Source organism: Mastigoproctus giganteus, chromosome 2 (assembly GCF_048544385.1).
Source record: "Mastigoproctus giganteus isolate SK-2022 chromosome 2, ASM4854438v1, whole genome shotgun sequence".
NCBI classification, from domain to species: Eukaryota; Metazoa; Arthropoda; class Arachnida; order Uropygi; family Thelyphonidae; genus Mastigoproctus; species Mastigoproctus giganteus.
In genome coordinates this window covers 177,511,668-177,583,756 of record NC_143576.1, presented here as the reverse complement: position 1 = coordinate 177,583,756, position 72,089 = coordinate 177,511,668, and the positions used below count along the sequence as shown (strand labels likewise).

Genomic DNA, 72,089 nt, shown 5'->3' with positions numbered 1-72,089 from the left:
GGTCACTGTTGATGCCACTAAGCACCACATCCCAATGACAAACTCTCCTGCTATGCTGCTGATTTGCAATGATAACATCAATATTGGAACTCCCGTGTAAGTTATGAAATGTGGTGTGTTCCCCCTCCACATTGAGAACATTAAATTATGGTTTAGAATAAATTCTTCCAGCATCCTACTTCTGCGGTCAACTATGGAACTGTGCCACAGTTTTGACTTGGCATTTGCATCAACAGCAACCAACAGGGTTCCACTACCCACAATTTCCATAATTGATTCCAGACACTGCAATGTATTCTCAATATCATCAGAGGGGGACAGTAAATTTAAGCTAATTAGAATGATATCACTGGAGTTCGTATGTGCACATAGATAACATTCTGTGTGTACATACCAGAAATAAGCGACATTAATGCTTTTATTAAAAATACCAATTACTAATTTAGGTTTATAATTTTCTATATGCACTGCCATTGCTGTAATAGGAAGACTAGTCACCTTGTGTACCCCTCCAAAGCGACCAATATATGGCTCTTGGAAACACACAATATCTAGATTCATCTTATAGTCCATAATCCTTTCCTCATCTATTACTGATCTACTCCTTTGTGCATTTAATTGCATAATATGTATATAATCAACGTCACTATGATAGTTTGAGACTGCATATTGCTCAAATAAAAATTCCCTATCCATTATTAACCTTCACACTTGCTATTTCCAAAGCTCTAATATACTCTGGACAATTACTGTCCCTAACTGAATGACCAAAACTCTTACGTTTCCTTTTACAATTGACACACGTGGGACCCTTATCTTTACTAATATAGTCAGCAAACACATGCCTTCCTTGGGCACAATATCCACATGAAACAGTTTTATGGAAATAATAGATTGCAGGGTGTCTAAAACCTAAACATTTGAAACATTTAGCTATTACTGTGAATTTTCTAAATTTATATGACCAATAAATATCCTATCCTCCTGAAAAATATTCTTATACATCTGATGACCAACCCCAATTACCCAATTTATCAACTTGCTTTTATTACCAGTTTTAAACCTAAATGTTATTCCCTCCTTCACTTCCTCCTCAGTAGGTCCATAATCTCACAGGTTCTTACAATACAAGTCATTTACAATTTCTTCTTGTGTCATCTCCTTAGGTACATCTCAAATTAATACACTTGGATTAGTCAATTTAATTTTATCTTGTTTAATCGCCTTTTCACTCAGTGCTTCTGTCTCAATAATCGTACTTAAATCCGCCTTATTGTCTGTTTCAATCAATAAACCTTTATTCCTAATTGTTCTTAAATTCCTTGTCTTTACTTCCTTTAAATCCTGTTTTACAGTTGTAATAACAACGTCCTTTATATCCTGACGTTGCAAATTTAGTATCATCCTGAGCTCTCAATATAACAATGTTATTTTAATGTGGTTTCTTACTTTTCATACTCCGCTAGGGGGATGATTGTGTCCGGCTGTCTGTATGATATGCTCCGTAAACTTTTCTTGTTTTGTGTGTTTTTTATTTAAAGTATTAAGTTCCTATTAGTGCCACCACATAAGGATAGGCCCTTGGATTGCCAGGTGCAAGTACTGTATTATTTGAACGGACAACAGATAAGTATTAAATGAATTTCTGCATGTTCATTCCGCTACTCCATATAAGCGCTTTCAGCCATTATCTTGTAGTTCAACTTATACATGTGTCCAACAGACACTTGACCTTGACCAGGCATTAGAGTTTTGCCTAGCCGCTCTGTTCTTCCCTCCCTACTTAGTCCCCTGCTCCCTGTGGATTTCACTGCAGGGCAACTAAGGCGACCGGCTGGTCACAGTGCCTATTGCTTGCTAAACCACAACTGTGGTGATATTAAATTATCTAGTAAAACTACAGTAACTGAATTCAATATGACAAATACTACTTCCTGTCAAAATTCTAACGTCTGCACCATCTGTGGGACCAGCTCTGACCCCATTGTCCAATGTATTGAGTGCAAACAACTAATATGCAATGACTGTACACATTCTGACCTGAAAAAATTAAATAAAAGTCGGCGGAAATCATTCTGTTGTGATAGATGTCGACTCAGAAATTCTCAGAAAAGCCCTATAACTGTTGCAACGCCAAACAGCACGGAACCTGAGTCACTTTCCTCCTCTTCGGCTAACAAAGTTGAAATGCCGTACTCTAGTACATTTGAGACAAATATCATGCCAATAACTAGAAATACCGACTCTGAATCGTACATGGATGAAGCCTCTAATCCTTCTTTGTTGTCGCATCAAATCTCAGATGCATCAACTCAAACGTCTGTGCTGTCAGAAGATCTCAGCGCTAACTCCTTCCCTACGGAAACTCTGAATCCAACCTTTGGTATTCTGCAATCAACTGAATTCCAGGAACTACTCTTTAACACTATGCAGAAAATCCTCATTCAAACTCATCTAATCAGCGCACCTCATACTGCAAACTCTGAAATTCTCCTGGATTCTAATACACTCAATGAAGGAAACAGCGAGCTATACACGGAGATTTGTGGTATAAAAACAATATTAGCTAATCAACAGGCTGAAATTTCTGACATTAACGCCCAAATTAAAAATCTCACATCAGTTATGTCTTGCCACTTAAGGGAAGCTAGGAAGAATTCTGAACCTACTCTCGACACCAATGGGCTCAAAGTGAATACGAATTCTTCATTAACTGACGATGCCCTCAGTACTGAGACCAGATCTTCACCTTCCACCGGCCTCAATAGTTCTACTGCTGCAAATATTAACTTGCCCAAGCCTGCTAACATTCATGATTCAAGTCATTCAACTGAGCAATTTATTGCCAAACAGACTCTGTTAGATGACTCTTCTGATGTAAATAGAACCACTCCTCCCACCTACTCTCCTCTGCGGAACAGTTCTGTCTGTACTTCTATTTCACAAGCTCAGAGTCACCAAGCGGAATCCTCTTCAAAATCAGTTAAGGCAACATATGCAAAAATAACTGCTGCCACATCTAATGAGGTCTGCAAACCTGTCTGTAGATCTGCCGCCACAGTGAGTAAACCTGTTTCTAATTGCCAGTCTCAAATATCGCACCAAAGATCAAAACAGAACAAACCGTCAGAAAATATTAAAGCATCTATATCTCAAGGTACTTTCTCCAAGCTTCCAGCCATAACTCATCAAACACAGAATGTAACTACTGCAGAAAAATCTCAGTTACTCAAACACAAGTATAATATCACAATTATTCCCACAAAAGACCGAATTTTTCTTTCTAGACTTGGACCCTCCACTAAATCTGAAGATCTTATCAACCTAATTAAAGAAGAATATGGTTTCGGAGTAGATGTCCGTTCTCTGAAGACACGATGTCCCGCCTACTCATCTTTTATAATAACATGCCTTCCATCACAAACAGAAAAAGTGTTGAATCTAAGATCCCTTTTATCAGGGGCTCTAGTAAAACGCTTCACGGACAGACCATCAAGGGAGTCCAAAATCTCCTCTCCACCGGCATAGCAATCAGATACCCTGCTATCTACACATACTACGTTCTCCTCTCGTCATAGAATCCCCAGATCCCAACTGTTCAGTGTTTACCTTCAGAATTGCAGGAGTATAATTAGCAACCTAAACCACTTCAGAGCAATCCAAGGCTCACATATTTACGATATTTACCTGCTCACTGAAACCTGGCTCTCCATAAATATTGATGATCAGGAGATTATAGATGGACAATATACAATCCATAGAAAGGACAGAGGATCTCGTGGAGGCGGAGTAGCTATTATACATTCTAACCATATACTCTGTGAAACTGCATCAAATTTCACAAATATTGAATCAGTATACTGCCTTCTTCATCTTGGCAAGTTAAAGGTTTTAATAGTATTGCTTTATTTTCCACCTCCTTTAACTAATATAGACCTCCAGTACTTAGAAAGCTCGCTGGAATCAATCTTCCCACTAATTCAATCTGCCGACATAGCAATGGTTTTGGGTGACTTTAACTGTCAAATGGCCAATTTAGAATCTTCTTCTCCATCACTGCAGACTAGGGCTCTCTTTAATATGCTTCACAGCTATGGTCTGGAACAAATTTGCAACTTTCCAACCAGAGAAAATGCCTACCTCGACCTAATATTTTCCTCTACTCATATAGATGTTCACACCGACAACCCCATATTTCACTTGGATCATTCACCTATTACTTTTGACATCACAGTGACTTCTCATAACTTCAAATGCAGCTCCCGTACTGCTCGATTCAATTTCAGAAAGGCTGACTGGCCTCTGCTCAACCTAGCTCTAAGAAACGTAGACAAGCAGCTCGCTGACGCTATGGATGACATCGATGTGCTCACCAACAACCTGATTAACTGTGTCCATTCAGTTATATCTGACATTGTTCCTCAATCCCATCTTACCGCACGCTCTACCTACCCGCACTGGTATAATAGTGAACTAATACGTAAAATTAAATCCAAAGAATTCTACAGAAACAAATATAAGCAAACAGGTGACAGTCAATACTATGAAATATTCAGCCAACTCCGCAAAGAAGTGAAAACTCTCATATTAAACTCCTACAACTTGTATACAGAGTCAGTTCAGGATAGTCTGCTTACTCACAGAGATATCAAACCATTCTGGAATTTCATGAAGCATAAGAACATAACCAGTAGAAAGTTACAACTCCGAAACGCAGATGGAATTCTCTTATCTGACGAATTCAGTATTGCTCAAGAGTTTGCCAAACACTTTTCTAGAATTCAAACAAATGATACATTGAGACCTGCCTCATTTCCTGACTTCACACCTGTTAAAGATGATATCCTCATTAATCTCTTTATCACTGATGAAGATTTAAACTCGGCATTAAAAAGCATGAAAAATGACTATACTAGAGGCCCAGATGACATTCCAGGCCTATTTTGGAAAAGGACTGTCACTACATTGAAACCCCTCATACTGCGGATCTTCAACCTGTCTCTCAGGCTGGGGAAGTATCCTAATCACTTTAAGCAGGTCAATATAGTTCCTATTTTCAAAAAAGGTGATAAAAATGACGTATGCGATTACAGACCCATAACCTTGCAAAACAGCCTGGCTAAACTCTTCGACACAGCAGTGCACAAACATCTCTTCGAATTCTTCAAGCCTTTTATCGATCAGAATCAACATGGTTTCTGCAGTGGCAAGTCAGTAGTCACAAATTTACTTCCTTTCTGGCAATACACCTCTGAAGCTCTTGATAACCACCTACAAGTTGATGCAGTCTACACAGACATATCTAAGGCATTTGATAAAGTCCCGCACGAACAACTTCTGGAAAAACTTAAGCTGTATGGCATCCGTGACCCTTTGCTCTCATGGCTACGCAGCTATATTACGCATCGTTCCTTGAGCGTTATCATCGATCAAGTGAACTCAGACTGTTTTATACCACTAAGCGGAGTACCACAAGGCTCTCCCTTAGGTCCTCTTCTCTTCATTGTTTTCGTAAATGATCTTCCTTCTTTCATCTACACCTCCAATGTTCAAGTTGCTCTCTATGCAGATGATCTTAAGATCTACTCAGCAGTGAAGGAGACTACCGATTCTCAACAACTTCAATGTGCTCTCAATAAATTCTCTCTGTGGCTATCTCTGAATGGCTTGTCTGCTAACCCCTCGAAGTGCAAAGTTATCTCTTTCTCATCTTGCAGATCTCCACAACTAATGAATACGGAGTATAGTATTAACTCTGTGATCATCGAAAGGTGTGACCAAGTTAACGACTTAGGGACTCTCTTTTCCAGCAGTGCTAAATTCGATGCCCATGTCCTTAAAATCACCAGCAAAGCATTCAAAACACTGGGATTCATCAAACGGAACACATACAAGTTCAAAAACTACAGATATGCGGTTATCCTTTATAAAACTATTGTTCTGCCAATCCTTGAATTCAGTTCACCCATCTGGAATCCTCACACAAAGACTTTAACTAACAAAATTGAAGCAGTCCAAAAAAACTTTATCCGTTACCTTACGTACCGCAATCCTCTATTCTATCACTCAGTGTATTATGAATCGCTGTGTGATTACTTTCATCTGAGGCCTCTGTGCACTAGAAGAGTTACTGCTGACATCGCCCTCCTAGCCAAAGTAATCACTGGAATTTATGAAGCATCTGATATCCTGAGTAAAATAAACTTCAATGCTCCCTGTAGACAAGTCAGGAACCTTACACCGTTTCGCCTTGACTCTGACAACACGGACTTAATGAAGTTCAGTCCACTGAACAGAATCAGCAAATCAGCAAATGACTCTCGCATTGACTTCTTTGACAACTCCCAATCACTGATGAACTCCATCCACAAGTTTGCCTCTTCACTTAAACTGCAAAGTGACTAGCTCACATCTAATTATTGTAGCTTATTATTTGTTATATTATTTTTCTATTCTCTAACGGATTAATTATTACTTGTTTTACCGGTAACTTAACTTAATACAATCCTCTTTTGTACATATGCTTTTATTGTTTGAATCTATATCAATGTTTATCGTCCTGTAGGATTTCACATTATTGTTATTATGTTTATTGATCTGATCTCAGATACACTGTTAATGGTTACCTGTTGTGTATCTTTTTCTTAATAAAATAAAATAAAAAATAAAATAAAATAAAAATACCGATTTCTTCAATTTCAGTCTTTTAATACCTTAGATTTACCCTCATGTTGGGTCAAAACCTGTGAACAATGATGTTTCATCATATCTACATAAGTTTGATTCTGTTGCTGTTGATTCCCCAGGATCCCAGGCAGAAATGATTGATCTCTAACTAAATTATCAAATAAATCATCTCTTGTCTGCAATTCCTCTACCCTTAATTTTAGTCGTTCATTATCTATTAGGAATGCTCTGGTAATTACTTCTTAGTCTATCCACTTATCGAACCCAAAATTTGAAACTGCCTTTGTTACCATATTACTCTCACTTGTTGTATAATCAACTAATAATTTTTGAGCTTAGTAACTTTTATGCTTAGTAATTAAGTCATATATTGAATTTACATCCCCCTGCCTATATATTTGCTCATGAATGTTACTAACAATGATAGCACTCTCTCTTACATTGTTTCCTGTGCTTCTACTAATATCACTGTAAAAGCTATCTATATCAACCTCCAAATCCCCTTGTGGAAAATCTGCCTCATCCAATGATTTAGGTTCTGAGAATAATAGATCTTCAATCCCCTCCCTAATTTCCTCTATTTACAGACCCTGATCACAATACTCTGTCTGTTTTTCCACAGGCAGCTGTATTTAGAGGTATCTCCGAGCTTCCAACCTACACGTAGACGACGTCCGAAATACGTGCAACATGTAAATGTGTAAATGTTGTAAAACCTATCGGACCTCTTGGAGTGCCAGAACATAATGGCCAAACAGCAGAAAGGATGCAAGTGTCTGAGCAAATGATGCAAGCAGCAATTAACCATAGATGCCGCGGTTATGGAGCAAGCCTACAAGAAGCGCCGCAACATGTACACAGCCTACATCGATTACGCCAAGGCCTTCGCCACCGTCCCTCATAGCTGGCTAATAGAGATGCTGAACATCGCCAAAGCCAATCAGATTGTGACAAACTTTCTAGGAGAAATGATGGCAAATTTGAATCGATTACGCCAAGGCCTTCGACACCGTGCCTCATAGCTGGCTAATAGAGATGCTGAACATCGCCAAAGCCAATCAGATTGTGACAAACTTTCTAGGAGAAATGATGGCAAATTTGAATACCACCATTAAGGTCGGAAACATCACAACCAGGCCAAACCCCATCAGGAGAGGAATCTTTCAGCGGAATGCTCTAAACACATTGTGGTTCAGTTTAGCACTTAACCTGCTATCCACCATTCTCAACAGTAGCAAATATGGATTTAACCTCAAAGAAGGAAGGAAGAATCCGTTCAACCTCACACACACCTGATTTACATGGATGACATCAAGCCCTACGCGGGCACCGAGAAGAACCTCCAGCAGCTACTGCAGATCACCGAAGAATTCAGCAATGATATTAGGATGGAATTTGGTCTAGACAAATGCAAGGCCCACGGATTGCACCAAGGAAAATTAGTCAATTGAAAGTGCCAGCTGCAGACTGGTAAAGAGATGGAAGCCGAGAAAGAGGGGGAGGCCTACAAATACATGTATTTTGTATTTTTTTTTTTTTCTCTTTATCTTGTTTTGTGTGATCTTCACACTATGAAAATCGGGTCTGTGTACTTTTATTAATAAGTATTATTTCTGAATTTCGAATTCAGATTATCAATCCGTTTGGCAGTATTTAAATATTTAGATAGAATACCTAATTTCGACAATTTATTATCTGTGACATCGTCCTAAAATGTATGTGTACCATATTCAAATGTTTACATTTGTTTCTGTAGCAGAAAGACCAACATTACCTGTAACTTATTTTAGCTCTATTTCGGATGTTATTATCTTATTATTTATTTATTTTTTTTTTTTTTGCAAATTGAGATTATTACTAGATCCATTTAAATTGGCTTTAGATATTGAGTTGGTCAGAATTGAAATTAATATAGAATTGTGTATTATTAATGGTACAAGTTTTTCATTTATGTTTTAAATTAATTGAATTATTAATTGCGAAGTATCATTTAATTTGAATCGATAGTTAATCATACCATCAAATTTTCTGGTTAATCAAGACAGTTTCTTTTGTAACTCAACATCTTCATCATCTACATCGAGTTGATCTGTAATCCTACAATTCAAAGAAAATAGTTTCTGAGGAAGAGAAGAGTGTGGAATTCAGATCATAGTCTGTGCGTTGAGTACTAGCTATCAAATTATGCCGTATATGATCCTCATAAAATCCAATATCAGTAGAGGTAATGGAGTCTCTTGAAGTATTCATTATGCTTGAAGGCCCAGGAAATACTTTAGATGTTGATTGTTTATTCATTGTATCAGATTTATATAAACTACATTTTTAGAAGCTCGACTGTCATGTGACGTTTCGCGATATGACTTGATTCCACTGCATCTAAGACAAATTGATTGATTACAGATCTGCAAATTAAATGGTCAATATTTTATTTTATACTAATCTTACAAAGTCTACAGCTGATTAGTTTTTCCATGATGAAATTTCACTAAGGTGATTATTTCTTTTTCCAAAGAAAACGAATTATAACTCAGTTGTTTAATTCCTTATAAAACTTATTATCCCATAAACGAAAATATACTAATGCGATCATTAGTAACTTTTTTTCTAATGAATTTAGATATTAAGTAAATTAAAAAGTAAATCATAACTCACCTCTGGTGGACGACTCTGATTGAGCTGATTTATTATAATTAAAACCAATCAAAACTTTGTTTAAAAAAAAAAACAATCGAAAGCTAAAGCGAACAAATATCCAAAATGGCGGCTATAGACAAATCCACCTCCTTACTTCCAAGCCGCAGAATGATCATGAGAATCAGAGCGCCACCTCAGTTTTTTCTTTGACGTCCATAGAACGATTCACTGTCTGTAGAATTATACAAGGGTATAATCACCTATTTCCTAGCAAAATTCCTGTATGTCATTGACAAGACACCATGAGCTAGACACTCCTGCAGGCTATCTGTACTGTAGATAGATGTGAACACTACACACATCTTCTCTCGTCTTCTGTGACAATAATTAAACAACTGCCCCCAGAAGAATATGTTATTAGATATCCACTGGGCTCTACAGATATTCATTAAATAATCACGCAATTTCTTTGAATGATACCTGAGTGAGATATTACACACCATCTTGCGATTTAATTAATAACTGTACATTATTCATTCAATAATCAGTAGCAGAAGGGAAATATTCTACGATATTTCCGTTATTCTACGATATTTCCCTACTACTGATTATCTGAGTACATAATCCATTTTACAAATGGGCATGTACATGATTTTTTTACAATAAAAACACTTAATTTTTAAACATTTTTTTTTCAATCGGTCGGGATATTATTTTATTACTTATAACATTATAGGTTACAACGAACTTTGAAAAATAATCAGTAATGAGTCATTACTTTTTTTGTAAAAAAAATAGGTGCTGGTACTCATTCTTCGCTATCAGAAAAAATTGAAAATTAAAAGGATATGAAAAGTACAGTACTCAAATAAAGCATTTTCTGATATTGTTGCTTTAGTAGTCGTTTTCGAAATAATAACAGCAAATTAAGTATATTGACACAGTTTATTAAGTGTATTATTCAAGTATATAAAAAAATAAGAAAATGTGAGTAAAATAAGTAAAAAATAATAACAAGTAAAAATAATTTCATAATAAAATTTTTGTAGAATGTTCCAAATTTTTTTTAGTTCTCATCAGACACCCTATGCCAGGATTTGGCAAACTTTTTTGAGTGGCCATTTTTTATCTAATTAATAGTCCATTTGTGTAGAATTGCATGGGGAGCCTTTTGCCTCTCCAAATCCTCAATTTCAGTTTTAAGGCATTTTAGCCTTGTACTCCACATATCCTTGATATTTAAGTCTTCTAACTCCCTGTCAAATTGTGCTACATGTGAGCTGTAAAGTTAAAGAGCCGCAGGTTGCCGATCCCTATCCTATGCCCACTTCTGTTTTTCCTCTTTTTGTTCGGTTGCTGAATCACATTTCCAAATCAGCCACGAATCTCCATATTTTGCTGGATTGAAGCGGTTCAGCGGCGGGCCTACAATTTTAAGAAATTGTTTTTTTCCATCAACGAAGTGCTGGTTGCGCTGTCGATGAGATTCATTTGGGAAAATCCTCGTTAACATTCACTCGATGAAATTAGTATCGTACTCACAGCATTTGATGAACTTAATAAAAGTTCGTCAAATGCTTTAATTCTTCTGAAACCTTCTTATCAATTGGGTATCTACGAGTTGCATCTCATTCATTTCACTGTAACCTAATTGACAATTTTCTAACTTCACTTTCACCAAATGCCAATAATTCATGTTTAGAAGGTTTAATACCTTCGTTGTCCTCGTTTTCCTTCTCTCGTCATCGGTATTGTCATTAGTTCTTAAATTTGAATTTTTTCTTTTCTTTTCTTTTCTTTTTTTTTTTTTGAAACTGTCCAAAATGTTAGTGTCGTTCGGATATTCAGGTACTGTGACCCAGTAAACAGAAATAGGGAAATTTTACGGAAAAATGTGGAAAACGTACTTCTGCGAAACAACAGATGAGTATTTGGTTCATTCACACGGTTCATTCACAGAGGTGTCCAACCTAAGGCCCGCGAGGAAAGTGAAATAAAACATCATTTTAAATTTTGCTAATTATCAAAAAAATTTTATCATTAAATGTTTTTTTTAGTAAATGTAATTGCGTATTGTACTTAATAAAAGTTTCGAATATTTTCAATTTTACTGTTACATGCAATAAGATATGGAAAATATAACACACTAACGAAAAATAACTGATTTTTTTTTAATATAGCCACTGTACGGAAAAAGGTTGGACACCACTGCAGTAGATGGTGGACCTGAGCCCATTGGGAATACCCCTTGATCTGCTCACTCTTGACTAGCGCGACTCCTCCTTTTGTGGTCGAAGCAGCAGGACTAATTGTCTACATTGCCTGAAGGCCAGAAATGGGAACAGTGCGTCCCGAGTTAATTCTCGCCTAATCCGTTCGCTATATGATATGAAACTTTTCTTCACCCAAAGTGTTTATGTAATTTCCAAGGGAAGTTCAAAATAATTCGCTATAAAAGGACTTCGTTAAACAGAGGCTCGACTGAGTAATTTAGAATTATAAAAATGTTATACAGTTTTATATAGAAAATATCTTAAAAAGAGACAGTAAAAATGCAAATTTAATTAAATTATTTTAAGCTTATTTGAACAGTAGGTAAACATGTGAAAAACATTTACGAAATATTTCGCAGTGCACTGCATCCAAATGTTACACGGCACTGTTCGGATACCGTCCCAAAAAAAAGCACTGGTAATGACATATTTCAAAGGGTATAAAACTGTGCAGCTCTTTTACATAAAATAAACAAATAAAACTATTAAACTGTTTATCACTTTTTACTTTCACTAATTTTCTATAAAAAAATCAAAATATCTGCATTAGATTGACTACTGCGCTGTTAGTAAATTAAAAAATTAAAAAAATTAAAATAAAAATTAAAAAAGTAACATTAAAAATATTTTAATGTTAAATTTACTTGCTTAAAATATATTAGAAATGTGAAAAAAAGTAATATAATCCAAAACAATTTCATCATCCATAGTACCATCTTAAAACAAAAGCTCCAGCTAAGTCTATTCTTCTCTATTCAGATATTTCTTCCTTTTTTCACATCTGATAAAAAAAAAAAAAAAATTACAATACGTAATAATTAAAATTAAATCATGGCCAACTTATTTTTGTATTTATCAGTGTTAATCTTTTATTATTTACCTTCTTCAGTAATTTTTTTCTATTTAAAAGGCCCAAATTACTAAATCGTTACATAGTGAATTATACAAGAACTGAAATATATATATATATATATATATATATATATATTTTTTTTTTTTTTTATTCAGTTTTTTTAATCGTATTCTTACCTTTGAGAGAAAAAATCATAATCGAGTATTATGACTTCTGGAAATAACACACATTTGGCTCCGTGTTGATTCCACATGCCTAGAATAATAAAAATTAATTGCTTAAAATATTGCAAGAAATAAAATCAGTGTTAAAGTAACAAACTATTAATAATAAAAAAAAAAAGAATAGGGTCACCCTAACGTTTTTTTCATATACGGAGTTTCTGCAAATTGCGTGTGTTTTCTGGACGAAAATCCCCACCTTCTGGGGATGAAAAACCTTGCTATCTACGCCTCAGACTGACTAACTGAGGCAAGGAGAGGAAAAAAAAAAAAAAACATTAAAGTTCCACGCGGTTCGAACCTGGGTGTTTTTCACCTGATATGGGGGAAAAGGTGACAATAGCACTGTGTTACCTGTGCAGACGTCAAGTGACATTCAAATAACTTTAATTTAAATTTTAAATTTTTATACAAAAGGTGGACTTTGCTTTTCGCAGTCTTCGCGCACAGTGGGTATAATCTGCCAAGTGGAAGAGAAACCGTTTCCAATACCATCAATGATGGGAGGTCCGTTCGAATGTATTTTTGCACACTGTAGTTGAGTTAGTTGGTCTCAGGATAGGTCGCTTCCCCCACACGGAAACTAGGATTTTTCTTCAGACAATAAGGAAAAACTATCATATTAACCCCACCCGGGGTTAATATGATAGTTTTTTTTTTTTTTTTTCTTCACTTTTTATTTCTGTTTATATCACAGTTTATTTCTGCCATTTTTAAATTCACATCCGTAATCGTTTGAAAGACAATTTTGGCCAAAGAGAGAAATTTAAAACTTAGTCTCCTGAAATTTACAAAATATGCAGTATTTTTTAATGAAATACTATTTTTTATAAAACTATTTCTTTATCAGATTAAAACTAACAATCTCTTCCGTTTTCTGCTACAAAACACGCCAAAAAATAAATAAATAATAAATCAATGTAGCCATCTTGATAAATTAAAAGTAGGCATAACGTTAATTGTTCTGGAAGTCATAAATTGTAGATGTTGTAGGATTTTTAGAGCATCAGCAATTAAGTCCATAAGGCTCCGTATATAATGTTTGTAAATTGCGTGTGTTCTGAGGGTGACATTCTGTTTGCTTCATGAAAAACCCGAATATCTCGGGAAAAAACCATGCAACCCTCGACTGAGAACAACTAACTCAGTCATTGTGAAAAAAAGACACATAAAATTCCTCCAGTTATTGACGAGACACGAACTCAGATATTTTCCACCAGGTGTGCGGACACAGGTGCACTGACTGAGAGGTTTCAACTGTTGATTCTCTTTATAATCCAAAGGTTCTTAACATTGATTCTGAACAACTCCCGAAAGGATGGAGCTAATTTTGATACCAATACGAATTTCCTTCTTTAGGGATGAAAATTTGAGACTTATCAGAATTTTCTATGACTAATGATGCTATCTCTCAAATATTGGTTGGATGGAAAGTTTTGAAAGTTTGGCTTTGGAATTGTGAATAGATAATGAACCCTTGAAAGAGCGAAATAGGTGTTTAGATGGGTCTCTAAATAAATCATTGCAATAATTACATGTTTCCAGTGTACTGGAAACATGTAATTATTGCATGTTTCCAGTGTTCAAGCTATACAGTGAGGTTATTAAAAATGGTGTTAAGGAAAATTGGAAGGAGATAAATAATGTTAGTTTTAAGGGTGTACGTTGGATTACACCCGAACATGATAATAAACTTAAATCTAGAATATACGCAGAAAAGGCGGTCTCTAATTAATGGAAAATTCTTTTAAAAGGGTAAGAATTAGGAGAATGCGAAGACTACGTGACAAGGGAATTGCGATTCAGACTTGAGTGTAACAAGGAACATGAAGATCGAACAAATGACCTCATACAGAAATTGAGATTGAATATCACTAAGCCTAAGAAACCTGTGTTGAAAATAATATTGTATGATGTAATCAAGGATATAAATAAAGAAGATCTACTTAATGAGTTATATGAAAGGAACCTAATACATACGGGTCTATGCAGAGATATCGAGAGTGATGAGGTGAAAATACGTTTTTATAAAGAAAACAAAAACGGAATTAACTGCATCTTGGAAATATCCTATAGAGTTAAAAAGTTCCTTGATGAGCAAACACATTAGCAATAGCATTAGAAGAGGCATATGATGCAAGAAAGCAAGCTTATGCAGCATCAGCCAAAAGAAAAAAAAAAAAAAAAAACTTCCACTTCACCCCTCCGTTCGTTCGAAATACCTGTCCAGCTGAGCCTTAAACTTATTTAGGCTATCAACTTTCACAACAAGGGATGGAAATCTGTTCCAACAACTAAATACTCGCTGGCTAAAGGCAAATTTCCGGACATCTATCCTATATCTGTCTTTCCTCAATTTTAATTTATGCCCTCACAGGTGATTATTCTGAGCAAGAGGCAGTATCCCATCAGCATTGAGCGTGCTCAAACCATTCAAGGCTTTGTACACCTCTATCAGATCACCTCGCCGGTGCTTAGTCTCCAGACACTATAATTTGCAAAACTGAATCCTTTCTTCATATGAGCAACCCTTCATTCCGTTCACTAACCTTGTTGCCCTTCTCTGTACTCGTTCGAGCAGCTCTATATCCTTCTTGAAATGAGGCCTCCAGACCTGTATACAGTACTCAAGGTGCGGTCTGACCATTGCCTTATACAAGGGAATAATCACCTCCCTATCCCTGCTAGAAAATTTCCTGTATATCATTAATAAGACACAATGAGCTACTCTTGCAGCCCGTCTGCACTACTCAGAGAACCTCATATCCGCCTGCACAATTACCCCCAGGTCCTTTTCATTCTCTATCACTGTCAGCGTAGTACCATAGAGTTGATACGTTGATCTGGGGTTACTGTTTCACATTTGTCAATGTTAAACTTCATTTGCTGCCTCTCAGCACATCTGCTCAACCTTTCCAGATCCTGTTGCAGCAGCATAGCATCAGTAGTGTCCTTACCCACCCTGCCAACCTTTGTATCGTCTGCAAACTTGGACATTAAGCTTGATATACCATCATCAATATTATTTATAAATACAGAAAACAACAATGCACCCAACACTGAACCCTAAGGGACTCCACTAATAACATTAGTCCACGATGAGCAGTGTCCATTAATTACCACTCTCTGTCTTCTGCCACTCAACCATCACTTTATCCACGGCAACAATTCGCCACCAATGCCACACTGCTCCAATTTATGCAGCAGTCTTCCATGTGCAACAGTATCAAAAGCCTTTCTAAGTTCCAAATATATAATATCAAAGTTATTCCCTGCATCCAATTCTTTTGTGACTACATCATAGTATCCAATCAAATTGGTCAGGCAAGACCTTCCCTTAACAAAACCATGCTGTGTCCGAGCTATAACTGAAGTCTTGTCTAAATAATTCTGCAGTGCTTCTTTAACCAGTGCATACATTAATTTTCCTGGAACAGAAGTTAAACTCACAGGTCTATAATTACTTGTGTCAGCCTTTGAACCTGCTTTGTGAAGTGGGGTCACATTTCTACATCTCCAGTCTGCGGGTAGCTCCCCTGAGTCCAAGGAAGCTCTCATAATTATGGCTAACGGATTGCTTACTTCCTTTGCTGTCTCCTTAATATAACTGGATAGGTCTCATTCACCCCAGGTGCCTTTCATGTATTTATCGTCAACAATTTGATTTGTCCTCCACTTTACTCTCAATTATTACAAGATTATCTAGCTCACTGTCAGTGTTTACTTCATCTATGGAATTCCCCTTTCTGAATAACTCCTCATGTGTGAATGTAGATGCAAAATATTGATTTAGTTTGTTAGCTACCTGAGCAGGATCATCAACAGTTGAACCATCGATATCAAGTGGACCAATCTGATTCATCCCCTTCCTTCTAGAGTTTACATAAGTAAAGAACTCCTTGTTGTTTTTCTTTGCCTTCGCCTGACTAACCTCTTTTGTAACTTGGTTACAGATCAACTTATATCTATCATAGGCTTCTGTGTCATGTGTTAATTTATATGTATCCCATGCACTTTTTTTCTCTACCATATGTCTCATTAGTTCATCTGACATCCATTTAGGCCTGAACCTTGAACAATATTTCTTAGTTGGTATATAAAGCCTAGTAGCTTCCAAGATAAGTTCTTTGAATGCTTCCCATTTTGAGTTTACTGTTGGTAACATCATCAGTTGGTCGCACTGTATAGAATTTAAATACTGTCTCAGACCATCGTAGTCGCCTTTAGGAAATCAATAACCCTTCCCTTTACCCCTGATGGTAGTTACCTCCTTGAGTAAATCCCACTTCAGCACACTGTAATCACTGCCACCTAGTGGATCATTTAGCTGCAGATTCTTAATGCATGAAGAATCATTGCTGATAATCAAATAATTAGTATTGCGCCATCTAGTTGCCTCCCACACATGCTGATTTTGAAAACAATCATCCAATAAATCCACAAAAAAGCCTTGTTAGTGTGTGGGTGACCAACCCCAAATTCCAGTCAATATCTGGGAAATTAAAATCCTCCATTATAAGACTCTCTGATTTACTGGCCCACTCTATTTCCTTGTACAGTTTCTTATTATACTCATTAGAGTGATTAGGCCTATAGCACACTCCTACTCTCAATTTTGAACCTCCAATGCTTATGTCACACCAAACTGACTCGACACTGCACTGTCCGGCGATGTCGACTGGCTTCACTTACTTGGATTTTATGTGTTTCTTAACTAATAGCATAACCCCTCCTCCCTTCCTATCCTGTCTATCCTTTCTGTAGACGTTGTACTTCCCAAATTCCAGTTCTGCACTGCTTATATCTGTGTGTCCCCACGTCTCTGATATACCAACAATATTCGCCTTTGATGCTTTGAGCAATACCTAAAATTCATCAAATTTATTTACCAAACTACTAGCATTGGTGTACACGCAAGTATACATGCACCTGTTCTTTTTCGTAGCTACCCTAACACAACCCATGTGTTTACTTTATCCCAATGACTCCCGGCAGTCTCTGAAATATCCTGCATCTTATTTTCCAGGCTGCTGCTCATTCCAATAGAAGCAGTGCAAGAATCACTTTCACTTCTGCCAGTGGCTACTGTTAATCTATTAGTCCTTGTATCCTCCCCCAATCTAGCAGTTTTCCGACCCACCTAGCACTGCCTGGATAGCATCAGCAAAAATTATTACACCATTTCTATTTAAGTGTATCCCATCCATGTAGAAGCAGTCTCTCCTGCTAACACGGATCTTCATCGGATTGATGTCGTACAGGTTTAAGGAATTCCATTTCATTTAGTTACTATTTGTTTTCATTGTACAGACACACTTCAAAGACGTGTAGATGTGATATGCCGGTTTGCAGTCATTGTAAACAAGCCGCCGCAGCCTAGTGGTCAAGCGCGCAGTGCATAAGCACACGTCCCTCGAGTGACCGGGGTTCAAGCCCGTGACTGCTCAATACGGAGCTGTTTCTTGAATTCTGTCTGTATTGTGAACTCGTTTGGTCGTTCCGGAGTATAAACCGAAAATTTAATTTTAAATTCCCTAAAAATAAAAAACAAAAATGAAACCCTCAGTGTTGTTCCAATTATAGTGCGAAAAATAGGTGTGCTGCTCATTCGATTAGAGAAAAGAAGTGTCCTGAATACATACGTATTTGCGCTGAAAGTTACTAAGGAAAGAACTGTTTACGGTAATGAGCAATATCACTCTTACCCATAGAAATAATACGTACGACGAACTCAAAGTTTTTGAAATTAATGCGCAGAATTCAAGGTCTGTAGCAGATGAACTAAAATTAGAATGTGAACGTGAATAGAGTGATATTGTTTATGTTCAGAAACCTTATGTTTATAGAGGTCAGCTAACTGGATATCCCAACTCTCTTAGAATTGAGTTAAAGAACTGTGAAAAACTAAGGGTTGCTATACTATTTTTCAGCTCTGATCTGGTTGAGACCAGTATTGTTTCCTTATGTACATCGCATGCAGACTGTGTTGGTATTGAAGCTAGTTGGGGGACAATTTTTCGTTATATCTATATGTACTGTCAGCCCGATGCGAACCTCCATTGCTCTCTTAGCTATTTGGACGAGGCATTATTCAGATTGAAATGCAGAAAAGTGATTATCTGTCTGGATTCAAATGCTAAAAATCTTTTATGGCATTCTAGATTTACAGATGCCAGAAGCAGCTTATTGGAAGAGTTTTATCTTAATCTAAACTTGAGATCATTAATAAGTCTGCTACAGAACTGACATTTTGGACTCGTAATTGTGAGTCTAACATAAATGTACCGTTAGCCAATAGTACAGCCTTCAATTTCATATCTAATTGGCAAGTTAAGCAAGATTTAATTAGCAGCGATTACTTTCAACTTAGGCTGTGCTAGAAATAGATTTATTGAGTCTCATTCTTTACAACTTCGAAGATTTGAGATTAAGCACGCTGACTGGGGTAAGTTCACCGTCCTCCCCACACTGGATGGAAAAGGTCCGGGTTCGAATCCCATCAATGACGCGAGGAACTTTGGTGGGCTTTTTTCACTTCGTGCCTGAGTTAGTCTGTCTCAGGCGTAGATAGGAAGGTTCCCCCCCCCCAGAAACTGCGGTTTTTTCGTCCCGCAACACTGGCAAATCGACCAGAGAACACGCAATTTACAGACATGAATACTGGTTAATGCAATAATTTATGGGTAACCTTAACATAATAATTTGATTTGATTTGACTGGGGTAAGTTTGAAAGATTTGTTAGAGCAATTTTTGGTGAAAAAAAACATTATCTGAATTGGATAGAATTAATGCATTTGATTTTGTTCAACTGTTACAACAGAAGTTATTTGATGCCTCGAGGGCGTCAAAGAAATTAAAGCAAATTAAACGTGCTCCAGTGCAACGGTGGTCCTCTGAACTTCCTGAACTCCGGAGGGAGGTCAACAGGTCGCGTAAGAAGTTCCATTGTCAGAAGGTGCGGGATAATAAAGAATCTACTGCTGGTATAAAACTAAGTATCAATTGACCGAAAGAAAATATAACAGTTTAATAACTAAAATGAAATTTAATGCACATAAAAGCTTAGTGGAAACAGCTGATAAGGAGGATCCATGGGCTATTATTTATAACTTATGTTTGCACAAGTTAAGGCCATCTGGGGATGTGATAAATTATATGCATTGTGTAGATTCTGAAACGGTAGATTGTTTCAGCAGTATTAATGCTATTCTTAATCACTTAGTCAATGGATCATGTGGATGAGGTGGACCTGTAAGATATAAAATCTTACAAGTAAAATATTTTATACATAAGAAAGATTAAGTAAAATTAAAGCTTCTGATATAGTAATATGGTGCAGCGAAATCTTACAAGTCACGAATATTATTAAGATAATGGGTCACTCGCTAGAGATTAAATTTAGACAAGGTCACAAGAGAGAGGGGTAAACAAATAAAAGACTAGTAGCAGAAGGGGTGTGCTTCAACACAGAGCACACGGGAATAAACAATAACAACGAAACAGGTAGCAGCGGCTATTAGTGAGTACGTGTGAATAATTATGGCTCTGAAAGAACAATACAGGTGACCCCCGCTTAACGCTGATCATTCGTTCCGGAAAAACAGAGCGCTAAGTGAATCCGCGCTAAGCGAGCGCCGCTTTCCCATAAGGTAACATATGTATTTGTGAGCTGCGATCGGTGCCATAGGATATTTCCTAATCAACAATAAACGGTAATGAAAAGATGCACAAATGTCGGTCAAAATATTTAATATTCAAATATTTGCACATATAAAATATTTTGCATTACATACGTATAATTGTGTGGTAACTACTTGCGTATCAAAAGTAAACTTAAAATTCCAATTAAAATAATGAAATTAATTGATTTAATTTAATGGATGAATTTAATCATGAAAAATGTGTGGATTTTGAGTTGAACTTTGGTCCTCTTCCAAATAAACTAAAAGGGGTATTAATTTTAAATGGCCCGCAGCGTTACCACCCAACAATAAAGTCAGCTGATCCTTCGCCGCTTTGAAATTTGGCATATTTTTTGTTCTTTCAATATGAAACTTCTTTTAGGCATTCGTTTCCACAAAAGTCCCGCTTCATCTATGTTAAAAAACTTGTTGAGAAGTATAAACACATAATACCCCTCTTCAATAATTTTAACAAGTTCTTTTTTGAAAGTTTCGGCTCCTTGATCTGCACTAGCGACTTCTCCGTGGATTTTAAATATATTCTACCAGCCCGTACCAGTTTTAAATGGTTCCACATTTTTTTTTAGCCGAGTTTTTTTCAGATCATCATATTGGCTAATCTCTTTCTCTCTCTCTCTCTCTTTTTTTTTTTTTTTTTTTTTTTTTTTTTTAATATTTAACTTAACTGACTTCTGCATTGGAATATTATCTTCAATAAAATTAGTTAGTCTTTCCATTTCAATCCTAATAGCCGTCCTAGTTGCTTGCAGTGGAACAGCTATCTTTCCCGCTGATAAAATTAATTTTTTATAATTGTTCTTACAGTTAAACTTGCAAGTCCTAAATTATGGCACACATCCGCTTGTCGTTGACCGGAATCGATTCGCTTCAAAACGTCTAATTTACTTTTCAAATTCAGTCTTTTTCTTACATTTATAGTCTTCGTACTGCGCCCAGACGTTGTTGCTTTTTCATTCCTGTCGGTCATTATTAGCTCTTCGAAAATATAACCGCGTTGGTTGAATTAATTATGATACAATGTTCAAGTAAACTTTCCGTTACGCACGATGTCTAATACTGTACTGAGTGATGACTAGACTTCGGATAAATGCATATAACCCAAATATTACAAGCAATATATTTGATCATTTTTTAAAATGTTGATCTCGGAACTACGTAACAAGTCACTGTACTGCAATTAAATTAGCGTGCGAGAAAATTTCACTGAGCGTGGGAAAATTCCTCAAGTCGGCGTGGAAACGTTTTAATGCTGTTTTGCTATTCATTTTCAAGCTATCGACTCCATCAAATGAAACGATTTCGTTAAATATGTCAAAAATGTAATCTGTAAAAGAGCGTTATAGTGATCTGTGACAGCGTTATAGTCAGATACGGGTTATAATATAAGAACAGCGTTTATAGCGAATCAGCGTAAAGCAAACCACGTTATAACGGGGGCCTGCTGTACAGCAAAGGACTGAGTTTGTCCGGACATTCCTTTGATCGGTAACAGCTGGAGACCAGACGGGTAGTAAATACGGGCAAATGCTCGAATTAGATTTAAGACTGGCGTCTGGCTGTTGGTGATACCAAGTTCTGGGATCTTTGGAAGAAAAGGTGTTAAGTGAAACAGAAAGATGGCGGCGAATTTCAAAGCAGCAGACGGCCTGGGAAAGGAACAATGATATGGGTAAAATGGGAGGTTGAATCTAGCAGGGATGGACATAGCATGGGAAACCCACACTAGTGAATAGTCGGGATGTAAATTTAAATATTGAATTATGAGTGGTTAAATTTCTGAGGAAAGGTGGGCCAACACAAAAGGGCGGTACACAAATTCGGAAAACAAAAAGAGAGCGCGCGCAACCAAGACCTTCATTGAGTTGAGTTTTTTGTTAGTGTTTTGTGAAAATCAGTTAAAAGACACAAAGTTAAGGTTTTTGTCGGTGTTTATGGAAATGAGTTAATAAGTTGTGTAGGGTTAGATAAGTACGCAGCAGTTGAGAAAGTTCTGACAAAGTTAGGATGAAGTAATAAGTTGTGTAGGGTTAGATAAGTCCTGTCCTGTCAGCCAGCTGAGAAAGATCTGACCAAGTTAAGCTGGAGTAGTGAAGGGTTAGATAAGTTTAAGTACAGTCAGTAAGTTAAGAAAAGTTAGAGGAGTTTCATGATAGAAGAGAACAGTCGAGTAGTTCATCGTCGGAAGACAAGGGTAGTGACCCGTATGCAGATGAATGAAGTGTATGGAGGAATAAGCCTAGTCCATATAGGAAGGAAAGGGTAGTGGCCCGTATGCAAATGAGTGAAGTGTAAGGAGAATAAGCCTGTCCGTCGTCGGAAGGCAAGGGTAGTGGCCCGTGTGCAAAACGAGTGAAGTGTATGGAGAAATAAACCTAGTCCGTAATAGGAAGATAGTGAAAGTGGCCAGCGTGAAAATAAGTAGTGTAAGGGGAAAAATAACCGTAGTCCATCAACTGAAGGCAGTGATAAAGGCCAAGGAAAGAAATAACCCTAGTCCATCATCTGAAGGCAGTGATAAAGGCAATACGCAATAAGTGAGCTGAGAAGGTAAGGTTGTAATCCCGAGTCCGCCAGAATAGCTGAACCATAGGCTAAGTAGCAGGATCGAAGACGAGACCATAAATTCCTAAGAGACACAGTGATGCCGTATCCAGATGTAGACTACAGCCTATTGAGAAACTAGAAGTCCTGAGATGAATGCCCTTAGCAAACAATGATGCCATTCCCAGAGAAGGAGCTAAAAGACCCAAAACGGAGAAATCTGATGCGTAAAATTAATTAAGTGACTATTTATAAGGTATTCTCACTTACCTATAAAGGACTGTAGGAACTATAATATCAGATTAGTAGAAATTTAGAAAGATATTAAGGGAAGGTTGTACAAAGGTATAAATAAATATACATAAATATAGAGATAAGTTAGATGATAGTTTTGAGTTTTGAATAATGTATGATTAGACATAGGTAGAAAGTCAAAAGAAAGAAATTGGATATTTGTTATTAGTTATTGTCTAACATATATGTATAATATATTTTGGAAGGGAAGGGTAGAGAAATACAGAGAAAGAAAAAGAACTTCTGAATGTAGCTAACCCTTTGGGACAAGCATTAGTCCAGAAATTGATGTTAATTGTACGATTCATCATGATTAGAGAAAATTAGTGATATCATATTCCTCAAGACAAAAAGGGGCATTAATTAAATCAGAAATTAAGGGTGAGATTCCTAAATCAATTTATAAGGTAGGAATTTGATTTACATAAGAGAAAGGGTGTTAACTAATCCTCTTAAGTATTTATTGTTCATATGTGAAGAAAGAAGTAGCTATAGCAGGTTTTGTAAAGATATTAAGTTTGTTGTGTAAAACGAAATAACCCTTCTAGTGTAAACTTAATATATTAATTTACATATATATCTGATGCTATATAGGCAAATTTGAATGATATTAGTATGTACTTGAGTTTTGATCATTTTATCATGTTGTGTATATATATATATATATATATATATAAATAAACAATGTTATGTTATAAATCAACGTGTGCTTTTGTCATTCTTGAACATTCAGCCTTTCCGAAGGGAATCATACGTAATTGAGAAGTTTCCTTGAATCTGGAATTCTCATGTGAAGCAAAGTCAGATGTCTAAGTGGGGGTATAAGCAAAAAGGGGTCTATATAAATAATAGGGAACAAAACAAAGAATATTAAATAAAGATATTTAATAATAATAATCAAGAAACAAAAATAAAAAGTAAAGTTATCATTCCTTCCCCCCCCCCCACAGACCATTCTGATAGTACTGATCGGTTAGATTGTTGTTGTGTTAGTAATATTAAAGAGGAACAATTTTCAATGGAAGATCCTAATGCACCTGTTAAAAAATTCGTAATAACAGGTATCCTGGCATTGACCTAATTGAAGGGGAAGTTATTAAGCATTTCATCAAGTTGTTTTCCTGAACAACTTCTTCTTCTTCTTGTTTTCGACAAATGCTTTCTCGAAGGAGTTTTTCCCTTGCCTTGAAGGATGCTCTTCTTAAGGTCATTTTGACGTCACATGAAAAACCTAAAAACTGAGCCTAAATGTAGCTTTACTTCTGGTCGTGGTACAGAGAATGCTTTAAAATCTTCGGTTAAATTCATGAGAGATTCAAATGCAAAATATGTTTTTGGTATTTTCGTTGATTTTGAAGGGACTTTTAATTACATCTCTTCGGACAGTGTGTTATCGATCCTTGGCCTCGCAAAATTTTACCCATCAGCTTTATAGCGTCTTAGTGTATTATTTCAAGGAAAGATCACTTAAGTTACACAAGGAATATAGTCATGTTCATATAATTGCATATACGGATGATCAGCCAATATAAGTTGAAGGCACTCCATGGCTACAAATTGAATAACGATCAAATGAAATAATAAAAGATCTGAATGTTTGGTGTGAATTCCATAAATTAATAATATTCAGGTAAAACACAAAAATATTATTGCTAAAGGGGAACGTATCTGTTCATAGTGTGCTGATTGGTCTTGAAAGTTTAAAGTCCGTTAAGAATATTAAATATTTTGGAATCTTCATGGACAGACGTCATAGATTTGACACCCATATCAGTTTTCTATTTGAAAAGGTAGGGAACTATCTCTTCTTTATGACTGTGTTTCTTTTCACTCCCTCTCTCTCTCTCTATATATATATATATACACTCTAGAAAATAAAAACACTGACTGGAAAATTAATTAGAATTACAAGATGTGCTTGGGGCGTTAAGCCTTCTACATTAAAATACATTATGGAAGCATATTTTTGCCTACAGTGTGCTATGCAACAGGTGCATGGGGCGCTAGTATTAGTATATGCCTGGTAAAAAGTATTTTATGCAAGCTCAACTATTGTTTTTATTAGCGACATTGAGAGCATGTCGTACAATTTCGACATCAGCTCTCCGGGTACTAACAGGTAAATTGCCCATTCAGTTTGAAATAATATGTAATTACTTACAGTATTTTAGGCGGAAGGATCTACATTCTGTTATTGATCACTGCATACTTAATCTAGATTCACTTGTTAAGGAAGATTCGCAGAGAATTCGAAATCAATTCCTTGAAGATTGGCAGGATGAATGGTCTAATGACACTAAAGGTAGAATAACTACCTAATTAATCCCTGCCTTGGGTGATAGAATTAAGTAAACCAAATCTGCTTTGGTTTAATCGAGGCTTAAATTTTAATTTCTTGATTTCAGGCCATGGCATTTTAAATTAGATACTTTTGGCTTTGCTGCTTCTCCACTCTGTAATTGCGGAAGCCTGAAACAGTGCAGCATTTAATCTTTGAATGTAACTGTTACTTAGATTATAGACCTGACTTACAAATGTCGACTAATATTTATGAGGAGAAGGACCTACCTAGATTTCTTGACAGTAAAGAAAATTACTTTGCTTTGGCAGAATTTGCAGATAATATCTTTAGGTGTAGGAAAAGACTGATCGGAACTGATCCTAAGCAAAACCACTTCTGTCCATGAGAACAATAAAATGTTCTCTATTATGTTGTACTGAGCACAGAACCTGTGCTTGGTATTTTGATTCCTCAAAAGGCTTGGGAAAAATTAGGAATAATGTAAACATTTGGAGACTGTTTTAATTAGAAATTAATGGGAAAAATTTTCATTGCTGACGTTTATAGCAATTTGTAGCATGACGTAACTACAGGAAAGATTGGATCAAGTCAACTAAAGATCGGTGACAGTAAAATGTGTTAAAAATAGTATATATGTTTTTAAAAAAAATGAACTTTTGAAGATTATAAAATGAGTAACTTGTGGGTTCAGGCAGTTGGCCTTTTGTAAATGGTTGTTTTTGTGTTCTGTGTGGCTCTGGGCATAATTGTCGAACTAACTCCCCACATGGGATGAGAGGTTTTGGAAATTAAATTTACCCTTGCTGCATCATAATGCTGAAACCTCAGATTGGTTGTAATATTTTGAGTATAGTATATTATCTGATTTACTGTTCTTTTTTTTTTTGGGAGCAAAGGATTTCTCACTTTTTAAATTTAAATCACAGTGAAAATTTGTTAGATAGATATTGAGCTGTTGGTTGAAGAATTTTTAATCTTAGATTGAGATCGAAGTTTAATAGAGTTGACCTGTACTAATGGGGATAAAGAGATTATTCAATTATCATGAGACAGTGATACAGTGATGATTCATTGTATCACTGTCTCGTGATAACTGAATAACCTTTGCATGGTCTTGTGTTAATTTGACGTCTGGGGTGTCTTTTTGTTTCAAACAAGTCGATTGCAAATCATGTCTTGGTGTCTGATTGTCACAGTTGTGACATGTTAATTTCTTGGTACTGCTGCCAGGTAGGCAGTTATTGCTCTAAAATTAAGATTAATTATATTATTTAATAATTGATTGTCTTTACCACTAATAACTTTTCTACCTACTTTGCTTCTTTTCCTGGAATGCCTCTTTCTTTCATTCCCTTGCTTTCTGTCCACTTTCCTTCCCCTCCATTACATGTACTACTCCCTCTATATCCCATTTCCTTTTTTTAAACGCCTTGGTTCTCTCAGGCTTGCCTGATAGCTCCAGTAAGAGTCTAAGCTTCCCTGGCGCGCCTCAACGTGGCTAAAATTGGGAGTCACGGGATCAGGTGTCCCCTGCCTCCTGGCCGTAAATTAGCCAGGTGCCGGCACTCAACACTCAACGTAACAAAACACATACTTACACACCACACACATACTTGCCGGCCGTGGTCTTTTACTTTTCAGATGCTGCAGCGATATGTAGGAGAAACCCTGGAGACTGCAATTAAAACAAACACATTTTGACCTGGACTTTGTTATAAAGAATTCCAGAACTAGGGGTAATAAATTCATATTATAAGGGAAGGTGTTTAGACTCAATTGAAGAAAGTTTTCTTTCAGCCAGCGAGTTGTTGAATTCCGGAAGAAATTGCTTCTGGAGATTGTTGAAGTTGACAATTTGAAGAAATTCAAAGGTCAACTGGATAGTTATATTGAGAAACGAATCTCTATATTAACTTGTATAATTTTTATATTTTTTTAATATTTTTATTTATTTTTTTGGCCGAGGCAGCAAACGCCTGTGCTTTCCTAGCACTATACCCCTAAAACCAATGCTAACAATATATTATAATTAAATATTATGTAGTGTACAGCATTTTCATCCTGTAACAGAAAGACATATCTTGAAAGAGTGCGAGTATTGAAATATATTTCATATAGTTTATGAAATATTTCCATAAACTATAATTTAATGGGATGTTATTTCCATTACAGATGTTTAACTATTTGTGAGGATAATTTGCAGACATTTCTTCCCCCACTGAAGTCGACATTAAGATTCATTCCTATTAACAAAGGGTTTCTACAGAGGAGACAGAAATGTTGATATTCATACACAAATATTTAATAATTTGTTGCAAGAGCTTTGTATAAGAAACAAATTAAACTTTCATCATTAAACACGATATCGTGGGTCGTCTGTAGATTAATATAATTTTTGAAACGCCAGATGTTCGAATAAACAAAGAACCTAACTTACTAATATTTCCCTAATAACATTTTGCTATTTGCATTCACTCCAGTGTTTTCCCGGAATAGAGGTACTTCATTGCATTCCTTTCATAAATAACGATTTTTTTGTTCTTTAAATTCAGTCTGCAGTAGTTAATCAAAAATATTATCTTTAACAATACCTTCTATTTCAATCGATAGCATTAATATTTACAAAAAAACTTACCTTGCCATGTTTGCTAATAATTCGAGCAAGCTCTTCATCACTATGTGGATGATCTCTTGATAGATCCTTAAAAAAACACTCCATAACCTCTCTCTGCTCCTACAGTCGTAAAAAATCGTTACAATTCATTTATTATTTTGCCGATTTTTATCACTATTTTAGGCTTCATAATGTAATCCTGAGAACTACTGGAGTTTGCTTAATATAAATATAGCACAATTATCCATATTAAATAATTAACATTACGTTACTATTTGCATACACTGGTAAGTGTAAAGTAAAAAAAAAAAAAAAAAAAACCAGTTTACAGTAAGTTTTCTGTTTCTTTTCCCTGAAAGAACTACAAGGAACGCTTGCCACAATTTTAAGGACAAAAATAGCGAAAAACTATTTCTCCGAACCTCCAACAACTCAGTTTAAGTTGAATCCCATTCAGCCGCCTCACATTTCAATGATGTGAACAGAAAAGTGCTAATTCGAACAAAAAAAAAAATAAAACAACAATGCGAATTTCCATTCGGTTAGAAAAGACTAAAATGGACCACTTGCCTGAATGTTTAGATATTTGTTAGCCACTGAACTATCTGCAGTTGGTCAATCTCCAGCATATAGCTGATGTTTAGTGTGTAATGTTTCGCAGTCTTTTGATAAGTATAGAAGAATCAATAACTGGCACCAGAAAACCTGGGGAGGTAGACATGAAAATGGACCTTTGACAGTCGGGAAAAAAATGGATTGAGATCTCCATTCGGAGTGGAAGGATCTCGAGTCGGCTATTGGAAGTTCTCTGTTATTTCTGTTTCAAACAAAGGTTCTTGCCTTATGGTGTTCTCTATGCTATACGAAAATGGTATACGTTTCTTTCTACTCACTTCGTAGAAGTGACGAGATGACGTGATATAAACCGTGTGTTATTAATCAAATACAAATGGCAATGTGTATCGTTTATTGATGAGTTCGGATTTCCTGTTTAAATTAATTGAAGAAATGCACTAATTTGGAGAGTTGTGGCGCATGGCATTTACTGTATACCAAGAGTGCAAGATATTGTGGGGGGTATTCTGGTTTATAAAACATCTTTTGGATTGATGTTTCAACAAGAATGGGTTTTCAAGGGGGAAATGATGCCTACAGACCAAAGCCGGGCTTTAAGTGGGAGAAACTTGGGTTACTTTCCTCTCAGAATATGATAATGATCAACGTTTACCTCTATCATTCTCCCAACTCCACTAATCACTTAATTCTTTGACTTCCTCTCTCTCTGTGTGAAACTTGAATTTCTCCGCTCCAGCTTTCTTAACAGTGATGTAATTTTTCTTCATAATTATAATATTCACAACTCCAGCTGGCTTCCATTTTCTAGTCAGACAGAACCAGCTTGTTGCACAGAATGTTTTCATTTACCTAAAACTATACCAAACATTCTAGCCACACAACCAACACGCTTGATCTATTTTTTCACAAATCCTTCAAAGTACATGGTCGAGGAAAGTGTTCCTCTTCGCACCTCATATAACAACTTGGTAATTGTATCGTCTTCAGTGGAGCGTTTCTTTATTATTTGTTCTCAACTTCGAGTTTTTCGCATTATAAGAATGCAAAATGGTTGAACTGCGAAATTTTTTTTCCTTGGTCGGATTACTGTTTCTCAAATCTTCTAATATCTTTCTTAAATTCTAATCTTCTAATGTTTTCTCTGATTGTGTCAGTGAAATTATTCTTATAGGAATGATATTCTCTATTCCAAACCCCACCTTAAAATCTCGTCCTTTATCTAAACCATGGTTTTCCAATAAATGTGCTAAGGCTATTCAAGGTAAGAATATTACATATTTGAACTGGCTTATATCTAAATCTCTAGGTTTATTTTATGCCTACACCGAAGCTCATAACAAATATAAAGCAGTTATTACCCAGTGTAGACTACATTTCGAACATGATAGCAGGATAGAACTTGTCCAAACGGCAGTCGATTATTCTGGGCTCTTACCAACGCAATTGGCCGAAACATTTTTCCTATCTCTATTCTCACCTCTGTCGACATCACATGGTTTTCTTTCTAATTCAGCCAAATATGAAGATGACCAGTTAGCACCCCACTTTTCTTAAAACTCGTGTATTGTAATCTTATTAAACTATCTCCTGTCATTCGCAGCACACTCCGTTGAATTCCATTCCTCCAGTTGTTACGTCTTAAGGATGCAAGAATGATTTTGAACAGATCATTGAACAGAACAGAAAGCGCCAGGTCCTGATGGTATTTCTCCACTTCTTCTGAAAACCTGTGCTTAGCTGAATCCTGTTCTGTTTTGTCGTTTTTCACTTTCTTATTCTACTGGGGGTTTTCTCTTCTGCTTGGAAATTTTCTCATATCCAGCAAGTACATAAAACGTGTGACAAATCACTCCCCCATCCTATTATCGTCACATTGCACATGCTTCTATTCTTTCTAAATTACTGGATAAATCAAGTACCTTCCATGTATTAAACTATCTAGAAACCTTCCGTATAATCAAAGGCCGCCACTATGGATTCCGTCAATGTCGATACTCTGGTTTATGATAACCATCTGGGGATAAATTAAACCGAAACATTTGGTGAAATTCAAGCAATTGCTCTTGACATTTCAAAGACTTTAGATCGTGCTTGGCACAAAGGTCTTCTAAATAATCTCCCATGTTATGGTTTTCCAGATGTTTTACTTTTGTAAGTGGGTATTCAGTTTCCTCTCTGAGCGGCCACTGCGGGTGATGGTAGATTCCTATGTATCTTTTAACTTCTCCATTAATGCAAATGTTCCGCAAGTTTCAGTTCTTTTTTGCACACAGTTCAATGTTTATTAGAAAAACGGACAAGCCTAAAATAGTGCAAATAGTGTTCTTGGAGTCGATAGCATGTAGTCTGGTTAAAGGAGATAAACTGAAAGTGAATTATACACTAAGGTTAATTATGAGAGCGTCATTGCAATCGGGAGGAAATTATCTGAATTAAGGAAATGTCTATGTACTGCCAATACATAGGTGATTCTAAAAGGGAAATCAATACCTACAGACCGGTAAATCTGACTTCACAGGCAGGAAAAATCATGGAGTTAATAATGACGAATGCAACACAATATGGTTTTATTAAGGGTTCTTCTTCGCATTGAGCAAGAGACTATACCGATACAAACAGAGCTCTCAGAGGAAAATAAACAACCGAATCTTCGATGAGGAAAAGAGAGCCTTGTACAGAAGTCTTGGAGGAGACGGTAAAAACCAAATGATCTACCCGTATATTTATTATGTCTGTAAATTGCGTGTGTTCTTTGGCCGTTACGGCGGACGAAAATAACCCATTTTCTTTGGGAAAACCTTGCTGTCTACACCTGAGAACGACCAACTCAGCCACGGAGTGAAAAACGCCCACTAAGATTCCTAGCGTCAGCGACAGGAATCGAAACCTGGTCTTTTCCACCCGGTGTGGGGGGCGGTAACGATTCCACTGTGCTACATGCGCAGATGGAGGAGACGGTAAAGACGGAAACGGACGACCGTACCAGAAAACAATCGAGGTGTTCTTGGGCCTACCCCGATTACCCCGAGCCCTTCGGCTCCGTGTCTCATAGCTATCAGAGACGCTGAAGAACAACAAAGTCAATATTCCTTAGTGATAAACTTAGTAGAAGCAACCATATCGAAATGGAGAACAACCATCATAGTCGAGAACATCACAACCAGACCGATCCCCATTAGGTGAGGAATCGTTCAAGGAAATGACTTGAGCCCACTGTGATTCTGTCTAGAACTCAACCCGCTATCCGCCTTGTTCAACAGCAGAAAGTATGCATAAGTATGGATTTCACCTCAAAGAAGGAAGGAAAAAGCTGTACACCCTCTGCCACCTAATATACCTGAATGAAATCAACATCTACGCAGCAACCGAGAAACAACGACTCCGGATCACCGAAGAATTCAGCAATGATATCAGGATGTAATTTTGTCTAGACCAATGCAAAGCCAACAGCCAGCTGCCAGCTGCACACTGATATCGGGATCGATGCCACAACAGAGGGAAAAACCTACAAATAGCAAGTATGATGCGGGCTCTACAGTTAAAGCATAGGGAATCAAGGCCAGACTAACTGAAAAATACCATCAGACACTCAGAGGCCTGCTGAAAACAAAGCTGAACTGAGGGAACACAGTCAAAGCCATAAACACCTAAGCATTCCCAGTGCGAACATGCTCCTTCGGCTTTAAAGTTTTGGACTAACAGCAATCTGAAAGATATCATAAAAAGACAAGGACAATGTTTAACAAGAGCTGCCAACATCATCCGAAGTCAGCCGCGGAGACTCACAAAAGCAGGGAAAGTGGGGAGAAAGGGCTTGTCTCACTGAGAAACAGAAAACAGCGGTACCTGACCTGAAGGATTGCTTCCAGAAAAGCACAGCAGCATTTTACCAGGCCGTAAGGAAGCCAGACAAGCGACATACCCTACACAACCTAGGCGAGGAATTCCCTCCCGCCCAGACGGCACAAAGGAAGCTAGAAAATGGGCAAACAAGACATTCAATGGCAGACACTACAATGGCCTCCATCAAAATCACATAGATAAAATGGCTTCGATGCGTGGCTCACGAGCGAGACGCTCTTCCTCACGGAGACTGATCGATTCATGCTCCCCGACTAAGACCAGGTAAACAATATCAGAAACTATTGAAAATACATCGCCAAGGAGCCCAGAGTATGAGATGGCATGTAGATGACGCCATCTGTCCTCAGATACGATCCATCACGTCACCGCAAGATGCAAGGTGATCATCCAGAATGAGTTCACTCGTAGACACGACCCAGTGTAAGATGTAAAATCTTACATATATATTATTTTATAAAAAGTGAGATTAATTTAAATTAAAGCTTAGGAAATAGCAAAATGGGACAGCAAACATTACCAGTCACTTATATTATTCTAAGATCACTTGCAAGGAAATAAAATTAGACAAGGTTAAATTAGAGAAGGGAGCGGTAAACAATGCTAATGCAATGAAGGGGTGAGTTTCGGTTCCCAGCGCTCAGAACAACCAAAGCAACGGGAACGGTGGCAGCGACTACCGGCGAGCATGTGTGAATAATTATGGCTCTGAAAGAACAAAGGGCTGTAGACTGAACACTGTGGGGACATTTCTTTAATCTGTGACACCTGGAGAAGAGAAGGTAGTAAATACGGAACGAAATGCTGGGAATTAGATTTAAGGCTGGCGGCTGGCTGTCGTGATGGCAAGGTTTATAGATCGTGGGAAATTAGTCTGCCACAGTATAACTATAAGCGGCTGACTTCAAAGGTACAGACAGCCTGAGAAATTTTACAAATTTCTTAAAATAAGAAGTTGGATAGAGCCCTATATGGACAGCGTGAGAAAGAAAAATGAGCAAATAAGAGCAGAGAGAAAGTTGATAAAATGAGAAAGATTGGTTAACTGAAAACTAGGGCGGATTTTTTGACATATGTAGGCGGTACAGAAAAATTCAGAGTAACAAAGAGTGAGTGAACAGGGATAGAGACACACACAGATCCCTCAGTTGAGCTTTATGTGGGTGGTTATGGAAACTGTTAGAGTCTGATCCTGGAGTTGAGCTTTATGTAGGTGTTTGTAAAAATGAGTTAGGAGGGACAGTTGAACTTTTTCGTCGGTGTAAGTAAGAAAATGAGTGAGTAACATGGACAGTTGAGTGTTTTGTCGTGTTAGAAATTATGGAGTGTAAGGAAAGCCTGTCCGTCATTGGAAGACAAGAGCAGTGGCCGTTTTTGCGAGTCTAACCGTCATGGAGGAAGGCAAAGGTAGTGACCCGCATGCTAACAAGCGCTGCGAAATATTTCTAATTTTAATAAGAAGTTCTTATTAGGTGGAGTGGAAGAGCGAGGGTGATACCCTGTGAGCTCTCTCCTTGTGGATGACCAGTAAAAAGTGGAGTGGGGAAGGAGGTAGTGAGAGATGCCCTGTGAGTTTTCTTTTTGTGAACAAGTCTGAATAAGGCGGAGAAAGGACGCCAGATCCATGCAGCAAAGGGTTCCTGATAATTACCTATAGCAGATTCAGGTGAAAACAGATGAAGGAGATCCTCAGTGAGCCACAAATGGAAGTTTGAAACCTTCCCGGAAAGGAAAAAGAAAGAAAAAAGATAATAGTAAGTACTGTAAGTTAACAAGGACTGTTAGTGAAACAGTATAGTGATTAATTAAAATGAAAAAAGGATAGCACTAGAAGTACATTGATAGATAAATCATCTCTGAAGTAAATTATATATATACTAACAGAGTTTAATTAATTAAAAAAGGCTATTGTAAAATGCAAGATAAACGAAAGATAAGTAATAGATTAGATTGTTGTTCAAATGATTATAATGTGTTAGAAGGATAGATAATTGATTATGTTTGTATTGATGAAGAATTCTTGGTTCATCTAAAGGACTAAATACAAATAGAGACTTTAGGAAAGTTAAGATTGGTCTTCAGTGTATTGTAACAGAATGGTGAGAACACAGAGTATAATGATGAAAGAAGCATATTGATTGTTAATATAAGGAACATAGTTAAGGCAAGAAGGATGTATCAGTGTTTTCATATAATGATCAACTTAGATTAGCTAGTGAAAGGAAACAGGAATAAGAATATAATGATCAACTTAGATTAGCTAGTGAAAGGAAACAGGAATAAGAACAATTTAGGCAAGATATCCTTGATTTAACTTTGTATGTATATTACAATTTTTTTATTCAATTGTACATTATGTTGTAAATATATATATATATGTAAATAAACGTTGTTGCTTATTAATTTGTGAGTTTGTTATTCCTGAACACTCAGCCTTCCCGAAGGGAATTATAAATAAGTGAGAAGTTCCCTTGAATCTGGAATTCTCCTGTGAAGTAAAGTCAGATGCGTAAGTGGGGGAATTAGGATAAAGTGGACAAACAGTTATAAGGGAACAAAAAAAATAGGAATAAATAAAATAAATATAAACTAATATATAAAATTATCTTCTTTATTCACCCCCCACACCAGTATCCAGAAGAATACATCAGAAGCTGGTGAGAAAATACCAGTTGATCAAAGAAAGTGCACCGTCCTACAACTACGAATACCAGGCAGTACTAGAGACCCCTCGCGCCTCCGTAGCCAGGTGGGAAGGAGCAGCAGTGCGTAGCACATGCTTCTTGATTAGACCGGGGTTCGAGCCCCGTCACCACCAAATACGGAGTATGCGGAAAGGTCAAGGAATGACCACCGCATATCCCGGAGCAATATGGCCTTAGTTGCTAATGCTCCTAAAAACCAAATAACAAACAAAAAAACAACTAGAGACCCCAACCCACAAGCTGTACTTTGAGTGCGGCATAATAATCACGGATAAGACAATCCTGCACAACAGACCGGACATAACCCTTGACAAAAAGTAATGACCATCCCGATCATTGTTCAACTACCGGTATAATGTCAAAGATTCGACATAACAGCCTAGCAGCAATAGGTCTCCCAGCGAACATCATCTTCAAGAAACTCCAGAAAGTCGCAATCCTGACGAACTGCAAGATAGTCAGAGTGCTTCTCAACCAAAAATAGCACCAGATATAACAGTCACCCTTTTACATGATAGCGGTACTCGTCACTGTGTCAGAACCTCACAATCAGGGAGAAATAATAATAATAATAATAATAATAAAAACTTTATACCAATTAGTTTTATAAAATTAATTTTATTATTAAAGTTATTGTTGACATAATGTAAAAACGATATCCTAATTTGTAAGCCACTTCAGTCAGAATTAATTTTATAAAATATACGTATTGCATTGACAATAAGACGGAGACAGAGTCACCTTCTTATGGTGTCACAGTAACTTTTTAAATAATGAAAACTGCTCGCTTACTTTAGGAAAGTGGCCACAACTGCAGTCCTTCCAAAGACCAGTGCAGGAGAACTTCACTATATCACCAATGGTGGGCCATCGAATACAGTTATTGGTTTTAACCATGCATCTCGCGTAAGTCTGTAAATACTGAATAAATAAAGAGAATAATAGAATAAATAAATGAGGTCATGTATAATATAGGATACATTTACAAAATGCAAAACTTAGTTAATTGAATCCAGAGAGTAAATGTATTAATCAAAGTGAATCCTATCGTAGGTCGGTTGTCATTACAACTACTTAGAACGAAACGTACATATTTATATTCAAGGCAAAATGTATCAATCATAATTACGTAAGGTGTCTTGAACGATGCCCACTCTTGCCTACGAGCCATTCACTATATTCTATTGATAATTATCAGTGTATTTTGTATATCATAAATGTTTGCATTGATATTAATTAAGTTTTCTTCTTAATGGCCATTTCCCTCTAATAGGATTCATGGTATATTTCATGGCACCTTATGAAGCAACTCTGCTTCAACGGCATATATTATGCTGTACAGGGAGTAGGGTGAAGCGCCACCGGTCGTTTCCCATAACTTCTGGTTTATCGATTGTTATCTAATAATTAAGTTATGCTGCGAAACTTTAATTTGTCTACAATGTGTGCTGCTTTTTATTTCGCTTTTGGAATCCAGTCTGTTAATTAACTTCACCAAGGCATTGAACAGTCGAAATTCTTATTTGAAACGCTTCAAATTGTATATCGCACTTATATGCTAATTTGAGACAGAATTGCACAAAGTTAAATTAAATCTAATTATAGCTGCAAATTTGTTACATTTAAACCTACAATTTAATTCATACATTTTTTGATTTCTCTTGACCTTTTACGATATAAGGTTGCCGATTATAATATGCCCGTGAAATGGATCCACGAATTTGAGATATTCAGGGCTATTACACAGGCAGGGAATATCTGCCTCTTTTAGTATGCACTAGAGATTTATAGTTGTGTAAATAATATTCCTAAAGGTGGACAAAGTTTAAATCTAATGTTATTGTTCAAAGCAAGTGTTCCGGGCTTTAGCTGTATATACATTAGGTGAACATTTTGTCTTCATTTTATCAAGTCATACATGTATAAACAATACAGTCTTGCCACAATATAACAATTTATATCAAGTATAATAGAAAGGTAAAGATGACAGTACAAACGTACCAGTTTAAATAGAATGTTTTCTGTCCTTTTTATACAAAGGATGGCATTTCCATGCAATACATGTTTAAGACATATGTAGATGTATGAGACTGACAGATGTATATGAAAGATGTGGCTAAAAATAAAAGAAAAATATTTTTAAATCATTTATTATTTAAATACAACAAATTCAATGTTCAATGTACTCTCCCTTTAAAGTACTCTCCAGCCTTTCCTAAAACCTACTCCATTCGCAATTTCCACGAAATAAAACAGCAGCGTTGGTCCCCGAATGATATCGCCTTTGACGTGAATTTTAATTTTCGGGAACAGAAAAAAGTCACGATGCGCCATATCTGACTAATAGGGTGAGGGCTCCAATGTTGTGATGACGTTTTTCGTTAAGAACTCTTTCACTTTGACAAAGGAAAAAATAGGACACACTGTCATGATGTATAAACCATTTGTCTGGCCATAAATTGGGCCCCGTCTTTCGAATTTTTTCGCGATGTCTACTCAATTCTCAATGTACGGTGTCTGATTAACAACCCGATTTTGGCGGGAAAAATAATGATTAAAAACACGACGACAATAAAAGAAAACGGCGTGCATTGACTTGATCTTCGATCGAGACAGTCTTTTTTTTTTTTTTTTTAAAAGGGGGTGATGAGGGAGTTTGACATTGCATGCTTGGTTTGTGGCTCATACTGAAAGGATTCATCTCCAGTTATCACTGAATCCAAAAATATAATAAACATTCTTTGTTCTAAATCACGATCATTCATTTTTCCGCGGAAGTATAAAAATACCAATTCACTTAAAGAGCCCCAGTTTAATCAAAACTTAGCCGAATGCAACGAAACAAAGCCTAATCTATAAAAGAAAAAACAAGCTACAGCCCACAGCAAAATATGAAAGATGTTGACATTCGCAGTAGTAAATCTTTGGTAAGCGCGATTCTCCTTTCATTTCAGCAGTATCTTGAAACATCTTATGAACGTGTTTCTCTTTGTCTCGATCTCCAAATAATCCTTATCGGTGATAAAATTTTCAAAGCATCGAGAGTCTCTGCTCTTTGCAGTTACGAATTTGAAATAATTTATCTACAAGATTGCGCCTTGCTTTCTATTTTACAAGCGAAAATCCAGCTCTGAGGAAACCAGAGGGAATCTGCCAAACATATTAATTCCAAATATTCCGTGCCGACATTGCGAGCACCTTATTCACTGTAATAATTAGCTTCACGCGCTGCATCTTTGTCTGGTAGTGTATCGACCTCGAATGTGAGCATTGCTTTTTGTATGCCACCCAACTGAGAAGAAAATATTCCCCATAAAATATCTGTTTCAACGTAGTACGGCTGCTGATCTCCAGATTTTGACGCCATAGAGAATTGTTGGATAAAGAAATCTATTACTGGCGTCTGTTTATCACTAAAGTATAGTAAATTTTGTTCTATTTGTCACCTCAAACTGTATAGCTTGAAGGGCAGTCTTTCCATATGTGTGTGAAAATGTTGCTTTTAGGCCTACGTCCCCCAGATCCATATATATATATATAATATTTATTGTATTTAAACGTGGTATATATAATAGACCATTCACAGCAGCAATGTTGCGAAGGTTTTACATTGGCTGGTGAACAACAGCCTTGGGGAGACGGGGCCCACATCGAAGCTCGGGCTCATCCCCCAGAGCCAACAATAAAATAGAATCAGTGTCAGATTATTTAGAGGATATATGCTTTTGACAGTATTTACAATGAAATAATAAAGATATTCATATTTACATTATGTTATATTAATATTTATATTCATAAAGATATTCTTCACTTTATTTACAACACATTCATAAAGACATCGTGCTTTGAACATTATTTACAATATATTGGGCATTATTATGCTGCCCTTATCAATGTGCACTTTGCCTGGCCAAGGTCTTAAGGATCGGCCTTCGGTACCTCCGATCCTTCACAAACCTACAGAGGTCGCGGTCAATTGGAAGGATTGTGGAGAGCATCTCCCTGGGGAGAAAGCGGTCACTCTCTACTAGTCTGTTATAGTGAGCTGTGAGCGTGGGAGCTGACCTCAGTCCGGGTAGAGGAATCCTCCAGCCCCACAGTTCCCAGATGCTTGGCTCGGAGACCATTCCGGTTGTCATCTTGACAGTGAGAACAAGGCGTTTTTCAAATACAAGATCTGTAAGTCGGGCAAAATGAAGTGACGTCGCCATCGCAGTTGTTTCAGTGGGTTGGCGCTTCAGAAAAAAGACAATTTGGGGTGATTTGGAAGGGTTAATGAGGAGGCCAAATTGATGGAGATAGGATCCTGAGTCGTGTAACTTTTCACAGATCTTTTTATTGATGTTTGAGAGATGTTCGCGGGGGTTAATCTCAGTTAATCGTGGTGAATCATATCCTTTGAGAGATAGATCCGAGTGCCATATATATTATGAGCGTTATGGGTGTGGGGTTGTTCTTCGGGAAGTATGCTACCAGAGTTGATTTGGATGGGTTGATTATCAGTCCGATTTGGGCGAGGACCTCTGTCATCTTGGATAAAGTTGTGGTGTATTTCATTGGTGGAACAAGTTGACTGTTGTCACGTCTACTGATAGATATCATTATTTAATATCACCTCCGTAGCACAGAATGTCTTCTTTGACAGAGAAGACATTCCGTAGCACAGAATGTCTTCTCTGTCAAAGGCGAGTGGTATCAGCAGAGCCGTGAGGAGGCTTCCAAAAGGGATCCTCCCTGTGGAACGCACACTTTGACTTTACAGTATCTTATATTACTGTATATGGGCTTTACCACGAGTTTTAATAAAATCATCCTTTGTTGAAGCTTCTTTAAATCGAATTTTTATTTGCAAAGACGGAACACACTGGTAATATCAACAGCCTCAAAAGCTCCATAGATATTTAAATTTGTGAACCCTAATTTTAAATTTTTATAGAAAGTAACCACTTTGTCATTTATTAGCGAAAATAGGCATGTGCTAACAGGTTTATTATATTTCCCATAGTGGACAGGTGCTGGCTGCTTGTTAGACAACAAATGACTAATTATTGCTGTTAATATATATTTTTTAAGAAAATTCAACAAGCAAATAGCCTTAGCAATTGGCCTGAAATTGATTGACCTCGGTAGGTGTTAAATTGAATATTTGTTCCACGTAACTGAAAAATATTTCTTCCAACATAGTTATTATTGTGGCTTTGCCGCATATTATGTGCCTTTTCTGGGAGGGTGTTGATAGCTGCAAACAGTTGCGTTTTATTGAAACTGGCTCCTCTGAAGATGGAAGGATTGGCTATTACTTACTAGGTTGCTTCTGATATATCCTTTGATATGCTGAGCCAATCTTAATGCGGCTTCAAATTGGGTATCAGTAGGTTGATGGAGTTTCTTGTGCTTTGAAAACGTACGGCGTATTCCTTTTTCACGAAGAGTGTTAGCTAATATTTTCCCAACAAGGCCAATATTTTCCCTGTAAAAACTGGAGTACCTTAGGGAATTGGTACTACACAGATGTTCAAAATTTAAGGATCAACCCTATCTCTAAAGGTTACAACCACAAAATCAAGCGAAACAGCCTGTTTCATTTGATTTGCATAACTGTGGCTGTTCATAAAAAGCTGGTGCACGTACAAAAATTGGAATCGTGATGAGAGGACTCACATAAACAGATAAAAGCAGCAGTTAAGCAGTTAAGTGCAAATTACCGAATGGTGAGCACGATTGTCACAGACGTTCGATCGGTTTCATACAGTGCTACAGGCAACGAAATGGCCAGTAGACAACATTTGGATGACTTTACCCGGGGTCGAATAATTGGGAAGCTCGATGAAGGTCGAAGTGCGGGGAGTGTAGCTGAAGAGTTCGGTATCGCCCATGGCATCGAATCACGTGTGGTCGGCCTTCAGAACGACAGGTACAGCTGCTTGAAGGACCAGTGGCCGTCGTTCCCGAAACGCAACGCCGAATGATGATCGCTATATATTCCTACAGGCCAACAAGGACCGACAGCAGATAGCAGGATCCGTTGCAAACCATCTGCACAGGAGCACCGGACGAAGGGTATCGCGATTTACTGTATTCAGACGACTCCTGAAAAGTGGATTGTTTGCCCGACGGCCAGTACGCTGTGTCCCTTTAACACCTGCCCGTCGGAGACACCGTTTACAGTGGTGCATCGAGCTTAAGGACTCGACAGCAGCGCAATGGGGTAAGGTACTCTTTACTGATGAGTGAAGATTAAGTCTCAGCAGCGATTCTGGCCGTCAGCTAATCTGGCGAGAGGTTGGCACACGGTATCATCCCACAGCCATCACTGAATGGGATCGATATGACGGTTGAGGTGTTCTCGTCTGGGGAGGCGTTTCCTTGGATGGACTTACACAACTCCAGATACTGGAAGACGGTACTGTAACCGGTGCACGCTACTGCTGAGGTAATCCATCCCCATGTGCGCCTGTTCCGAGTTGCCATTGGCCCCGAGTTTCGTGTTTATGGATGATAACGCCATATTATGTTATGCCACATCCCATCGCACTGCAACTGTAAATATGCTTTTGGAAAGTGAGGACATGTTCGTATCGATTGGCCTGACCGTTCTAACGATCTAAATCCCATCGAACACATATGGGACGCTCTGTGAAGACGCCTAGCGGCACGTCAGCACCCACCAGAAAATGTTCGCCAGCTGAAGATGGCGCTGACAGAAGAATGGACGATTTTACCGCAAGAACTTGTCAACAACATTGTTCAAAGTATTGACAGGCAGTGCAAAGCCTGCATCAACATTAGGGGTGGCCATATCTCCTACTGCGGACCACCTCTTCCCTGTGTTCCATCTTTGGCAGTGATGCATCTGTAACATGGCATCCAGTACTATGTTGCCATTTTTGAATAAAGACCCTCTGCACTGTTTTGTTACCGTTGTGTCGGTGTTGTTTCCTTCATTATTTCTGTACCTCGCGAGGTTCCTTTGGTATGATTTTCCCATATCCAGGCCACTCCTATGAGAAGCTACAGGCGAAAATCTGACTGTCCCTTAAGTTTTGCACACCAGTGTACCATCTATTGCAGACCTTCCTAGATTTTTCCATGCGTTCGAACTGTGTAATAAGTTGATTTTGTTCACTGGCTTCAATAGAATAGAAGACTGTTTTTAACTGATTGACTTGAACAGAAAACCATAATAACAGAGGATCATTATGCCAACCGGATGCCAAAGTTATGCCAAATAATCATTATGTCAAACCTGTACTTCAGGAAAACAAATTGCTTCTCCATGAGAATGCACCTCTGAATAAAGTGCGGGTACCACAGGCTAAAATTTACGAATGATGATTTCAATAATTAAATCATCCTCTATACAATTAAGATATGACTCTAAGTACTATTATTTGTTCGAAAAGTTGAAGTCCCATTTCTTGCAGTTCGCTTTAAAGATGGCGAAGAGCTAAAAACAGATATGGAAACTTGGTAAACTTGGTTTGCTGCCTAATTTTAAGAATGTTTTTGACGGATTAAACGCTTTGCAGATTAAATACAAGGGACAAGATACAAGGTATTCTTGTATTTATTGCGGCCTCCAGGGTTACCACTATATACCGCTGTAACATCCGTAGATTATTTATAGCCGGCAAGTGTGTGTAAGTGTATGTGTGTAAGTATATGTTGGTGTTGTGATGATTGTTGTTTGCCGGCCGTGGAGTCTTAGCAGCCGGGAGACAGGGAGCAAGCTACCTGCATCCCGACTCCCATCTTTTGCCACGTGGAGGCGCTCCAGGAACTATCTAAATTCCAACAAGCGGAATCCCGGTTATAATAAATAAAGAATGGGGAGGGAAATGTAGTAGGAAAGAAAGTAGAAGAAGAAAAGAGAGCAAAACACTCTCTCAGGAAAAAGAAGAAATAGGAAAGTGGAAAACACTAGTTGGAAAATCTAACGAGCGAGAGAGCTTGAAGAGGTAAAATTTTGAAGCCCGAAGGTTTGCAATTTTGAAAGAAAGAGTCCCCTAGCCGGGAAGGAAGCCCAACCTGCACCGACAAGGGAGAAATAAAAGTCTCGAGGAAAGAACATAGGTAATGTACAAGTGGCTATTAGATAGCCACTTAAAAGAGTAAATTCAGATAAATAATAAATTCTTATGTCACCGATATGAAACATAGCAGTAAACATATTAACAAATTACACTACATAAGCAGAGAGTAAAATATACAATATTTACAAAATAAATAATTAAAATCATAGCTAAAAAACCAGTCAACCAAAAAATTAACAAATATAGTCAACTAGAAGGATGCAAAAACATATATACAAAACACAAAGAGGCAATTAATTACAAGCAATAATAATCCAACAAACAGAACTCATCCAAGGCAAAGATATGCAAAAGGCAAACCAATAAATACTGTACAAATACATTAGTTAACCGAATCAAAAGAAATTTTAATTTAAATCTAAATATAACAAATCAAAATACTAAGTTAAGTATTAAACAATAATTAACGAACATGCAGAGAAAATGTCTCTGCACAAAGTAATCTAATCTATACACATATGTACATAACCAGCCAGTGCAAAGCTGCTACACAACCTGCGAAAAACAAAACTGTCTCAAATAACAAGACACGTAATATTAATAATAATGCATAGATAAGCATTAAAAAACAATTCAACCTGCAGGGCTGAACAAAAGCTAAAACTATACATTTCCACTGCAACTGGCAGAAAAAAAGAAAAATAATAGCAAGACTGGGGGAGGAGAGAGAACAACGCCTCCAACTAGTCAGCCAACAAAACAATTGGATCTGAGAGGGCGGGGGAAGATCCATCCCACCCCTCAGAACCAAAACCCATTTACAACTAAAAATGCTAGACCAAGAACTATATGGTACTAGCAAAAAACCAAATGATTGCAGCTGCAATCAGACAGGAAAGAAAAATACAACAAATAATCAGCCCCGCAGGAAAACAAAATTAAATCAAAACACAAGCAGCAAGAGAAGCAGCCAGCAACTCCAGCAGTAAAACAGTCTAGAGAGGAAAATCATCTTACTCAACTAGAACAGCCAACAGAAGGTTAGATCTGAGGGAGCAGGGAGAGGTCTACTCCACTCCTGAAACACAAGAAGAGAAAAACTGTCTCTTCAACATAACCTATGAGCTAACTACACAAGTAATGTACGATATAAACACTGAAGATTAGCAACTGCTGATTCAAAAACACAATAAAATCAGTTACTCTCAATTTTGAGAGCAAACAGCAAATCAAACAAAAGCACCGTGATATTAACAAGATAATTACAGTATTTACAAAATACATACAATTCACAGAAAATCATTTCAGGCAGCCCCGACAGAGTTCGAAGTGGGAGAGGGGTGGTCCATCTCCCCCACTCGGCCTGGCGAAACCTGAAACAAGTCTTCAGGAAAAGACGCAAAAACTCTGCGTCCAAAACACAAGGCAATTTAGGCAAGGAAGAAACTCCTCTCAGAAAAAAAAAAAAAATGAATACAGTAACATATATAAATATTGAGAACAAAAATTTACAGAACAAATAAAAAATCGAGGGTTATTCCTTGATAAAGCCGCTCTTCTCCGGAAGACACTATTAGCAAAAGAAGCGAAGGAAGAAAGAGAGTCCGCCGACCCAACCAGGCGCCAAAAATCATTTAAATTATATACATTTGCACAGATAGACAAATGTTGTCTTAAACCCACATATAAATTACAATGTAGGACAATATGTTCAACGGTCTTCTCAGAGCCACAAGAGCAGAGAGGAGAGGGGACGAATCCAAATCTATACAAACGAGAATTAATTCCATGTCCCGTGATTAAGAAAGTGGGAAATAACCCAAGTTGAAGCCAGTTAAAATTTTTATCTTTACTGAAAACACAAGGAAAGAAAGAGTGTGTGATACAATAAGAATATTGAATTTCGGGATGAATACAACGAAAAATAAAAATTTAAAAAAAAATAAACAACATAGAATTTTGTACCTATGACGCTTATGAACTATTTTCAGAAATTTTACCCAACCACTCCACTTATTCCATGATGGAATTCGCTTTTTTTTTCTTTAAGTATAATTTTCCCTTTAGTGTTCATGCATTCTAGTTATGCACTGGAAATGGATATACATTATATTGTAAATTTCTGTGTTCTCTGTAGACTGCATTACATTATTTGTTTTGAATTCACGCCGAGACTAAATCTCTCAGGTACCAATCTATTCTGATTTTAAATTCAATATTCGTTTTGTTTATTTTATGAATGAAACTTTCAAGTTTACAAGGGGAAAAATTTTACAACCGTCATTCTGATATCACATAAAACCACAACGGTATGAACAACACCTCCCACGAGGACAAACTTTGAGCTCAGGCCTACTTCAAATACGGAGTGGAATGACAGAGTTTGGTCTCACGTATGGATCTGTTCTAAAGTACCTGATCTGAAATGCAACTTTAAAGTAAATAATCATGGACGATTAGATTCTGACAATCATTGACATGCGATGTAAGATAAAAAGTTGTTTACAAATAGCGTAGTGTTAAATGAAATGTCTTCCTAGTTATCATTTGAGCTTAACACCAAGAAATACCTTCAGAAATTCATCGAAAGCAATAAAACACTTATTTTTCTGTTCACTTACCGTGTAACCATCATCATTTTTATCCAGACATAAGTAGTAGTTCGCAGTCCCCATCTCAGAAAGGGCTAAAAGTAAAAATTAAATGTTTAATGAGTAATTGATTTATAAACCCAGAAGATAATACGGATTAATATTACACACAAATTGTATAAGCAACAAACGCAACGAAAATTATATAAAGTTTATATAAAAATTATATAAAGCAATCAAATCTGACTTATTTTCTTTTTCGATTAAATGAAGTAGGGATCAATTTGAAAACTGCACTCACCACATGACCTGCACAATGCAGTTCCTGCGTACTCTAAAATGCCTGAAAATGTTCCATGAGGAAACGTTGTGAAGAGGAGAACCAAATATATCGCTATGGAATTCATCGTATCGGTTCAATAGTTCGAAAGGGAAAATCAAATCTCTGTTTTTGTAAAATAGGAAACGTAATTGATTGGATGGTACGACTGTTGAAGGTCACAGTAAAGATTGGCCTGTGTTTGTATAAAGGAAGTGTGCAACGTATTTAGTACCTGTTTATCATAATTTTTTGAAACAGCTACAGAAATTAGCCTTAAGGAATGCATAATAAGTACTCAGATAAATTACCTCTCACCTTCGGTAGACCCATTAATTGTGCCGACGGCTATATCACATGTCCTTGCGGATAGCAATGCGAAAACAATCAATATCCCTTCTACCATATGGTGGAAAAGACCCGAATTAGAATCCTGTCAATGAGGATAGAGATTTTTATGGACATGTTCAAAACATGACACAGTTAGAAGGTCTCAGAGGAGGGGCTTTCAGGGAGGGCTGCATTTTTTTTTCTCTCGAAAACTCGGGTTTTTCTCTCAGCAAAAAAAATACAGACTGGCGCCTGAGCGATGTTTGGGGCTTAATGCACGTCCAACCTAAGTGATCTATTCTATTAAATATAATAAATTACATTTTGCTTCTAGCTTATCACTTTTCTGATTATGTTTTTGTTTAAAATTTTAGAAAGACACACTCAAAAATGGCAAAAAGAAAGTGCTGTAAACTCATTGACGATTTGATGGGAAAATACAGGACCATGCTGAGGAAATGTCGCGAGATAGGCCATAATGTCTATGTGTCTGCAATTCTGCCCAGGCACGATAGGAGGGATTATATGTTAAGAGCCTTGAAGATTAACTCAAGACTTGAAGGAATCTGCAAGGCTTTAGGGGGTAAATTTCTATCAGCATGGCCCACACTTGTAGGTAGAAGGAATTTGTTTTGTAGAGACGGGATACACTTAAACAAAGGTGGTGCAAAGGTTTTTGCCAGTATTATTGAGGATACCTTAAAGGTTCAGGGAAACTGCTAGTTAGGGGGATGTGGGTAATACTGACACGCGTTTATCTGATAATATTGGTCAAAGTAACTCTTGCACATACATTAAGAGTTCTTATCTGTTACCCCAACTGGACGTATTATCTAGATGTTCTTGGGGCAAAGACGTTTCACGTGAGCGGGTAGCTAATATCAGGGAAGAGAGCCTAAAAAACTTCAAGGGTTGTGTTAGGGTTGTTAATACAAGAACAGTAAATCTTAATTGTTTATACAGTAACGTTAGAAGTGTCATCAGTAAAATGACCGAATTCGAACTGCTGGTTAAAACAAGTAACGCGGACATAATAGGGGTTACAGAGACGTGGTGCCACCCGGAAATTGGGGATGATGAGTTTCAGTACGGCTTGTATAATGTATTTAGGAAGGATAGAGTAGATAGAAGGGGGTGGTGGGGTAATGCTTCTTATCAGAAGCAGCCTGAGGGCGACGATAGCTTTCCCGGATTCAGACATTTCACATGCTAGTATAGAGTCTGTATGGTGTGAGATAGTTGGAAACAAAGGTATAATGCGAGTAGGAGTATTCTATGTCTTATTATGGGTGATTTCAATTTGCCTCTAATTGATTGGAGTAAATGGGAAGGAAACTCGACATGGCGAACAAAATTTTTAAATCAACTAGTTGACTGTTATTTGTATCAACATGTCAAGGAAAGTACTAGAGAAAAGAATATCCTAGACCTCATCATCACACATGAATCAGATGACATAACAGGGCTGATAGTAGAGGAACCAGTAGCAGGAAGTGATCACGGAGTTCTACGGTGGATGACGACGGAGAGGTAGCAGAAGTAAAAGGCAAAGGAATGGGTTTTAATTTCAGAAAAGGAAATTACGATGCCTTAAGGTACTACATTGCCTCTATTAACTGGGTAGATATCGCGCTGAGAATGAATACAATTGAACTGTGGTACGCTTTTAAAACATTAATCACAGATGCCTTGAATGCGTATATACCATTAAAAAAATACTCCACGAGAAGGGTTCCAAGTTGGATGAATAGTGAAGTTGCCACATTACTTTGTGGGGGGTGGAATACATGATTATTATTTTTATTTTATTTATATTAATTATTTTGTTTTTATTTTATTCCCTTATATGAGTTGTTGTCCACCTTATTTTAATTTCCCCACTTACACATCTGACCTTACTTTACAGGAGAATTCCAAATTCAATGGAGCTTCTTAATTTAATTCCCTTCGAACAGGCTGAGTGTTCAAAATGACTAAACAAAGACTTCGTTTAAAATATACACAAGATTTTATTACATATATTTACATAAATGAAATTGTTCAATGATCCAGTACATATTATAATTAGTATTGTTTTATTACAGTACAAGCATAAAATCATTGGTTAAGTTTAGTTATATTCTTGTACAACTTCCTCCATTATATCACAAGGCTAACAACATCTTTCTTATGCGACTCCTTTTATACATTACTTAGTAAAACATTCTCTGAATAAATCACTTTTTATTCTAATAGATCAGGCTTGTCTCTCACATTCCAATCTTCCCTTTTTAACAATAAGATTTCTCTGTTTGCAACATTAAGGGTAATCTCTTTCTAATTAGATTATTTATCTTTTCTAATACATTAGCATTCATCTCTTAAATCAAATATTTATCTCAATCCCTAAGTTATGCTAACAACCTCTTTTGACTAGTCAACTTGTGACAGTTCAGTGTATCACATATATAATACTCTTTCTATAAGCCCTCTGAATTATCCCACATCCAAAACTGTTACCTTACTTTATGTTACTCAAGAAAATTTTCCACATCTATGAATCTCCATCTCTTTACCTTTATCTAGAGATCCTTATCTTAATTACACATTTTTAAGTACATATCTCTTATTATATATGTTATAATGTCCCTCTTATAATTCCTAACCCTTGTTTAGAGTCCTATAATTTATAAGCGAATACTCATGTTAATTAAACACTTACTTCTGATACTGAACAGGATCTTTTTGTAGGGCCTTTCGTTCCTCAATGGGCTGGTCTACGTCTTGATAGGGCATCACTGTGTCTTTTAGGAATTTATGGGCTCGTCCTCGATATTGCTACTTAACTTCGGTTCAGCTATTCTGGCGGACTCGGGATTACAACTTTTCGCCTTGCCTTTGCCACTGCCTTCAGATGATCGCCTAGGTTTATTTTTCTCCTTACATTACTTATTTTCACGCTGGCCACTTTCACTACTTTCCTATAACGGACAGGTTTATTTCTTCACACACTTCAGTCGTTTGCATACTTGCCTTCCGATAACGGGCTATTCGACTGTCCTTTTCTATTATGAACTCCACTAACTTTTCTTAACTTACGACTGCACTAGACTTATCTAACCCTTCACTATTCCATCTTAACTTCTTAACTTTTTTTTTTTCAGATCTCATCTTCACCAAAACCAACAAAAACTCCTCCGAAGCTCACAGCATAGCACAGCACAGCACAGCACAGGACAGTACAGTACAGTACAGCACAGGACAGTTTTTTTTCAGTTATTCCTTTTTTGTCCATCTCAATTACGCACCGCCCCCTTCTTCTAGCTTTTAACCAATCTTTTCCTTTATATTCACTTTCATTATCTCCTATTCGTGCATTTTAACTTTTCTTCAGCTGTACCTTCAGAGCTCATTTTAATAAATTTGCAAAATTTCCCAGGCTGCCACTGCTTTGAAGTTCGCCGTCACTTTGTTAGTGCTTTTAACAGATTTGTTTACACTCTCTTCTAACCTGCGATCGCCGACAGTCAAACGCCAAGGTGATTGCTAACCCAAGCAAAATACTACCTGACCGATGTCACCAGGTGTCCCCGGATCAAAAGGAATGTCCGACAATGTTCAGTCTACATACCTTTGTTCTTTACCATGGTGCGAAGTGAAATGTACCTCTAATTGCTAACAGCTTACCGCTCCCTTCTCTAATTCAACCTTGTCTAATTTTTAATCCTTGTGAGTGACCCAGAATAATATTTGTGACCAGTAATGTTTACTGTCCTATTTTGCTATTTCCTAAACTTTAATTTAAATAAATCTCACTCATTTCTAATATATTAACGTGTAAGATTTTTCATCTTACATACGACCAGCCCTCCGAAAAAATTTATACCAGTGTAAATTTTTTTTTCTTCCCTTACACTTTCCAAATTTAACCACTGTACATCTATTTACTCACTCCTTAATATACATTAACTTAAGCTAAGTTACTTCCTGGAACAATATTCTCCCCTTACCGCGAAATCACCTTGGTGGAGGTTCTTATAATTTACTCTCCTCTTTATCCGGGATGTCCGTTCCCCATCTTCTCTCTTGGTTTCGTTCTGCTGATAGGCCCTTATTATTCTTTGCGTTTGAGGGAGTCGTCGACTGTTCCCCTTTCTTACCTGGGGTGGGGGGTCTGTGATTATGTTGTCCTGGCTTAAGAAGTATGGCTTCATATGATTTTCATGTACTATCTTTTTTGTGTTAGGTTGGCTAATTAATCCTATCTCATAGTTTACAGAGGATAGTTTCTTTAGGATCCTGTAGGGTCCTAGGGCTCGCTTATTCCATTTTTCTTTTCTTTTTCCAATGTTCGCAAGGAGCACCCAATCTCCTACGGTAAACTGTTTATACTTTCTACACATGTTTACCCTAGCTCTGTTCTTTTTACTGGCTTCCTTACTAGCTTCTCTAGCTATCTTACGGGCACTCTCAAACTTATTTATCAATTCTTCCTTGAACTCGCTAATATCCTTATATTCTGCTCTGTTTCCCTTCATATCTAAGTCTGAGGGGAATTTAGGATCTATCCCCATTAACAGAAAGGCTGGTGTGTCCATTATACTTTTGTGTATACTGGTTCGTATTGCGAATAGCGCGAAAGGCAACTGCTTATCCCAATCGTCTCCTGATTTCTTGACTAAGTGTGCTAGAACTCGTTTTAAGGTTTTATTGAATCTTTCGCAAAGGCCGTTTGATTCCGGCCTATATGCTGAAGTACTGAGTTTTTTGATTTGTAACATGTCGCATATCTGTAACATCAGTTCGGACTGGAAGTTCGAACCTCTGTCAGTCAGTATGGACTGGTTACAGCCGTACCTACATACTACACCTTGTATAAATGCACTGGCAATTTCTTGGGCGGTTTGTCCCTTTAGGGGGAAGGCTTCTGGATATCTCGTAAACATATCTACCGCACTTAGTATGTATCGATAGCCCCCTTCAGTGACGGGCAGGGGCCCAATCAGGTCTAACGCCACGGTCTCAAAGGGTTGTTGGGGATCCAAATGAGGTTGTAGTGGAGCTTTGCCAATGAAGGCTGCTCGTATTTGGCACTCATGGCAGGTTTTACAGTAATTTTTTATGTCTTTATTCATGCCTGTCCACTTGTATCTTCTACTAACCTGTTCCATCGTCTTAAAATAGCCGAAGTGTCCTGCCAATTTATTTGAATGAAAGGAGTGAAGTACCCATGGTCGCATCTTGTGAGGTACTAATACCCTTTCTACAAGTGTTTTCCTTTTCCTGTCCCAGTTTCTCCATATTAATATACCTTGGGCATTAAGAGCATAGTTCCTATCTTCTATACCGTGAACTTCTAATTTCTTAATTATTCTTGTTAGGTGAGTGTCCTTTCTCTGTTCCTTAATGATGTCTGCCTCTCCCCAATTAGACCCTTCCTGTATAGAGCTGTTAGTAGTGTCGCACATATTTATCTTTATTTGTTTTTCTTTTTCTTCTTCTTTATAACAATAATTTGCTCTGCTTAAATAATCCGCTACCACGTTTTCCTTACCGGGGATATATTTTACTTCGAGATCGTATTCCTGTAATTGCAGACTCCATCTTATTAGCCGACTATTTTTATCCTTGATGTTTTTCAGGATCTGCAATGGCTGGTGATCTGACAGGACATACGTTTTCCGACACTTCAACAGGTATTTAAATTTATCTACGGAGAACACTATTGCCAGAGCTTCTTTCTCGATTGTGGAATAATTTTTTTCGTGTATGTTTAGATGTCTGCTACAGTAGCCTAGCATTCTTCTGCCATCCACCCCATTTTGTTCTAATATCCCAGCTACTGTATCTCCGGAGGCGTCACAGGTCAAGTAAAATGCCTTACTTCCATCGGGGTGTCCCAAAATAGGTTGATTGATAAGTATGTCCTTTAGAGTAGAGAAAGCTTTATCCGCTTCCGTTGACCATGTGAACTTTTCCCCTTTTTTGGTCAGTTTTACTAATGGTTTCATTATTTCTGCCCTATTTCTTATAAATTTTTGATAATAATTTATCATTCCTAACAATCTCCTTACTCCTCTCACATTCTTCGGAGGTTTTAAGTTATATATGGTCTCTATATTTTTCTTGTTTGGAGCAACCCCATATTTGGATATGGTGTGTCCTAAGTAGTCTACTTCTGGAATTAAAAATTGACATTTAGACCCTTTTAACATCAAATTTGCATCTTCCATTCTCTGGAAAATATCTTCTAGTAATTCTAGGTGTTCTTCTAGAGTATTGGAATACACTAGGATGTCATCCAGAAAGCAGAGCACTCCTTTCTCTAACAGGTCAGCTAATATCGTATTCATTAAACATTGAAAGGAGGCAGCGGAATTCTTTGCTCCTTGAGGCATCCTGGTCATGGAATACTTCCCAAATGGAGTCGAAAATGAAAAATATTTGCGATCCTCCCTTCTCAGTGGGATCTGGAAGTATCCTGAATGCAAGTCTAGTTTGGAGAGGAATTTTGCCCCTTTCAAACTGCATAATAGTTCACTAATGTTGGGCAGAGGGAAATCTATTTGCCTGGTGACTAAGTTCACTTTCCTCAGGTCTAGTACTATTCTGTAGTTGCCATCTTTTTTCTTTACCATAAGTAGTGGGCTATTCCATTTGGAGACTGAACGCTCGATTATCCCAGCCTCCTCCATCGCTGATATTTCTTCTCTGAGGGTGCCCAGTAATGCCTGGGGAATTCTATATTGTGGTGTATAAATTGGAATATCCTGCGTTACATGTACTTCGTGTTCGACTAAATTAGTGCACCTTAGTTCGACTATCCTTTCGCCGAATACATGTTGATATTTTTTTACTAGTCTTTCTAGTAACTGTTCCCCTTCGGTTTCGACAGTGCATAACTTATCCTCCTCAGCTCGTTTCACTGTCGTGATGTGGATCACGACAGTGAAACTTCTGACCTCGTTAATGGGTTCCGAGCGATCTATTCCTGCCAAAACTACTGCACCATCCCTTATATTTATGTTTGCATTCCATTCCCTCAATAAGTCCATACCTATAATGGCTTCGTAGTGTTCATTGGTCACTTCAGATGAAGCCAGGAACGAGTGAAGTGTTGTACCCTTACTTCCCTCTATTTTTATTTCATCCTCAATTTCGAAATCAGTGCTCATTTCAGTGGCCCCTACTCCCTTTAATATGTAATCACTGCATCGTTTTATTTTTTTCTCCCCTTTCTGTTTTTTATACTTAATGAAATACTCCCATGTTACTACAGAACGCGTTGCTCCGGTATCTACTAGAAATTTCCCTTTTACTCCCCCTATTTCCCCTTTGAGGTATAAAAGCCCGTCTGAAATGTTTCTTTCGCTTACAGTTTCAATCATTATTTTGCCCTGTTCTACATTACTTCGTTTGTTGTTAGGTCCCCCCTGGCGGGCATCTTTGAGAGACCCTTTTAGTTTAAATATTCTTCTTCTCCGTTTTTCCTTCCCCTGTAGCCGTTTTTTCCTGGTATCCATTCTCCTTTCGGACGTGTTTCGTTTTCGCTTTCTCTCCGCATTTGTCGTGCTCTGTCCGTACTCATCCTCCCTTCCCTTCTGTAGTAATATTGTTCTCTCTTAGATTGATCGCTTCGGTACTTACAGTGTTTCGCCCAATGCCCTTCTTTCCCACATATGTAGCACTTGGTTCCTTTCCATTCTTGTCTTTCTATCTTATTATGGTCCTTCCACATACCCATATTTACTGATTCCCTTTGTTGCGGACAATTGGCATAACCTTCGCTATCGTTAGTTGTGTCTTTCTTGCTCTTAAATTCTTCTAATAGTTTTTCTAATTTGACTTCTATCCCTGCTATTTGTTTTTCTAAATAGTCTAATTTCTTATCCCCCTTTGTAGCCTTTCCCTTACCTTCCTCGGTGTCTCTTTCTATTATTAATGTATTCATATCTCTTCTAGTGCCCCCGCGGTAAAGGTCGTCTAATTTTTCTTCTATTTTCGCCAGTTCTAATGCTTGTGTTAAGGATTTTGGATTCTTGCGTAATATTTCTTTACGGTACTTAGTTGAAACACCTTCCAAAAACTGTCCCATTAAGATTTTGTCGAACGCATCCCGTTCACCTTCAGATATTTCGGTGGATATTTTTACCTCCATAAACCTTTTATAGTAGTCATCTACGCTTTCGCGACTTGTCTGTACGCAATTGTTTAATAGTTTAATCCCTTCCAAAAAGGTATTTCTAGTTGAGAATAGTTTCCTCATCACTTCGATAAACTGATCTAGGGTTTCTATTTCTAACATCTGTGTGGCTTCCTGAAATTTTTTTTGTGCTACACCATCTAATTTGTATTCAGCTATACTAACAATTTCTAAATCCGACAGTCCCTCGTTTTCCTTGATTATTTGTAATTTTTTTAAGAATTTTTCTACTTTTTCTGATGGTTCCCCTTTAAAGTTTTTTAAATACTTACTTAGCTTTATGGACCCGTTTAAATTATTTCCTATGCTGGAGTTTGCCCCTAGGGATTCCTCCCTTTCGTTTCTATTCTCACTAGTAGCCATCTGAGATCTTAATAGCATTGTTACAATATATACCCTCCAAAAAATATAATCTTATCGATTATTCCAATTAAACAATAATCTACTATGACTAACCAATTAAACAATCCATACTCATCAGCTTCATTAAATGATCAATGCTAATTCAACCCCATTTTTTTTCAATCAACAGTAATCAACCACCATTATGCAATCGTCAATAATCAACTACAATTTATCCCTCAGTACTTATTAACCACAATTAAGCAATCCTCAATATTCAATTAATTACTCAATACTTATTAACATATTAATCACTCAATACTTATTAAGCAAGCAATCACCAATAATCAATTACAATTTATTAATCAATAATAATCAACTACCATTAATCGATTAATAATACTTCACTTCACTTAAACCTTCAAATTTAATCAACCTCAATTAAACAATCAATGCTAATCATATACTGGATTGTAGTCATTACAAATTGCCCCTCTATAAATAAATTTCGCCCTATTCGGGAATCCTCTTTTAATCCACACTAGCTTACTTAATAATTACTCAAAATTCCACTGTTAAATTTCTGGCTCGCCAGCTGAATTTTTGTCAGTTTCAGCAACTGTACTAAAATTGCTTTGTCGTCCTGAACACAGCCTTCCGATGATGGAAATTATTCCTGGCTGGCGTTTCGCCAATTGTGGGGGGTGGAATACATGATTATTATTTTTATTTTATTTATATTAATTATTTTGTTTTTATTTTATTCCCTTATATGAGTTGTTGTCCACCTTATTTTAATTTCCCCACTTACACATCTGACCTTACTTTACAGGAGAATTCCAAATTCAATGGAGCTTCTTAATTTAATTCCCTTCGAACAGGCTGAGTGTTCAAAATGACTAAACAAAGACTTCGTTTAAAATATACACAAGATTTTATTACATATATTTACATAAATGAAATTGTTCAATGATCCAGTACATATTATAATTAGTATTGTTTTATTACAGTACAAGCATAAAATCATTGGTTAAGTTTAGTTATATTCTTGTACAACTTCCTCCATTATATCACAAGGCTAACAACATCTTTCTTATGCGACTCCTTTTATACATTACTTAGTAAAACATTCTCTGAATAAATCACTTTTTATTCTAATAGATCAGGCTTGTCTCTCACATTCCAATCTTCCCTTTTTAACAATAAGATTTCTCTGTTTGCAACATTAAGGGTAATCTCTTTCTAATTAGATTATTTATCTTTTCTAATACATTAGCATTCATCTCTTAAATCAAATATTTATCTCAATCCCTAAGTTATGCTAACAACCTCTTTTGACTAGTCAACTTGTGACAGTTCAGTGTATCACATATATAATACTCTTTCTATAAGCCCTCTGAATTATCCCACATCCAAAACTGTTACCTTACTTTATGTTACTCAAGAAAATTTTCCACATCTATGAATCTCCATCTCTTTACCTTTATCTAGAGATCCTTATCTTAATTACACATTTTTAAGTACATATCTCTTATTATATATGTTATAATGTCCCTCTTATAATTCCTAACCCTTGTTTAGAGTCCTATAATTTATAAGCGAATACTCATGTTAATTAAACACTTACTTCTGATACTGAACAGGATCTTTTTGTAGGGCCTTTCGTTCCTCAATGGGCTGGTCTACGTCTTGATAGGGCATCACTGTGTCTTTTAGGAATTTATGGGCTCGTCCTCGATATTGCTACTTAACTTCGGTTCAGCTATTCTGGCGGACTCGGGATTACAACTTTTCGCCTTGCCTTTGCCACTGCCTTCAGATGATCGCCTAGGTTTATTTTTCTCCTTACATTACTTATTTTCACGCTGGCCACTTTCACTACTTTCCTATAACGGACAGGTTTATTTCTTCACACACTTCAGTCGTTTGCATACTTGCCTTCCGATAACGGGCTATTCGACTGTCCTTTTCTATTATGAACTCCACTAACTTTTCTTAACTTACGACTGCACTAGACTTATCTAACCCTTCACTATTCCATCTTAACTTCTTAACTTTTTTTTTTTCAGATCTCATCTTCACCAAAACCAACAAAAACTCCTCCGAAGCTCACAGCATAGCACAGCACAGCACAGCACAGGACAGTACAGTACAGTACAGCACAGGACAGTTTTTTTTCAGTTATTCCTTTTTTGTCCATCTCAATTACGCACCGCCCCCTTCTTCTAGCTTTTAACCAATCTTTTCCTTTATATTCACTTTCATTATCTCCTATTCGTGCATTTTAACTTTTCTTCAGCTGTACCTTCAGAGCTCATTTTAATAAATTTGCAAAATTTCCCAGGCTGCCACTGCTTTGAAGTTCGCCGTCACTTTGTTAGTGCTTTTAACAGATTTGTTTACACTCTCTTCTAACCTGCGATCGCCGACAGTCAAACGCCAAGGTGATTGCTAACCCAAGCAAAATACTACCTGACCGATGTCACCAGGTGTCCCCGGATCAAAAGGAATGTCCGACAATGTTCAGTCTACATACCTTTGTTCTTTACCATGGTGCGAAGTGAAATGTACCTCTAATTGCTAACAGCTTACCGCTCCCTTCTCTAATTCAACCTTGTCTAATTTTTAATCCTTGTGAGTGACCCAGAATAATATTTGTGACCAGTAATGTTTACTGTCCTATTTTGCTATTTCCTAAACTTTAATTTAAATAAATCTCACTCATTTCTAATATATTAACGTGTAAGATTTTTTATCTTACAACTTGAAAAGGTGGCATGGAAAGGATACAGAGCAATAAAAAGTACTGAAGCCTATAACAGCTACAAGGTGATCTGTAATAGAGCCACAGAAAAGGTTCGACAGGCAAATACAGTTTATGAGAAATCACTAGCAAACAGAGCAAAGAGGGATGATAAAGAATTCTTCACATATATAAATGCCAAGAAGAGCAGGACAAACCAGATCGGACCGTCACGTAAGGGAAAGGGGATAGTAATAAATACACCAGCTGCCGTTGCGATGAACTCAACAGTTATTTTGCATCGATATTTACAAATGAAAAGCCTTTTGTGGCAACGGGAAATAGTGGGAGCGAAGTTGAAAAATATGTAATTAATGATATTGAAATTTCGCAAGATTATTTAATGAAAAAACTTTCGAGCCTACAGACCAGTAAGGCTCCTGGAGTTGATGGAATATACCCTATAATCTTAAGGGAGGCGGCAAGTGAGTGCATTGAACCATTGAGGCTAATTATGCGAGCATCATTAGACTCTGGGGAGATTCCCTTGGATTGGAAAAGTGCAAATGTATCTCCCATACATAAGGGTGGCTCTAAAAGTGAAGTTGGAAATTATCGACCTGTCAGTCTGACTTCAGTAGTAGGGAAAATCATGGAGGCAATGATCAAGGGTGGAATTCAGGATCATTTGGATCGAATTGAAATTCTCAAGGATACTCAGCATGGTTTTGTAAAGGGAAAATCTTGTTTAACAAATCTGGTTCGTTCGCTATTTCGAAAGGGTCACTCACGAGCTGGATTTAGGGAATAATTTCGACATTGTTTATTTATATTTCAGCAAAGCTTTTAACTCAGTCCTACATGAGCGGTTGCTTTATAAGCTGGAACAGGTTGGAATCACTGGGAAAATCTTTAGATGGATAGAAGGGTGGCTTCAGGGCAGGAGGCGGAGGGTTGTGATAAATGGCTATTCCTCAGATTGGGTTGATGTAAGAAGTGGGGTTCCCCAAGGATCAGTATTAGGACCACTGTTGTTTTTAATTTTCATAAACGACATTGATGATGGGATAGAGGGCTTGATGTCTAAATTTGCAGATGATGTTAAAATTGGTAGAGTAGTTAATGATCACTGTCAAGCTGAGCTTCTTCAGAGAGACCTAGATAGACTTCAGGAATGGTCAGAAAAATGGCAGCTGTGCTTTAATCCAACAAAGTGTAAGGTATTACACCTGGGAAACAGTAATCCCAATATAACGTATTCACTTGGTGGAGTTCAACTAAACCCAGTACTGGAGGAAAGGGACTTGGGTGTTACGTTACGGGCAGACATGAAATTCTCTGAGCATTGTAAACAGGTTGCAAGGAAGGCCCATAATGTCCTATCGATGATCTATCGAACTTTTGCAAGTAGAGAGAGGGACGTGATAATCCCATTATATAAGGCTTATGTTAAACCACACTTGGAATACTGTGTTCAAGTATGGAGACCGCACCTAAAGAAAGACATCGAGCTTCTTGAAAGGGTGCAAAGTAGGGTAACTCGCCTGGTGAGATCGACAAAAGGGCGTCCTTATGAAGAAAAGGAAATTAAACCTATCATCCTATGCGCTTCCCTAACCGGAAGGTACTATCCAGATGATGGCTTCAGGGCACCTTTGAATTTCCCCAAACTGTCGGCCTCTACCACCCATGAAGGCAACTTATTCCAGTAATTTATAACTCGCTGGCTAAAATAAAACTTCCTGCAGTCCAATCTAAACATTTTACCACGTAACTTGAATTTATGTCCCCTAGTTCTAGCATCATTTATAATCTTGAAGATTTCGTCCTCATTCATTTTACTGATGCCTCACAGAGCCTTAAACACCTCAATCAAATCTCCTATAAGCTGTCTAGTTTCCAATTTCTGCAATCCACATATTCGAAGTCTTTCTTCCTAAGGACGCCCTTTTGCCGATCTCACCAAGGGAGTTACCTGTCTTTGCACCCTTTCAAGAAGCTCGATGTCTTTCTTTAGGTGCGGTCTCCATACTTGAACACAGTATTCCAAGTGTGGTCTAACAAAAGCCTTATATAATGGGATTATCACGTCCATATCTCTACTTGCAAAAGTTCGATAGATCATCGATAGGACACCATGGGCCTTCCTTGCAACCTGTTTACAATGCTTAGAGAATTTCATGTCTGACTGTATCGTAACACCCAAGTCCCCTTCCTCCAGTACTGGCTTTAGTTGAACTCCACCAATTGAATAAGTTATTTTGGGATTATTGTTTCCCAGGTGTAATACCTTACATTTTGTTGGATTAAAGCATAGCTGCCATTTTTCTGACCATTCCTGAAGTCTATCTAGGTCTCTCTGAAGAAGCTCAGCTTTACAGTGATCATTAACTACTCTACCAATTTTAACATCATCTGCAAATTTAGACATCACGCCCTCTATCCCTTCATCAATGTCGTTTATGAAAATTAAAAACAACAGTGGTCCTAATACTGATCCTTGGGGAACCCCACTTCTTACATCAACCCAATCTGAGGAATAGCCATTTATCACAACCATCCGCCTCCTGCCCTGAAGCCACCCTTCTATCCATCTAAAGATTTTCCCAGTGATTCCAACCTGTTCCAGCTTATAAAGCAACCGCTCATGTGGGACTGAGTTAAAAGCTTTGCTGAAATCTAAATAAACAATGTCAAAATTATTTCCTAAATTCAGCTCGTGAGTGACCCTTTCGAAATAGCGAACGAGATTTGTTAAACATGATTTTCCCTTTACAAAACCATGCTGAGTATCCTTGAGAATTTCAATTCGATCCAAATGATCCTGAATTCCACCCTTGATCATTGCCTCCATGATTTTCCCTACTACTGAAGTGAGTCTGACAGGTCGATAATTTCCAACTTCACTTTTAGAGCCACCGTTATGTATGGGAGATACATTTGCACTTTTCTAATCCAAGGGTATCTCCCCACAGTCCAGTGATGCTCGCATAATTAGCCTCAATGGTTCAATGCACTCACTTGCCGCCTCCCTTAAGATTATAGGGTATATTCCATCAACTCCAGGAGCCTTACTGGTCTGTAGGCTCGAAAGTTTTTTCATTAAATAATCTTGTGAAATTTCAATATCATTAATTACATATTTTGTAACTTCACTCCCAGAATTTCCCATTGCCACAAAAGGTTTTTCATTTGTAAATATCGATGCAAAATAACTGTTGAGTTCATCTGCAGTAGCAGCTGGTGTATTTAATACTATCCCCTTTCCCTTACGTAAAGGTCCGATCTGGTTTGGCCTGCTCTTCTTGGCATTCATATATGTGAAGAATTCTTTATCATCCCTCTTTGCTCTGTTTGCTAGTGATTTCTCATAAACTGCCTTTGCCTGTCGAACCTTTTCTGTGGCTCTATTACACATCACCTTGTAGCTGTTATAGGTTTCAGTACTTTGTATTGCTCTGTAACCTTTCCATGCCCCCTTTTTCTGCTCAAATAATGTGGCAACTTCACTATTCATCCAAATTGGAACCTTCCTCGTGGAGTATTTTTTTAATGGTATATACGCATTCAAGGCATCTGTGATTAATATTTTAAAAGCGTACCACAGTTCAATTGTATTCATTCTCTGCGCGATATCTACCCAGTTAATGGAGGCCATGTAGTACCTTAAGGCATTGTAATTTCCTTTTCTGAAATTAAAACCCATTCCTTTGCCTTTTACTTCTGCTATCTCTCTCGTCATCATCCACCCTAGAACTCTGTGATCACTTCCTCCTACTGGTTCCTCTGCTGTCATCCCTGTTATGTCATCTGATTCATGGGTGATGATGAGTTCTAGGATATTCTTTTTTATAGTACTTTCCCTGACATATTGATTCAAATAACAGTCGATTATTTGTTTAAATAAAATAATAGTTGATTTAAAAATTTTGTTCCCCATGTCAAGTTTCCTTCCCATTTACTCCAATCAATTAGAGGCAAATTGAAATCACCCATAATAAGACATTGACACTTACTTGCCCATTCCATTTGCATGTAGAAGCTTTTGTCATAAGCTTCACAATCACCTGGTCTGTAGATTACTCCTACTCGCATTATACCTTTGTTTCCAACTATCTCACACCATACAGACTCTATACTAGCATGTGAAATATCTGAATCCGGGAAAGCTATCGTCGCACTCAGGCTGCTTCTGATAAGAAGCATAACCCCACCAACCCTTCTATCTACCCTAAAAAGTAAAGTAAAGTGCAGCCATTATCAACCCACTGCAGGATGGAAGCGTCCTCAACAATTCATGTTGAGGGAAATGGACCATAATCTGCCACGCTGGTCCAGTGCGGGTTGGCAGATCGACTGTATTCAGCAGTCAGGGGCTTGAATCCCGTTCTACTCAAAGAGCGTGTGCTACTGCACTCCCGCTCCTGCCCACTCGGCTACCTTCCTAATTACATTATACAAGCCGTACTGAAACTCATCATCCCCAATTTCCGGGTGGCACCACGTCTCTGTAAGCCCTATTATGTCCGCGTTACTTGTTTTAACCAGCAGTTCGAATTCGCTCATTTTATTGACGACACTTCTAACGTTACTGTATAAACAATTAAGATTTACAGTTCTTGTATATTTAACAACCCTAACACAACCTTTGAAGTTTTTTAGGCTCTCTTCCCTGGTATTAGCTACCCGCTCCCATGAAACTTTTCTGCCCTCAGAACATCTAGATAATACGTCCAGTTGGGGTAGCAGATAAGAATTCTTAAGGTATGTGCAAGAGTTTCTTTGACCAATATTATCAGATAAACGCGTGTCAGTATTATTCACATCCCCCCTACCTAGCAGTTTCCCTGAACATTTAAGGTATCCTCAATAATACTGGCAAAAACGTTTGCACCACCTTTGTTTAAATGTATCCCGTCTCTACAAAAGAAATTCCTTCTACCTACAAGTGTGAGACATGCTGATAGAAATTTCTCCCCTAAAGCCTTGCAGATTCCTTCAAGTCTTGAATTAATCCACAAGGCTCTTAACATACAATCCCTCCTATCGTGTCTGGGCAGAATTGCAGACACATAGACATTATGGCCTAGCTCGCGGAATTTCCTCAGCATTGTCCTGTATTTTTCCAACAAATCGTCAGATCGTGTACGTTTAATATCGTTAGTCCCCACATGAATAATAATATTCTCTTTACCCCCTTTAAAATCTGACAATCTGTTGGTGACATCATCAGTAGTTGCTCCTGGCAGACATACCCTTGTTCGACTCCACCTATCCTTATTACAAAAAATATTCCCCGTTTCCCTGACAATGGAGTCTCCTAATAAAACAATGTCCTTTTTAACCAGAGTAGTTTGCACTTGGTTTTTCTGTTTTGAGGCTCGAATCGGGAGTACATCATCTGGTAGATTGCTGGAGTCTTGAGTGTCTGACGAGCTCCCAGATGCATTATTCTCGAGGGCAAGCACTCGTTTTTTCAGGGACTCAAATTGTTCCATCAGTGCACCAAACTGTAATTTCAGATCGGTGCACTCCTTACATCGATCACAAAGAAAAGAATCCCCAGGTGAGGTAGGATTAGTTACTAGGTCGACCTTGGAAAACATGAAGTTGAAGGAAAAGTTGAAGCCGTTTGTGCAACGTACGGTTTCTCAAAGTGGAAGGTGGAATGTAATATAGTATCATTTGTAAAACTATGGATGGGATTTTAAGTCAATGTAAAACGTTTATTAATATACAAGAGGAAAGGAGTAGGAGAAAGAACCGAACTTCTAACAGCCACTAAATTTGATATTCCCTTGGAGGATATCAACATTAGTGGAGGTTAGAAGACAGAGAGCCATCTACTATCACCCACTGTGGCCGGTTAAAGAGAAAACTGGATACCCAAATAAAAAAAGAGTTGGCAAAAAATAAGATGGAAGCTTGTTTAAAAAACATTATGCGAAACGGGATCAAACTGTTTGAGTTTCAGCAACCCTTTCCATTGAATTTGTCCATAGGTGGCTAACATAAGCCATCATATTACCAGTGAATCTACAGTGACGGAATCCGTACTGGCGATGATTGATCAGATGGAAGTTTTCTAGATAATTTTAAGATGTTTTAACTCAAATCACATTTGCTATTACAAACAGATATTTTTTCCTGCATGTAGTTGTCTGAGAGGGTAGTGGAGTGGTATCATCACTTTGCACTGTGTGGAAAAGTCAGCGTTCGAATACTGTCGAGGAAATGTTTTTTTTTTTTGTTTTTTTTTTCCACTCCGTCCCTGGTTTAGTCCGTCTCAGGCGTGGAGAGCAAATTTTTTCCCACAGAAACTGGGGTTTTTCGTCTAGAAAATAGACAAATCGACCATAGAACACAGGCAATTAACGGACATACGACACAAAGCACGGCAGATGAATTTAATTATTCGGGTTGCCTAAAAAATATTTTTTGCATATACAGTAATTCAATTCGCTCTAATTATTCCACCCAAGTACATTTATTTCTTATTTTATTTATTTTTAATGCGTATCCCTTTATTATCTCTATACCTCATTCTTATTATGCATATTACATGGCCCGAAGTTGTTGTTGTGAGAGGGTTTTCGGCGCTTCAGAGACTTAGACACCGTTTCACTGTATATATTATGTCTGTAAATTGTAAGTGTTCTCTGATAAATTTGCCATGACTCATTCTAGTTATATTTAATCCATTTTCTATTGCCTGCCAACTTTAAAACATGTTCTCTGCTTTGAATATATTTCACTTTGACCGATTATATTTAGCAGGGTGTAATTCGTGTACCTTATATATGGAAGAGAACATGTGGATGATGATAATGATGATTGCGATTATAATGATGATAGCGATTATAATGATGAGTATATTGCATTTCACTCTATGGAGGTATACGAGTACAAAACTCTTCTTTTTTTTTCTTTTTATTATTTTTAATGTTCCAGACTTGTAAAATTGAAAGCAGCTGCTAAAGATGAACGTCCAGTTATAAGTCAGTTAGAAATGGTTTATTGTTTGAAGCGCTAAATTTACTGTGCGCTTCTCTTTAATTTTAGCCGGTTAACAACTGCCAAAAATAGTCGAAAATACCAAGTACTTAACAGTATTCCTGTTACAATTCTTATCATCCATCATTAACCATTTTTTTCTAATCGGATATTTCTCCTTTTTCAAAATCGGAAAAGAAATGATAAGAGAACATTTTTTATTTAAAATAAAGACTTGAATTTGAGTTTTTGGAGATATTCCTCTTGTAATCTTAACTCAATTAAAATAAATTATAGAAAAATTTACAATTAAAGGAACATCGAATTCTGTTCTACTTGCTGGGGTATTATCGTCATATTTTTACTCCGAGAGAATGATGATAATACGAATGTGATTTTCTTTTTCAACAGCGTATGTGTGGGCTTACATGAAATCCACAGACCGAAAAGAAAAAGTTCCTTAAGGGATCAAAAGAAACAATGTAGCACAAAATTCGAAGCGAATGATAAGCTGCATTTAGATTTTTTTTCAGATTAAATTTTTTTAGTTTTTTGTTTCAAATTTCAATTTTTCTTCACTATAAGGCTGATTTGAATTTAAATCACTCTTAAGAAATTTATGTCCTTTCCTTCTTTAGCAGAGTTGTCAGTTCAGAAGAGAAAAAGGCAAATACTGGCCCATCCTGCTGCCTGTACATCCCTTGGTCCGACACTCAGATATTCTTTTAAATTGACTTTTAATTGTTATTTTTAATTTATGAACTCAATCTTAACCCTGAACCTCTAATGTACTGCTCTGCAGTTAAATAGAGTGAGGGGGGTTAACTCATATTCTGCTTAATAGGTTGTCTATGTACCTTCATTAATCAATTTACTGTATATTAATTTGAATTTATAAGAAATTAAAAAAAAAACTGAATCGTTGTATTTTCTTTTTTGTTTGATAACACTAGCCAACAAAAAATATTTTTTGTCATACCTCCGCAAAGAAAATACAGTATGTGATTCTGGATAAAATAAAGGCGCTGATTCCGAAAATAGCCATAAAAAATCTCTGTCACGTCTACATCAAAAAATGTACCAACGCTTATTGAGACATATACGAGGGGATTTCAAAAAGTTCACACGCTGACCTAGATAAAACATCAGTAGGAAAATGCTGTTTTTAATATAAGTTGTCTACATATCCAATAACTAATATGTCAAATTTCATTCCCGTAGGTGATCGTGCATCAGAGGTGGAGCCCGGAATCAAATCAGCACTAAGCTATGTTATTAGAGTTCCCCGTAAATGATTACATCTAGCTATATATTTATTTTGTCTCTAAATTCTGTGTGTTCGCTGGTCGATTTGTCTGTTTTCTGGAAGAATAACCCCAGTTGCCGGAGGAAATAACTTTCTATCTACGCCGGACACCGGCTAACTTAGCCACCGAGTAAGAAAAGCCCATTAAAATTCCTGGCCTCGACGATGGTATTCGAACACGGGCCTTCTCCATCCGGTGCGGGGAGGAGGTGATTATACCACTGTGCTATCAGGTAGTCCCTTTTATATGACCATCTGCACATGTCTAAGGTCATCGCACGATGGGCTCCAAGGTTACTTGATGCTTTCGCAGAAGCAATATCGAATGTAATGTTCTCGCCAACTGTTGGAATTGTGTAATGCGGATGATGAGAACGTTTTTGATCGGCTGGTAGCAAATGAGGAAAGCTGGGTGTACTAGTATGATTCGGAAACTAAAGACACGTCAAAGCAGTGGAAGCACACCTACTCGCCTCCTCCCATAAAAGCAAAGACCACTGCATCTGCGAATAAGGTGACGTTGTCCGTGTTTTGGGAGAGAAAAGGGGTTATCCTGACAGTTTACCTACATCGTGGTTCTATACTGAAAAGAATATCCTAGACCTCATCATCACCCATGAATCAGACGATATACAGCGCTGACAGTGGAGGAACCAGTAGCAGGAAGTGATCACGGAGTTCTACGGTGGATGATGAAGAGAGAGGTAGCAGTAGTAAAAGGCAAAGGAATCGGTTATAATTTCAGAAAAGGAAATTACAATATCTTAAAGTGTTACATGGCCTCTATTAACTGGGTAGGTATCGCACAGAGAACGAATACAATTTGATTGTGGTATGCTTTTAAAACATTAATCACAGATGCCTTGAATGAGCATTTACCATTAATAAAATACTCCACGAGGAGGGTTCCAAGTTGGATGAATAGTGAAGTTTCCACATTACTTGAGCAGAAAAAGGTGGCATGGAAAAGTTAGAGCAATAAAAAGTACTGAAGCCTATAACAGCTACAAGATGATCTGTAATAGAGCCAAAGATAAGGTTCGACAGGCAATGGCAGTTTATGAGAATTCGCTAGCAAACAGAGCAAAGAGGGGGGGGATAAGAAATTCTTCACATATATAAAAGCTAAGAAGAGCAGGACAAACCAGATCGGACCTTTACGTAAGGGAAAGGGGATAATATTAAATACACCAGCTGCCGTTGCAGATGAACTCAACAGTTATTTTGCATCGATATTTACAAATGAAAAACCTTTTGTGGCAATGGGGAATTGTGGGAGCCAAGTTGAAAAATATGTAATTAATGATATCGAAATTTCCCAAGATTATTTAATGAAAAAACTGTCGAGCCTACAGACCAGTAAGGCTCCTGGAGTTGATGGAACATACCCTATAATTTTAAGGGAGGCGGCAAGTGAGTGCATTGAACCATTGAGGATATTTATGCGAGCATCACTAGACTCTGGGGAGTTTCCGTTGGATTTTTTGAAAAAGTGCCAATGTATCTCCCATACATAAGGGTGGTTCTAAGAGTGAAGTGGGAAATTATCGACCGGGCAGTCTGACTTCAGTAGTTGGGAAAATCATGGTGGCAATGATCAAGGGTGGAATTCAGGATCATTTGGATCAAATTGAAATTCTCAAGGATACTCAGCATGGTTTTGTAAAGGGAAAATCATTTTTAACAAATCTGGTTCGCTATTTCGAAAGGGTCACTCACGAGATGGATTTAGGGAATGATTTCGACATTGTTTATTTAGATTTCAGTAAAGTTTTTGACTGAGTCCCACATGAGCGGTTGCTTTATAAGCTGGAACAGGTTGGTTGCTGTTATTGTTGTTGTTATTTGTTTTTTTGGAGCATTAGCGACTAAGGCCATATTGCTCCGGGATATGCAGTGGTCATTCCCTGACCTTTCCGCATTCTTCGTATTTGATGGCTCACGGGCTCGAACCCCGGTCTAATCGAGAAGCATGTGCTACGCATGGCTGCTCCTGTCCACCTGGCTACGGAGGCGACAAACTGGTTGGAATCACTGGAAAAAACCTTAGATGGAAATCAGGATGGCTTCAGGGCAGGAGGCAGAGGGTTGTGATAAATGGCTATTCCTCAGATTGGGTTGAAGTAAGACGTGGGATTCCCCAAGGATCAGTATTAAGACCACTGTTTTTTTTAATTTTCATAAACGAAATTGATGAAGCGATAGAGGACATGATGACTAAATTTGCAGATGATGTTAAAATTGGTAGAGTAGTTAATAATCACTATCAAGCTGAGTTTCTTCAGGAATGGTCAGAAAAATGGCAGCTATGCTTTAATCCTACAAAGTGTAAAGTATTACACTTGGGAAACAGTAATCCCAAAATAACTTATTCACTTGGTGGAGTTCAACTAAACCCAGTACTGGAAGAAATGGACTTGGGTGTTTCGATACGGTCACACATGAAATTCTCTGAGCATTGTAAACAGGTTGCAAGGAAGGCCCATGGTGTCCTATCGATGATCCATCGAAATTTTGCGAGTAGAAATAGGGACGTGATAATCCCATTTTATAAGGCTTTTGTTACGCCAAACTTGGAATACTGTGTTCATATATGGAGACCACACCTAAAGAAAGATATCGAGCTTCTTGAAAGGGCGCAAAGACGGGTATCTCGCTGGTGAGATTGGAAAAAGGGCGTCTTTATGAAGAAAGACTTCGAATATGTGGGTTGCAGAGTTTGGAAACTAGATACTTTAGAGGACATTTGATTGATTGTTTAAGGCTCTGAGAGGCATCATTAAAATGAATAAGAACGAAATTTTCAAGATTATAAATGATGCTGGAACTACGGGACATAAATTCAAGTTACGTGGGGAGGGGAGATATTTAGATTGGACTGCATTAAGTTTTATTTTAGCCAGCGAGTCATAAATTACTGGAAGAAGTTGCCTACATGGGTGGTAGAGGCTGGCAGTTTGGGGAAATTCAAAGGTCATTTCAAAATTCACCTTCGGGTAAGGGAAACGTATAGAATTATAAGTTTAATTTCCTTTTCTTTTATTAATTATTAGTTCTATTTTTTTATCATTGTTTTATTCGTTTTTTTTTTTTTTTTCTTGGCTGGTGCAGCATAATCTATAGGCTTTCTTGCACCATGCGGCCATTACTAATACTAATACTACTAATACTTACCGGAGAATACCACAAGAAATCTTTTGAAAACGTCACGCGATGTTCTGAAGGTGAAAAGGCGTGGAATGTTAAGCAAAGGTGTCCGTCTTCTGTCAGACAATGCACCGCTTCACATAGCCGTTGCCACCACCAACTTTGTTGCCCATTGCGGCTTTGAATTACTGCTGCACTCACCCTATTCTCCTGACGTAGCCCCGTCTGACTTCTTGTTTTGAGAAATGAACAAATCATTGCGTGGACGCCTCTTTTATTCGTCTCAGGAAGTCATCAATGAAGTGGAATCGTGGATTCAGGCAAAAAGTGCGGACGTCTATGATCAAGTCATTAAACAACTGACCCGCAGATGGGAGAAATGTGTACATGAAGAGTACATAGAAGTAGTACATAGAAGAGTACATAGAAATACATGAAGAGTACATAGAAAGTGACTATTATTTCTAGGTATGGGTACGAACTTTTTGATACCTCGTACATAAAAGGATAAAGGGATATATAATTCAAGTTTGATATACAAGTGTAAAAAAATATTATACGTTCCATTATACGTTTGGCGGATATATTTGCAACTATGAGAACATGTCACGATCAGTTAAGACTTGGAAAACCTTGACACCGTCTACAAACGTCCTCACCAAAAACCCTAAGCTCTTCAAATTGTAAATTGTTGCATTGAAATTTATGTTTATCACAAGAAAACCGAAGCCAGATGGATTGTTAAAATTAAGAGAATTCGCTTATATCTGTTAAAATAAATCTACTAATATCAGCATGGCTATATTATGCGAAATTGGCATATTTCGGTAAAACGTAACTCCCTCCATATTTAATAACTGAGACGTGATGTGAAACTATCATAGTGATTTTTGAAATCTACGCATAAAATTGGTTAAAAACAGCATTTAAGTTGTTGGAGGTAAAAATCGTGTTGGCTAGTGTAATCGAAGAGAACTGTATACGTCACACAGGAATAATTTTATTTTCATTATGTGCGTAGTTTTATGCTTTAACAAAAAATAAATATCGGGTGTCTTTCAGACAGAGCTAGCCCGTATATATATATTTACGCCAGTTGTGGTCTGTTCAGCCACGTTTATTATTATTATTTTTTTCTTTTGAATAATACCTTGCTTGTTCTGGAGTATATAAAGACCAACCACATCAATTTTAGATAAATAGCAATTTTAAAAGGACACATATTTATATAAAATATATACAGATTACAGATAGAATTCTTTTACACATAAGTACTACGACACCATCATATGCATTTATATGAATTAACTGTACTCACATTTACAGAACGTACACACGGAGCAATAGAGGTTTAGTTGCTGATGTTCCTAAAATCCAACTACAATGGAACAATAGAACATTGCTTCTTGAATTAGTCATTTCATAATTTTCTCTCGAACAGACGTTAAACTCATAGATCTGCAATATTCCTGTCGCCTTTTGATTCTCCTTTCTGAATTGGGGATAGATTCAGAAAACATCCAACCTATAGGGATCAGTCCTGATTCCAAGGTTGATGTCACAATTATGATTAATGTTTTGCTTTACTCCTTTGCTGTCTTCTTTAATATAATTGGATAGATTTCAACAACGCATGTGCCTTTTATATCTCCATCTTCCGCAATTTCCTCTCTACTTTCCTTTCAGTTATTACAAAAAAGTATTTAGCGCCTCATCAGAGAGTTTAAAAAACGTCTGCCATCCCCTTTCCTAAAAGAATTCTTCATGTGTGAATTAGATGCAAAATATGTATTCAGTTTGTCTGCAACCTGAGCAGGGTCATCAACAGTTAACCCATAAATATCAAGTGGCCTGATGTCATTCAACCACTTCCTTCTGCTGTTAATAATAGCACAGAAGTCTTTGCTGTTTTCATTTGCATTCTTTGCCAAGAGACTTCTCATGAGCTGCCTTAACTTGACTGAAATCTTTTGTGACTTGAATACAGATAATTTATAACTACTAGAGGCTTCTGTATCACCTGATAATTTATATGAATCCCATGCTGTTTTCTTCTTTCCCACAGGTCTCAATGGTTTATCTGATATCCATTTAGGTCTAAGCCTTGAACAGTATTTCTTCGTTGGTATAAAAATCCTAGTAGGGACTTTGATTATAGAAAATGAGGAGGAGAATATCTCCTCCTCATCTTCTATCCTGTCTATCCTTGTTGTATATATTGTATTCCTTATATTAAAATTCAGCATGACCTAGGTCTTAGGGACCCCATATTTCAGCTATTCCTACAATGCCTGCATTTTATGATTTAATCAGTACTTCAAAGTCACCAAATTTATTTCCAATTCTCTTAACAAAAAAATACATATAAGTGAGCGCCTTAGATTTTTCTGCCGAAAATATCGATTGAAAGGACCCCTTACCGATCTGTTATCCTGCATTATTCTCGTACATGATATCGATTTAAACTAAATTTAAATGTTCGCTGCTTTAATTTAGGAACTGCAAATTAGGGAAAAGAAAGAAAAAATAATACTTATTTTTTTTCTTACTTTCTAAATAGAAGCGGAATTATTAAAACATGGGTGTGGTGTTATCTTACCGTTTCTTTTAAAATATAAATTATCTCTCTTTTCTTCTAGTTTTCCTCCTTAAATCAAGGATAAAACAGGTTATTGAATATTCAGCGTACCAGGATGTTAACTGTATTGCGTGCTTGTCATGTGGACCGTGTCTTAGATACGATAATTGTCCTCACTATTTCCATGCAAAAATACTTTTGTTTCCTGTTATTAAGGAAACAAGTTCTTCAATGGATAAAAAAAAATTATGCCACTG

At 37.3% G+C, this 72,089-nt stretch overlaps 1 protein-coding gene across 1 annotated transcript; it reads right to left on the bottom strand.

Annotated features, from left to right (window-relative positions):
* Positions 1–12,312: 12,312 nt before the first annotated feature.
* Positions 12,313–46,305, bottom strand: LOC150089779 (uncharacterized). Its single transcript, XM_090368805.1, has 6 exons — positions 46,194–46,305; positions 45,923–45,987; positions 36,061–36,189; positions 28,148–28,246; positions 12,627–12,705; positions 12,313–12,378 (listed from the first exon to the last, which is right to left on the bottom strand). Exons 1-5 carry the CDS (start codon positions 46,297–46,299, stop codon positions 12,655–12,657), a joined length of 450 nt encoding a protein of 149 aa, XP_090224931.1. The 5' UTR covers positions 46,300–46,305; the 3' UTR covers positions 12,313–12,378; positions 12,627–12,654.
* Positions 46,306–72,089: the final 25,784 nt, after the last annotated feature.

Bases quoted from the DNA above. Each gene is read 5' to 3' on its own strand.
- LOC150089779 (XM_090368805.1), bottom strand. From the start codon at position 46,299: ATGAATTCCATAGCGATATATTTGGTTCTCCTCTTCACAACGTTTCCT. The intron at 28,247-36,060 runs GTAAGCGAGCAG...TTACGACTGTAG, and splicing joins GTTGTGGCCACTTTCCTAAA to GAGCAGAGAGAGGTTATGGA. The intron at 12,706-28,147 runs GTAAGTTTTTTT...TTATTATTCTAG, and splicing joins TTATTAGCAAACATGGCAAG to GCATGTGGAATCAACACGGA.